General features: G+C 40.1%; 2 protein-coding genes across 2 annotated transcripts; both read left to right on the top strand.

Annotated features, from left to right (window-relative positions):
* Nucleotides 1-14308: 14308 nt before the first annotated feature.
* Nucleotides 14309-71365, top strand: LOC143484441 (uncharacterized). Its single transcript, XM_076983157.1, has 9 exons — nt 14309-14412; nt 50612-50727; nt 62661-62831; nt 62996-63195; nt 63342-63451; nt 63598-68582; nt 68866-68930; nt 70513-70655; nt 70794-71365. Exons 1-9 carry the CDS (start codon nt 14319-14321, stop codon nt 70976-70978), a joined length of 6069 nt encoding a protein of 2022 aa, XP_076839272.1. The 5' UTR covers nt 14309-14318; the 3' UTR covers nt 70979-71365.
* Nucleotides 15542-20632, top strand: LOC143484417 (uncharacterized). Its single transcript, XM_076983113.1, has 2 exons — nt 15542-17102; nt 17180-20632. The coding sequence occupies exons 1-2, from the start codon at nt 15906-15908 to the stop codon at nt 17204-17206; spliced, it is 1224 nt and encodes a 407-aa protein (XP_076839228.1). The 5' UTR covers nt 15542-15905; the 3' UTR covers nt 17207-20632.
* Nucleotides 71366-72089: the final 724 nt, after the last annotated feature.

Below are 72089 nucleotides of genomic sequence, written 5' to 3'. Positions count from 1 at the left end.
AGGGACATCATGATGACTCGGACATTTGAAATCATCGTTGTTCATTTCCAATACTTCTCCATTTCTGAATGGACTTTGTGGTTTGAGTCGATACTTGTCCCTGTCCTCCCAAGTCTGACCGTAGAGATGCTTACAAAAACAACATCATTTGCCGACTGCGCTGCCTACCATGTGATGTGAGTGTCAATATTTATTGTTGCAGCAGTCTAAACTTCATTTGTTTTTTTTTTATTTGTTTTGTTTTGTCCCACTATTATGGAAGGAATTAACATCCTAGCTGTTTTTGGTCATTGCTGTTATTTTGAATTTGTAAACATCAGGATGATTGTAAAATTTGCTGACAAGGTCTGCATTTTGCTGTCATAGTGTTGAAGGGCTGGAAATAGTCTTTGGCGAAATTCCTGTTACCACACAAAAAGACTTCACGCAAGTTATGGTTTCATACCTGAAGAACACTCAGCAAGTCGACATTTCAGGTAAGTCTTAATGGACCCCATTCATTTATTTAAGGCTTTACAAGGTTCCCTTGATCAGGTCTTTTGCTCTTTCCAAACCTGTTTTGTTTTTTGTATTTTTTAAGCAATGTTTTTGTGGCTTTTCCTCTTTGTTGTAGGTGTTCCTTGTGCAAGTCAAAATGACACCATTGCCTGGACACAGGTCAACTTTGCAAGCTACTTTGTCTATGTCACTCTGGAAGATCTGCTGGCATTCAAACTTAACTTTTCTGGCGTAAGATCCTTAAAAGCGTAGATGGAAGTGTCATTTCATTTCTTTTGGATTACGCGTTAAGCAGAAATGGCTTACAAAACATTCTGGATATTCTTTTGCAGTTTGTATCACTGGGTCTCTTGACTCCGTCCGAGGTAGCTGAACTGACTCTCAGTTCCGGGGCACTGACCAACACAGACATAATGAATAAGGTGTTTGACCGTCTGGACGAAGGCGACTCCTTCAAGAACATTGAAGAGTTCCTGGCATCTCTGATCCAGGGCTCAGAGGTATGGGTCAATCTATGCGTTTCCCCACCACTGTCGCATGTGGTTCATTTCAGAGAATTGTTTTTTTTACAATTTAATGAGAAACGTTTGCCTTTTAAAGAGTCAGTGTTTGAGCGGTTTTCTTCCCTCCTCTGGCATAGACTCTACAGATCAGTCCAGTGGTCAGGGACATCATGATGACTCGGACATTTGAAATCATCGTTGTTCATTTCCAATACTTCTCCATTTCTGAATGGACTTTGTGGTTTGAGTCGATACTTGTCCCTGTCCTCCCAAGTCTGACCGTAGAGATGCTTACAAAAACAACATCATTTGCCGACTGCGCTGCCTACCATGTGATGTGAGTGTCAATATTTATTGTTGCAGCAGTCTAAACTTCATTTGTTTTTTTTTTATTTGTTTTGTTTTGTCCCACTATTATGGAAGGAATTAACATCCTAGCTGTTTTTGGTCATTGCTGTTATTTTGAATTTGTAAACATCAGGATGATTGTAAAATTTGCTGACAAGGTCTGCATTTTGCTGTCATAGTGTTGAAGGGCTGGAAATAGTCTTTGGCGAAATTACTGTTACCACACAAAAAGACTTCACGCAAGTTATGGTTTCATACCTGAAGAACACTCAGCAAGTCGACATTTCAGGTAAGTCTTGATGGACCCATTCATTTATTTAAGGCTTTACAAGGTTCCCTTGATCAGGTCTTTTGCTCTTTCCAAACCTGTTTTGTTTTTTGTATTTTTTAAGCAATGTTTTTGTGGCTTTTCCTCTTTGTTGTAGGTGTTCCTTGTGCAAGTCAAAATGACACCATTGCCTGGACACAGGTCAACTTTGCAAGCTACTTTGTCTATGTCACTCTGGAAGATCTGCTGGCATTCAAACTTAACTTTTCTGGCGTAAGATCCTTAAAAGCGTAGATGGAAGTGTCATTTCATTTCTTTTGGATTACGCGTTAAGCAGAAATGGCTTACAAAACATTCTGGATATTCTTTTGCAGTTTGTATCACTGGGTCTCTTGACTCCGTCCGAGGTAGCTGAACTGACTCTCAGTTCCGGGGCACTGACCAACACAGACATAATGAATAAGGTGTTTGACCGTCTGGACGAAGGCGACTCCTTCAAGAACGTTGAAGAGTTCCTGGCATCTCTGATCCAGGGCTCAGAGGTATGGGTCAATCTATGCGTTTCCCCACCACTGTCGCATGTGGTTCATTTCAGAGAATTGTTTTTTTTACAATTTAATGAGAAACGTTTGCCTTTTAAAGAGTCAGTGTTTGAGCGGTTTTCTTCCCTCCTCTGGCATAGACTCTACAGATCAGTCCAGTGGTCAGGGACATCATGATGACTCGGACATTTGAAATCATCGTTGTTCATTTCCAATACTTCTCCATTTCTGAATGGACTTTGTGGTTTGAGTCGATACTTGTCCCTGTCCTCCCAAGTCTGACCGTAGAGATGCTTACAAAAACAACATCATTTGCCGACTGCGCTGCCTACCATGTGATGTGAGTGTCAATATTTATTGTTGCAGCAGTCTAAACTTCATTTGTTTTTTTTTAATTTGTTTTGTTTTGTCCCACTATTATGGAAGGAATTAACATCCTAGCTGTTTTTGGTCATTGCTGTTATTTTGAATTTGTAAACATCAGGATGATTGTAAAATTTGCTGACAAGGTCTGCATTTTGCTGTCATAGTGTTGAAGGGCTGGAAATAGTCTTTGGCGAAATTCCTGTTACCACACAAAAAGACTTCACGCAAGTTATGGTTTCATACCTGAAGAACACTCAGCAAGTCGACATTTCAGGTAAGTCTTAATGGACCCCATTCATTTATTTAAGGCTTTACAAGGTTCCCTTGATCAGGTCTTTTGCTCTTTCCAAACCTGTTTTGTTTTTAGTATTTTTAAGCAATGTTTTTGTGGCTTTTCCTCTTTGTTGTAGGTGTTCCTTGTGCAAGTCAAAATGACACCATTGCCTGGACACAGGTCAACTTTGCAAGCTACTTTGTCTATGTCACTCTGGAAGATCTGCTGGCATTCAAACTTAACTTTTCTGGCGTAAGATCCTTAAAAGCGTAGATGGAAGTGTCATTTCATTTCTTTTGGATTACGCGTTAAGCAGAAATGGCTTACAAAACATTCTGGATATTCTTTTGCAGTTTGTATCACTGGGTCTCTTGACTCCGTCCGAGGTAGCTGAACTGACTCTCAGTTCCGGGGCACTGACCAACACAGACATAATGAATAAGGTGTTTGACCGTCTGGACGAAGGCGACTCCTTCAAGAACGTTGAAGAGTTCCTGGCATCTCTGATCCAGGGCTCAGAGGTATGGGTCAATCTATGCGTTTCCCCACCACTGTCGCATGTGGTTCATTTCAGAGAATTGTTTTTTTTACAATTTAATGAGAAACGTTTGCCTTTTAAAGAGTCAGTGTTTGAGCGGTTTTCTTCCCTCCTCTGGCATAGACTCTACAGATCAGTCCAGTGGTCAGGGACATCATGATGACTCGGACATTTGAAATCATCGTTGTTCATTTCCAATACTTCTCCATTTCTGAATGGACTTTGTGGTTTGAGTCGATACTTGTCCCTGTCCTCCCAAGTCTGACCGTAGAGATGCTTACAAAAACAACATCATTTGCCGACTGCGCTGCCTACCATGTGATGTGAGTGTCAATATTTATTGTTGCAGCAGTCTAAACTTCATTTGTTTTTTTTTTATTTGTTTTGTTTTGTCCCACTATTATGGAAGGAATTAACATCCTAGCTGTTTTTGGTCATTGCTGTTATTTTGAATTTGTAAACATCAGGATGATTGTAAAATTTGCTGACAAGGTCTGCATTTTGCTGTCATAGTGTTGAAGGGCTGGAAATAGTCTTTGGCGAAATTCCTGTTACCACACAAAAAGACTTCACGCAAGTTATGGTTTCATACCTGAAGAACACTCAGCAAGTCGACATTTCAGGTAAGTCTTAATGGACCCCATTCATTTATTTAAGGCTTTACAAGGTTCCCTTGATCAGGTCTTTTGCTCTTTCCAAACCTGTTTTGTTTTTTGTATTTTTTAAGCAATGTTTTTGTGGCTTTTCCTCTTTGTTGTAGGTGTTCCTTGTGCAAGTCAAAATGACACCATTGCCTGGACACAGGTCAACTTTGCAAGCTACTTTGTCTATGTCACTCTGGAAGATCTGCTGGCATTCAAACTTAACTTTTCTGGCGTAAGATCCTTAAAAGCGTAGATGGAAGTGTCATTTCATTTCTTTTGGATTACGCGTTAAGCAGAAATGGCTTACAAAACATTCTGGATATTCTTTTGCAGTTTGTATCACTGGGTCTCTTGACTCCGTCCGAGGTAGCTGAACTGACTCTCAGTTCCGGGGCACTGACCAACACAGACATAATGAATAAGGTGTTTGACCGTCTGGACGAAGGCGACTCCTTCAAGAACATTGAAGAGTTCCTGGCATCTCTGATCCAGGGCTCAGAGGTATGGGTCAATCTATGCGTTTCCCCACCACTGTCGCATGTGGTTCATTTCAGAGAATTGTTTTTTTTACAATTTAATGAGAAACGTTTGCCTTTTAAAGAGTCAGTGTTTGAGCGGTTTTCTTCCCTCCTCTGGCATAGACTCTACAGATCAGTCCAGTGGTCAGGGACATCATGATGACTCGGACATTTGAAATCATCGTTGTTCATTTCCAATACTTCTCCATTTCTGAATGGACTTTGTGGTTTGAGTCGATACTTGTCCCTGTCCTCCCAAGTCTGACCGTAGAGATGCTTACAAAAACAACATCATTTGCCGACTGCGCTGCCTACCATGTGATGTGAGTGTCAATATTTATTGTTGCAGCAGTCTAAACTTCATTTGTTTTTTTTTTATTTGTTTTGTTTTGTCCCACTATTATGGAAGGAATTAACATCCTAGCTGTTTTTGGTCATTGCTGTTATTTTGAATTTGTAAACATCAGGATGATTGTAAAATTTGCTGACAAGGTCTGCATTTTGCTGTCATAGTGTTGAAGGGCTGGAAATAGTCTTTGGCGAAATTACTGTTACCACACAAAAAGACTTCACGCAAGTTATGGTTTCATACCTGAAGAACACTCAGCAAGTCGACATTTCAGGTAAGTCTTGATGGACCCATTCATTTATTTAAGGCTTTACAAGGTTCCCTTGATCAGGTCTTTTGCTCTTTCCAAACCTGTTTTGTTTTTTGTATTTTTTAAGCAATGTTTTTGTGGCTTTTCCTCTTTGTTGTAGGTGTTCCTTGTGCAAGTCAAAATGACACCATTGCCTGGACACAGGTCAACTTTGCAAGCTACTTTGTCTATGTCACTCTGGAAGATCTGCTGGCATTCAAACTTAACTTTTCTGGCGTAAGATCCTTAAAAGCGTAGATGGAAGTGTCATTTCATTTCTTTTGGATTACGCGTTAAGCAGAAATGGCTTACAAAACATTCTGGATATTCTTTTGCAGTTTGTATCACTGGGTCTCTTGACTCCGTCCGAGGTAGCTGAACTGACTCTCAGTTCCGGGGCACTGACCAACACAGACATAATGAATAAGGTGTTTGACCGTCTGGACGAAGGCGACTCCTTCAAGAACGTTGAAGAGTTCCTGGCATCTCTGATCCAGGGCTCAGAGGTATGGGTCAATCTATGCGTTTCCCCACCACTGTCGCATGTGGTTCATTTCAGAGAATTGTTTTTTTTACAATTTAATGAGAAACGTTTGCCTTTTAAAGAGTCAGTGTTTGAGCGGTTTTCTTCCCTCCTCTGGCATAGACTCTACAGATCAGTCCAGTGGTCAGGGACATCATGATGACTCGGACATTTGAAATCATCGTTGTTCATTTCCAATACTTCTCCATTTCTGAATGGACTTTGTGGTTTGAGTCGATACTTGTCCCTGTCCTCCCAAGTCTGACCGTAGAGATGCTTACAAAAACAACATCATTTGCCGACTGCGCTGCCTACCATGTGATGTGAGTGTCAATATTTATTGTTGCAGCAGTCTAAACTTCATTTGTTTTTTTTTAATTTGTTTTGTTTTGTCCCACTATTATGGAAGGAATTAACATCCTAGCTGTTTTTGGTCATTGCTGTTATTTTGAATTTGTAAACATCAGGATGATTGTAAAATTTGCTGACAAGGTCTGCATTTTGCTGTCATAGTGTTGAAGGGCTGGAAATAGTCTTTGGCGAAATTCCTGTTACCACACAAAAAGACTTCACGCAAGTTATGGTTTCATACCTGAAGAACACTCAGCAAGTCGACATTTCAGGTAAGTCTTAATGGACCCCATTCATTTATTTAAGGCTTTACAAGGTTCCCTTGATCAGGTCTTTTGCTCTTTCCAAACCTGTTTTGTTTTTTGTATTTTTTAAGCAATGTTTTTGTGGCTTTTCCTCTTTGTTGTAGGTGTTCCTTGTGCAAGTCAAAATGACACCATTGCCTGGACACAGGTCAACTTTGCAAGCTACTTTGTCTACGTCACTCTGGAAGATCTGCTGGCATTCAAACTTAACTTTTCTGGCGTAAGATCCTTAAAAGCGTAGATGGAAGTGTCATTTCATTTCTTTTGGATTACGCGTTAAGCAGAAATGGCTTACAAAACATTCTGGATATTCTTTTGCAGTTTGTATCACTGGGTCTCTTGACTCCGTCCGAGGTAGCTGAACTGACTCTCAGTTCCGGGGCACTGACCAACACAGACATGATGAATAAGGTGTTTGACCGTCTGGACGAAGGCGACTCCTTCAAGAACGTTGAAGAGTTCCTGGCATCTCTGATCCAGGGCTCAGAGGTATGGGTCAATCTATGCGTTTCCCCAGCACTGTGGCATGTGGTTCATTTCAGATAATTGTTTTTTTTACAATTTAATGAGAAACGTTTGCCTTTTAAAGAGTCAGTGTTTGAGCGGTTTTCTTCCCTCCTCTGGCATAGACTCTACAGATCAGTCCAGTGGTCAGGGACATCATGATGACTCGGACATTTGAAATCATCGTTGTTCATTTCCAATACTTCTCCATTTCTGAATGGACTTTGTGGTTTGAGTCGATACTTGTCCCTGTCCTCCCAAGTCTGACCGTAGAGATGCTTACAAAAACAACATCATTTGCCGACTGCGCTGCCTACCATGTGATGTGAGTGTCAATATTTATTGTTGCAGCAGTCTAAACTTCATTTGTTTTTTTTTTATTTGTTTTGTTTTGTCCCACTATTATGGAAGGAATTAACATCCTAGCTGTTTTTGGTCATTGCTGTTATTTTGAATTTGTAAACATCAGGATGATTGTAAAATTTGCTGACAAGGTCTGCATTTTGCTGTCATAGTGTTGAAGGGCTGGAAATAGTCTTTGGCGAAATTACTGTTACCACACAAAAAGACTTCACGCAAGTTATGGTTTCATACCTGAAGAACACTCAGCAAGTCGACATTTCAGGTAAGTCTTAATGGACCCCATTCATTTATTTAAGGCTTTACAAGGTTCCCTTGATCAGGTCTTTTGCTCTTTCCAAACCTGTTTTGTTTTTTGTATTTTTTAAGCAATGTTTTTGTGGCTTTTCCTCTTTGTTGTAGGTGTTCCTTGTGCAAGTCAAAATGACACCATTGCCTGGACACAGGTCAACTTTGCAAGCTACTTTGTCTATGTCACTCTGGAAGATCTGCTGGCATTCAAACTTAACTTTTCTGGCGTAAGATCCTTAAAAGCGTAGATGGAAGTGTCATTTCATTTCTTTTGGATTACGCGTTAAGCAGAAATGGCTTACAAAACATTCTGGATATTCTTTTGCAGTTTGTATCACTGGGTCTCTTGACTCCGTCCGAGGTAGCTGAACTGACTCTCAGTTCCGGGGCACTGACCAACACAGACATGATGAATAAGGTGTTTGACCACCTGGACGAAGGCGACTCCTTCAAGAACGTTGAAGAGTTCCTGGCATCTCTGATCCAGGGCTCAGAGGTATGGGTCAATCTATGCGTTTCCCCAGCACTGTGGCATGTGGTTCATTTCAGAGAATTGGTTTTTTTACAATTTAATGAGAAACGTTTGCCTTTTAAAGAGTCAGTGTTTGAGCGGTTTTCTTCCCCCCTCTGGCATAGACTCTACAGATCAGTCCAGTGGTCAGGGACATCATGATGACTCGGACATTTGAAATCATCGTTGTTCATTTCCAATACTTCTCCATTTCTGAATGGACTTTGTGGTTTGAGTCGATACTTGTCCCTGTCCTCCCAAGTCTGACCGTAGAGATGCTTACAAAAACAACATCATTTGCCGACTGCGCTGCCTACCATGTGATGTGAGTGTCAATCTTTATTGTTACAGCAGTCTAAACTTCATTTGTTTTTTTTATTTGTTTTGTTTTGTCCCACTATTATGGAAGGAATCAACATCCTAGCTGTTTTTGGTCATTGCTGTTATTTTGAATTTGTAAACATCAGGATGATTGTAAAATTTGCTGACAAGGTCTGCATTTTGCTGTCATAGTGTTGAAGGGCTGGAAATAGTCTTTGGCGAAATTACTGTTACCACACAAAAAGACTTCACGCAAGTTATGGTTTCATACCTGAAGAACACTCAGCAAGTCGACATTTCAGGTAAGTCTTAATGGACCCCATTCATTTATTTAAGGCTTTACAAGGTTCCCTTGATCAGGTCTTTTGCTCTTTCCAAACCTGTTTTGTTTTTTGTATTTTTTAAGCAATGTTTTTGTGGCTTTTCCTCTTTGTTGTAGGTGTTCCTTGTGCAAGTCAAAATGACACCATTGCCTGGACACAGGTCAACTTTGCAAGCTACTTTGTCTATGTCACTCTGGAAGATCTGCTGGCATTCAAACTTAACTTTTCTGGCGTAAGATCCTTAAAAGCGTAGATGGAAGTGTCATTTCATTTCTTTTGGATTACGCGTTAAGCAGAAATGGCTTACAAAACATTCTGGATATTCTTTTGCAGTTTGTATCACTGGGTCTCTTGACTCCGTCCGAGGTAGCTGAACTGACTCTCAGTTCCGGGGCACTGACCAACACAGACATGATGAATAAGGTGTTTGACCACCTGGACGAAGGCGACTCCTTCAAGAACGTTGAAGAGTTCCTGGCATCTCTGATCCAGGGCTCAGAGGTATGGGTCAATCTATGCGTTTCCCCAGCACTGTGGCATGTGGTTCATTTCAGAGAATTGGTTTTTTTACAATTTAATGAGAAACGTTTGCCTTTTAAAGAGTCAGTGTTTGAGCGGTTTTCTTCCCCCCTCTGGCATAGACTCTACAGATCAGTCCAGTGGTCAGGGACATCATGATGACTCGGACATTTGAAATCATCGTTGTTCATTTCCAATACTTCTCCATTTCTGAATGGACTTTGTGGTTTGAGTCGATACTTGTCCCTGTCCTCCCAAGTCTGACCGTAGAGATGCTTACAAAAACAACATCATTTGCCGACTGCGCTGCCTACCATGTGATGTGAGTGTCAATCTTTATTGTTACAGCAGTCTAAACTTCATTTGTTTTTTTTATTTGTTTTGTTTTGTCCCACTATTATGGAAGGAATCAACATCCTAGCTGTTTTTGGTCATTGCTGTTATTTTGAATTTGTAAACATCAGGATGATTGTAAAATTTGCTGACAAGGTCTGCATTTTGCTGTCATAGTGTTGAAGGGCTGGAAATAGTCTTTGGCGAAATTACTGTTACCACACAAAAAGACTTCACGCAAGTTATGGTTTCATACCTGAAGAACACTCAGCAAGTCGACATTTCAGGTAAGTCTTAATGGACCCCATTCATTTATTTAAGGCTTTACAAGGTTCCCTTGATCAGGTCTTTTGCTCTTTCCAAACCTGTTTTGTTTTTTGTATTTTTTAAGCAATGTTTTTGTGGCTTTTCCTCTTTGTTGTAGGTGTTCCTTGTGCAAGTCAAAATGACACCATTGCCTGGACACAGGTCAACTTTGCAAGCTACTTTGTCTATGTCACTCTGGAAGATCTGCTGGCATTCAAACTTAACTTTTCTGGCGTAAGATCCTTAAAAGCGTAGATGGAAGTGTCATTTCATTTCTTTTGGATTACGCGTTAAGCAGAAATGGCTTACAAAACATTCTGGATATTCTTTTGCAGTTTGTATCACTGGGTCTCTTGACTCCGTCCGAGGTAGCTGAACTGACTCTCAGTTCCGGGGCACTGACCAACACAGACATGATGAATAAGGTGTTTGACCACCTGGACGAAGGCGACTCCTTCAAGAACGTTGAAGAGTTCCTGGCATCTCTGATCCAGGGCTCAGAGGTATGGGTCAATCTATGCGTTTCCCCAGCACTGTGGCATGTGGTTCATTTCAGAGAATTGGTTTTTTTACAATTTAATGAGAAACGTTTGCCTTTTAAAGAGTCAGTGTTTGAGCGGTTTTCTTCCCCCCTCTGGCATAGACTCTACAGATCAGTCCAGTGGTCAGGGACATCATGATGACTCGGACATTTGAAATCATCGTTGTTCATTTCCAATACTTCTCCATTTCTGAATGGACTTTGTGGTTTGAGTCGATACTTGTCCCTGTCCTCCCAAGTCTGACCGTAGAGATGCTTACAAAAACAACATCATTTGCCGACTGCGCTGCCTACCATGTGATGTGAGTGTCAATCTTTATTGTTACAGCAGTCTAAACTTCATTTGTTTTTTTTATTTGTTTTGTTTTGTCCCACTATTATGGAAGGAATCAACATCCTAGCTGTTTTTGGTCATTGCTGTTATTTTGAATTTGTAAACATCAGGATGATTGTAAAATTTGCTGACAAGGTCTGCATTTTGCTGTCATAGTGTTGAAGGGCTGGAAATAGTCTTTGGCGAAATTACTGTTACCACACAAAAAGACTTCACGCAAGTTATGGTTTCATACCTGAAGAACACTCAGCAAGTCGACATTTCAGGTAAGTCTTAATGGACCCCATTCATTTATTTAAGGCTTTACAAGGTTCCCTTGATCAGGTCTTTTGCTCTTTCCAAACCTGTTTTGTTTTTTGTATTTTTTAAGCAATGTTTTTGTGGCTTTTCCTCTTTGTTGTAGGTGTTCCTTGTGCAAGTCAAAATGACACCATTGCCTGGACACAGGTCAACTTTGCAAGCTACTTTGTCTATGTCACTCTGGAAGATCTGCTGGCATTCAAACTTAACTTTTCTGGCGTAAGATCCTTAAAAGCGTAGATGGAAGTGTCATTTCATTTCTTTTGGATTACGCGTTAAGCAGAAATGGCTTACAAAACATTCTGGATATTCTTTTGCAGTTTGTATCACTGGGTCTCTTGACTCCGTCCGAGGTAGCTGAACTGACTCTCAGTTCCGGGGCACTGACCAACACAGACATGATGAATAAGGTGTTTGACCGTCTGGATGAAGGCGACTCCTTCAAGAACATTGAAGAGTTCCTGGCATCTCTGATCCAGGGCTCAGAGGTATGGGTCAATCTATGCGTTTCCCCAGCACTGTGGCATGTGGTTCATTTCAGAGAATTGTTTTTTTTACAATTTAATGAGAAACGTTTGCCTTTTAAAGAGTCAGTGTTTGAGCGGTTTTCTTCCCTCCTCTGGCATAGACTCTACAGATCAGTCCAGTGGTCAGGGACATCATGATGACTCGGACATTTGAAATCATCGTTGTTCATTTCCAATACTTCTCCATTTCTGAATGGACTTTGTGGTTTGAGTCGATACTTGTCCCTGTCCTCCCAAGTCTGACCGTAGAGATGCTTACAAAAACAACATCATTTGCCGACTGCGCTGCCTACCATGTGATGTGAGTGTCAATCTTTATTGTTACAGCAGTCTAAACTTCATTTGTTTTTTTTATTTGTTTTGTTTTGTCCCACTATTATGGAAGGAATCAACATCCTAGCTGTTTTTGGTCATTGCTGTTATTTTGAATTTGTAAACATCAGGATGATTGTAAAATTTGCTGACAAGGTCTGCATTTTGCTGTCATAGTGTTGAAGGGCTGGAAATAGTCTTTGGCGAAATTACTGTTACCACACAAAAAGACTTCACGCAAGTTATGGTTTCATACCTGAAGAACACTCAGCAAGTCGACATTTCAGGTAAGTCTTAATGGACCCCATTCATTTATTTAAGGCTTTACAAGGTTCCCTTGATCAGGTCTTTTGCTCTTTCCAAACCTGTTTTGTTTTTTGTATTTTTTAAGCAATGTTTTTGTGGCTTTTGCTCTTTGTTGTAGGTGTTCCTTGTGCAAGTCAAAATGACACCATTGCCTGGACACAGGTCAACTTTGCAAGCTACTTTGTCTATGTCACTCTGGAAGATCTGCTGGCATTCAAACTTAACTTTTCTGGCGTAAGATCCTTAAAAGCATAGATGGAAGTGTCATTTCATTTCTTTTGGATTACGCGTTAAGCAGAAATGGCTTACAAAACATTCTGGATATTCTTTTGCAGTTTGTATCACTGGGTCTCTTGACTCCGTCCGAGGTAGCTGAACTGACTCTCAGTTCCGGGGCACTGACCAACACAGACATGATGAATAAGGTGTTTGACCGTCTGGATGAAGGCGACTCCTTCAAGAACGTTGAAGAGTTCCTGGCATCTCTGATCCAGGGCTCAGAGGTATGGGTCAATCTATGCGTTTCCCCAGCACTGCGGCATGTGGTTCATTTCAGAGAATTGGTTTTTTTACAATTTAATGAGAAACGTTTGCCTTTTAAAGAGTCAGTGTTTGAGCGGTTTTCTTCCCTCCTCTGGCATAGACTCTACAGATCAGTCCAGTGGTCAGGGACATCATGATGACTCGGACATTTGAAATCATCGTTGTTCATTTCCAATACTTCTCCATTTCTGAATGGACTTTGTGGTTTGAGTCGATACTTGTCCCTGTCCTCCCAAGTCTGACCGTAGAGATGCTTACAAAAACAACATCATTTGCTGACTGCGCTGCCTACCATGTGATGTGAGTGTCAATCTTTATTGTTGCAGCAGTCTAAACTTCATTTGTTTTTTTTTATTTGTTTTGTTTTGTCCCACTATTATGGAAGGAATTAACATCCTAGCTGTTTTTGGTCATTGCTGTTATTTTGAATTTGTAAACATCAGGATGATTGTAAAATTTGCTGACAAGGTCTGCATTTTGCTGTCATAGTGTTGAAGGGCTGGAAATAGTCTTTGGCGAAATTACTGTTACCACACAAAAAGACTTCACGCAAGTTATGGTTTCATACCTGAAGAACACTCAGCAAGTCGACATTTCAGGTAAGTCTTAATGGACCCCATTCATTTATTTAAGGCTTTACAAGGTTCCCTTGATCAGGTCTTTTGCTCTTTCCAAACCTGTTTTGTTTTTTGTATTTTTTAAGCAATGTTTTTGTGGCTTTTCCTCTTTGTTGTAGGTGTTCCTTGTGCAAGTCAAAATGACACCATTGCCTGGACACAGGTCAACTTTGCAAGCTACTTTGTCTATGTCACTCTGGAAGATCTGCTGGCATTCAAACTTAACTTTTCTGGCGTAAGATCCTTAAAAGCGTAGATGGAAGTGTCATTTCATTTCTTTTGGATTACGCGTTAAGCAGAAATGGCTTACAAAACATTCTGGATATTCTTTTGCAGTTTGTATCACTGGGTCTCTTGACTCCGTCCGAGGTAGCTGAACTGACTCTCAGTTCCGGGGCACTGACCAACACAGACATAATGAATAAGGTGTTTGACCGTCTGGACGAAGGCGACTCCTTCAAGAACATTGAAGAGTTCCTGGCATCTCTGATCCAGGGCTCAGAGGTATGGTATGGGTCAATCTATGCGTTTCCCCAGCACTGTCGCATGTGGTTCATTTCAGAGAATTGTTTTTTTTTACAATTTAATGAGAAACGTTTGCCTTTTAAAGAGTCAGTGTTTGAGCGGTTTTCTTCCCTCCTCTGGCATAGACTCTACAGATCAGTCCAGTGGTCAGGGACATCATGATGACTCGGACATTTGAAATCATCGTTGTTCATTTCCAATACTTCTCCATTTCTGAATGGACTTTGTGGTTTGAGTCGATACTTGTCCCTGTCCTCCCAAGTCTGACCGTAGAGATGCTTACAAAAACAACATCATTTGCCGACTGCGCTGCCTACCATGTGATGTGAGTGTCAATCTTTATTGTTGCAGCAGTCTAAACTTCATTTGTTTTTTTTATTTGTTTTGTTTTGTCCCACTATTATGGAAGGAATCAACGTCCTAGCTGTTTTTGGTCATTGCTGTTATTTTGAATTTGTAAACATCAGGATGATTGTAAAATTTGCTGACAAGGTCTGCATTTTGCTGTCATAGTGTTGAAGGGCTGGACATGGTCTTTGAAGAAATTACTGTTATCACACAAAAAGACTTCACGCAAGTTATGGTTTCATACCTGAAGAGCACTCAGCAAGTCAACATTTCAGGTAAGTCTTCATGGACCTTATACATTTTTTAAGGCTTTTCAATTTTTCCTTGGTCAGGTCTTTTGCTCTTTCCACACTTGTTTTGTTTTTTGTGTTTTCAAGGCTTCCTGGTGTCTCAAGTTTTCCTTCTATGTTACTTCTGTGGGTTTGGGTTTAGTTTGGGAAGGGTTTGTTCTGCCATCAGCCAGCTAACCAGCTACTTCCCATGGCATCTTTTATTCATTTTTTTTTTTTTTTTTTTACAAAAAACGTTTTTTGTTTGTGTACATTTCTTCATTATGCATTGAGTTTTCTGTGTCTTTTGAGTTTTCAGTTAATTTTTTCACCGTTGTTGCCACAGACATCATTCACACATTGAGTTTTCTATGTCTTTTGTGTATTCTACCGTTAAGTTTCTTCATTTTCGTATTGATTGTCTTCAGTGTCTTTTTCTCCCTTGCTTTATGGTTATTTGTTTTAGATTCATATGCTTTTAGTTCCTTTATTTTAGTGCGCATTGTCACCACTCCACTCCTTCCCGTACTCCCAGATCCTCTTCTTCCATACAGTTAACTGTACCCTCTGCTCATCTTGTCACTATGGGGAGCAGAGCATTCAGCCGCTCTGCTCCCCAACTCTGGAACTTACTACCACCTATGGGCAACATGGTGGCTTGGTAGTTAGCACGTTTGCCTCTCAGCCCTGGGGTCTTGGTTTCAAGTCCCTATCTGAGTGGAGTTTCCATGTTCTCCCCATGTTTCTGTGGGTTTCCTCCGGGGCCTCCGGTTTCCTCCCACAGTCCAAAAACATGGAGATTAGGTAAATTGGCAGTCCCTGATTCCCCGACAAATTCTCCCTGAGTGTGTGTCTTTGTCCCTTCATGTCCAATAAAAAGCAGTTGTCTGAGTGTGTGTGCTTGTATGCCCAGTGGTTGATGGTGCTCTGCCACTAGGGTCTGTCCTCTCTCCCCTTCCTGCACCCCATTCAGTCCCCCAGGGGGCTGTGGATCCCGGGAGAGTACGCTGTGCGCAATTGGCTGCCGCTTCTCGCCGGAGTGTGATTGGTTGTACCTGTGTTAAAATTGTAAAGCGACCTTGGGTATATAGAAAGGCGCTATATAAGTTGAAGATTCATTCATTCATTCACTTCCTGCTTTCCTCCTGTACAGACGCTTTTCTGTCAGCTCTGCCTGTCCTTTCATTTATTTGAGTTATATCTACAAGTTCAAGTTATTTTTACAAGTTAAAAGGATCCATTACTCGTTACTTCACTTGGTAAGCTTTTTTACATTCATCTATAAAGGATTATTTAGCATTTTTACATTCGACAGTCCGACACTGCGAGTGAACTGTTTTTTGCGCCTCATCCTTGTGAGTGGTTTTTGTGCACTGTTTTATCAGCAGCTGATATTGTTTTCAGCTGTGAAATACCTGCCAGAACTTATTGGGTGTTATTTTTGCACTTTGGATTTTTAACTTTGATATTTGAGCCTTGTGCCCGGTGCTTTTGCGATTATGGCTCATGCTTCCACATCATCTATTTGCTCTGAGTGTATCAAACTGTCTCAGAGGGTTGCAGAACTTCAGGAAAGAATCCATACCTTACATTCTATAAGGGAGGAGGAAGAATATCTGGACTCGATTCTTGCCACACAAACCGCTGACAAAACCGTCCCTGTGACTGGCAAAGAAAGAGACGTTTCTCTCCATTGTCGCTGGGATGTACTGGGGGCAAAGCCTAAGCTCATCTTGGCCTCAACTCCTAATCCTGTTAACAACAACAATGATAAGGGCTGGACTCTTGTTCGGGGGAAGGAACGTAGCAGAAACCAGTACAGCAGCGGCGGCAAGCAGCAATCTTCAGAACAGAACATTCTTCTCGATAACAGATATGAAGCTCTTGCCTCAACTGAAGTAGCAGAAACTGAGCAGTCTCATCACAACATACTGCCTCCCTCTCCAGGACATCAAGGACATCAAACGCACCCCAATCAGCATCAGAGATCCGACTCCAGTCTGGCTGCTAAGCTTGCAAACAACTCTGGCCATTCGCGGACCAACCACCAGGCTGCCAACTGTGTTAGCCAGCAGCATGCTAACAAGCATGCTAAGAGGGTTAGCCATCGGGATGCTAACCATGTTGGCCATCGGGGTGGTAACCATGTTGGCCATCGGGGTGGTAACCATGTTGGCCATCGGGGTGGTAACCATGTTGGCCATCGGGGTGGTAACCATGCTGGCCATCGGGGTGGTAACCATGTTGGCCATCGGGGTGGTAACCATGTTGGCCATCGGGATGCTAACCATGTTAGCCGCCGAGGCATTAATGGTGAAAGAAGACGAGGAACACCGCCACAGCCCAAAACGCTGCTAATTGGGGACTCAGTCATCAGAGATGTATGGAGTAACAGTATTAAGGTCTTTTGCTTTCCTCGTGTTACTGTCTGTGAAGTGATACCCATGATTCCACACATATTGCATGACCATCCAGCTACGGAAAGACTGATTGTACATGTCGGCTCTAGCGATGTTTACAAACAACAGTCTGAGATACTGAAACAGGATTTTAACCATCTGTTCGACATTCTGGAGTTTTCCCAGTGTGAAGTGTTCATTTCTGGACCGATACCAACTGCACGTCGAGGCAGTGGTCACTTTACCAGACTGCTGGCTCTAAACAGCTGGCTCACTACAGCCTGTGCACATCGGAAGGTAAACTTCATTGACAATTTCAACATTTTTTGGAGGCATCCTGAGCTTTTTAAACCTGATCAGCTTCACCCTAACAGGGCTGGGACTCAAATGCTTGTGGATAATCTAATGTATGGAATCACTCACATGCGGAATCTGCACCAAACCGCAAGCAGTAACGTCAGTAATGTCAGTCAAAGGAGCCCACCATCTCCTGTCAGAGAATCTGTCCACAGTCTCAGAGGTAAACTCCAGGAGATTGAAGAGGTTCTGCAACACTACAGTCTGCTGTCTTGCAGGAACTCACCCACTTCTCCTGCACACTCAGTGAATTCTCAGGTCTGACACGCTGGAACCCATGCTCCTAGTCAGTGCTACATTCCAGTTATTTTAAATAGCCGGTGGCATGGCTCTCAGAATCGAAATAAAAATGTAATCAAAAGAAAACATAAGGGTACAAAACATTGTAACAAACAAAATTTGATCCCAGTGAAATGCACAAGTGATGTAAGCGATGCTGATCAAACACATCAAGTCTTCAAAGTCTCCTTACTAAACGTCCGCTCACTCACAAACAAGTCTTTTATAATAGCTAAATTAATTGAAGATTACTGTCTGGACTTTCTTTTTCTAACAGAGACTTGGCTTGATAGCAATGGAGCAATAGTGCTAAATGAAGCTTCACCTCCCGACTTTAACTATTTTAATGTCTCTAGAGTAAATAAGAGAGGTGGTGGTGTTGCATGTTTTTACCATAAAGCATTCCGATGTAAGCAGATCTCATTAGGGGAACATCCTACATTTGAATATCTGGCAGTGCAACTCAACAGTACTTATTCAGTTCTTTTTATTGTTATCTATCATCCTCCCAGACTACATGCAGATTTTCTTGAAGATTTTGAAGAAATGCTTTCAAGGATTTTAATTGATTTTGATTATGTTTTAATTGCTGGGGATTTTAATATTCACATGGATATATCCACAAATCCAATCACTTCAGAATTCATGAGGATGCTTAACTCTTTTGATCTCATACAGCATGTATCAGGCCCAACTCATAAGCATGGCCACATTTTAGATTTGGTCATTTCTAAACGTATAGAGGTTAATAATACTGAAATTACTGATGTTGCAATCTCTGACCATTTTGGTGTATTTTTCAACATGTCATTATCTACTAGAACACTCAGTGAAAAGCGCACAATAACCAAGCGTTATCTCAGTGCTGGCAGTGCCGTGGCCTTCACAGACATGATACAGTCCCTCCCTCCCCTCTCAGAAAATGGGTATGAGCTAGTTGAAACATTCACACACAGAGTTAGGAACTGTATTGATGCTGTGGCACCAAAGGTAACTAAAATAATCTCTGGTAAAATTAAGATGCCCTGGAGAAACACTCCATCTATTGTAAAATTTAGGCAAGATTGTAGGCAGGCTGAGAGACGTTGGCGAAAGTCAAAATTGCAAGTACATTTTGATATTTATAAAACAACATTGCAGAATTACAACAGTGAAGTGAAATCAGCAAGGAAAAACTATTTCTCTACCTTAATCAATTCATCCAATAATAACTCAGCTGTCTTGTTCAGAAGCATAGATCAGCTAGTAAACCCCACCTCCTGTGGCTTCCCTGAGACTGTTTCAGTTGAAAAATGTGAGGAGTTTGCTATATTTTTTAGGGACAAGATTACTAGTATAAGGCAGAACATAGCAACAAGCACTAATAGACCATCAACCCTTATATCAGTTACTCAGCCTAACTTTAATATGTCTTATTTCCAAGAAGTTGACATGGTAACACTACTTGATGTGATTTCATCACTAAAATCCTCTACTTGTGAACTGGACCCTTTACCAACAAGCTTTTTCAAGCAGGTTCTGAGCTCATTAGCAAATGAAGTTCTAACGATTGTTAATCAGTCTCTGCAATTGGGTGAATTCCCTAAAATTTTTAAAACTGCAATGGTTAAACCACTATTAAAGAACAGAAATCTTGATCCCACAATTCTTAATAATTATCGACCTATATCTAACCTTTCCTTTCTTAGCAAAATCATTGAAAAAGTAGTGTCAATTCAGTTGAATGACTATGTCAAAGTAAATCAAATAAATGACACTTTTCAATCTGGTTTCAGAGCTCTCCACAGCACTGAAACAGCCCTAGTTAAGGTAGTAAATGACTTGAGATTGAATAAGGATGCAGGCAAACTCTCAGTCCTTTTTCTGCTAGATTTAAGCGCCGCTTTTGACACCGTTGATCATGAAATACTTCTTGATCGACTACAGAGCTGGGTAGGCCTTAGTGGCTTAGTCTTAGACTGGTTTAGATCGTACCTAACTGGGCGTGATTACTATGTAGCATTAGGTACCTCTTCCTCCAGACGTCAAAAAATAACTTGTGGCGTCCCCCAAGGATCAATTCTTGGGCCGTTACTATTCAACCTATATATGCTTCCGTTACCACACATCATTAATAAACATGGTATTAGTTATCATCAATATGCAGATGACACTCAACTTTATATTTCGCTAGAACCTAAAGCCCTAAAATCAATTTGCTCACTGTTTGACTGCATAGATGATATACAGACATGGATGTCTGACAATTTTCTGCAGTTAAATAAACAGAAGACAGAGGTTCTTGTTCTTGGCAGTGATTCACAAAGGAATGATGTCCAGACTTATTTAAATCAAATGAATCTGAAAGCCAGACAATGTGTTAAGAACCTGGGCGTCACCTTTGATAATGAGCTCAGCTTCAAATCACACATCATGACTACATGCAAGACAGCTTACTTTCATCTTCGAAACATCGCTAAGGTCCGAGATATGCTCTCTCCTGCTGACAGTGAAAAACTTGTCCATGCATTTATCACATCAAGGCTAGATTATTGTAACGCTGTTCTATCTGCTCTTCCAAAGAGCTCTATTTCGCACCTACAGCGAGTTCAGAACGCGGCTGCAAGGGTTCTGACCCGCAGGAGAAAGAGAGATCATATTACACCTGCACTCCACTCACTGCACTGGTTACCTGTCAGCTTTAGAATAGATTTTAAGGTTCTAGTCATGGTTTTTAAATGTCTTCATGGTCTTGCCCCTCTTTACCTAAGTGAAATGATGGTTAGATATGTTCCAGTCAGGTCTCTCAGGTCTTCAAACAGTAATCTACTGGTGATTCCTAAAAGCCGATTAAAGATTGGCGAGGGTGCTTTTAGCCACTATGGCCCAAAGCTCTGGAATTCTCTTCCTGAAGAGCTCAGAGGCATTTCATCCTTGCATAGTTTTAAGAGCAGTCTCAAAACATTCCTGTTTAGATCCGCTTTTAGTTAAGAAACTCTGTCTTAATAGTTTTATCTTATTTACTTTACTTTTTATTATCTTACTTCACTTTTTACTTTTTATGTTATCTTAATATTTTTATCTTTAATTTCTTTTAACATTTTCTTTTTGTCTTTTTGTCTTTGTCTTATCTCCTTTTAATGTTTCTTTTATTTATACTGTAAAGCACTTTGAGTTACATGTATGTATGAAAGGTGCTATACAAATAAAGATTATTATTATTATTATTATTATTATTCATTCATTCATACCACCTGCACTCCGGAATACAGACTCACTCACAGAATTTAAATCCAGACCCAAAACTCATCTGTTTAAAATTGCATTTTCTTTATAAAATTTCCTCTGTCCTGATTGGAATATTTTATTTAATTTAGTTTTATCTTTAATGTTTATTTCCTTTGTCTAATTTTATGATTGTCTTTTATTGTACGGTGTCCTTAGGTGCTAGAAAGGCGCCATTAAATAAAATGCATTATTATAATAATAATATGTTTATTTTATATAGCGCCTTTCTCAAACCCAAGGTCGCTGTACACAAATGAAAGGGGAAAAATACAGGGCTTAGAAAGAGCGGAAATATTGAGAAAAGAGGAAAGTCTTGAGTTGAGTTTTGAAAGTAGAGAGAGAGTCAGAGGAGCGAATAGAGGGAGGTAACGAATTCCAGAGGGTGGGGGCAGCAACACTGAATGATCTGCCACCCATAGTAGAGAGTCTGTGTCGTGGGACAGAGAGCAAACCTAGGTTAGAGGACCTGAGCTGACGTGATGAGGTATGAAGGTGGAGAAGGTTGGAGAGATAGGAGGGTGCAAGACCATGCAGAGATTTGAATGTTAGGAGTAGGATTTTATAGTGAATGCGTTCAGAGATAGGAAGCCAGTGTAACTGATGGAGGATAGGAGTGATGTGTGCAGATTTCTTTGTGGTCATTAGAACTCTGGCTGCAGAATTTTGTATCTGTTGTAGGGGGCGAAGTGATTTAGCAGGTAGACCATAAAGAAGGGAGTTACAGTAATCTAGTCTGGAAGTGATAAATGCATGTACCAGGGTTTCGGCATCTTTTAGTGAAAGTATGGGGCGGAGCCTGGCAATTTTGCGGAGATGGAAAAAAGCAGATTTACGGATAGAGTTTATGTGTGGGATGAAAGTGAGAGAGGAGTCGAATGAAACGCCTAGGTTACGCACAACAGAAGACTGGGCAACCTGGATGTTATCAACAGATAGACTACAGTTGGAGAGGGCAGAGATGGCTGACTTAGTGCCGATGATCATGAACTCAGTTTTAGTAGGATTTAGTTTGAGGAAGTTATTGTTTAACCAGTGAGTTATCTCCTGAATGCAGGACAGCAGTATGGTAGGAGGGAAAGAGTCAGAAGGGTGGAGATCCAGATACAGCTGTGTGTCATCCGCGTAAAAGTGATAGTTGATGTTGAAGGAGTGAATAATGTTACCTAGAGGAAGTAAGTATGTAATGAATAGTAGGGGACCAAGAACAGAACCCTGTGGTACTCCCTGGGTGACTGGGACAGAAATAGATTTGTGCTTTCCTATACTGACAAACTGAGATCTGTTAGTAAGGTAGGATGAGAACCAAGAGAGGACAGTGCCGGACAGACCAAAACTGGAGAGACGTGAGAGGAGTATTTTGTGATTAACTGTATCAAAAGCAGCAGTTAAATCAAGGAGAAGAATGACAGATGCACGCCCAGAGTCAGAGGACAGGAGCAGGTTATTCAAAACACTGAGAAGAGCAGTCTCAGTGCTGTGTAAGGGACGAAATCCAGACTGGAATGTCTCAAAGAGATTGTTGGTGGTGAGAAAAGCCTGTAACTGTATGGCGACAGCTCTCTCAAGAACTTTAGAAATAAAAGGTAGATTGGAAATCGGTCTGTAGGATTGTAGATCAGAACTGTCAAGAGAAGGTTTTTTAATAACAGGAGTAATAGCAGCCGTTTTAAGAGAACAGGGAACATAACCAGTGGAGAGAGAGAGATTAATGATATGTGTTATAGGAGTACTTATGTCCGAGAGACAGAGCTTTAGATGTGAAGTTGGGGCGGGGTCAAGTTGACTGGATGAGGATTTGGACTTAGAAATTATTTCGGCAGTGTTGCTGACAGAAACCGGAGAGAAATGAGAAAACAGAGTGTTAATAGGACTGGGAGGGGAGAAAGAGAAGTCAGGGGAGGGTGAGCTAGGAAAACCTTTGTTAATGGAAGTAATTTTATCTTGGAAATGGTTGAGAAAAGAAGTACAGATTTCAGGAGAGGATAAGACTGTGTGAGTAGGAGGGCAAGATATTTTGTTGACAATAGAGAAGAGATGTTTAGGGTCATGTCTGGAGCCGTGTATAAGGTTGGAGTAGTACAGAGAACGTGCAGATTGTAGTGCAGATCTGTAGGTGAGCATATGTTCAGCAAAGGCCATAGCGTGAACATGAAGACCTGTTTTTTTATAGAGACGCTCAAGGCGCCTGCCGGTTGATTTCAGTATGTGTAGTTCAGGGGTGAACCAGGGAGAAGTGTGCGTGGATGGTACAGTCCTCGTCTTAAGTGGAGCGAGTGTATTGAGGATGGCAGAGACAGAATCATTATACAAAGAGACAGCATCCTCAACGTTAGATATGTTACACATCGAAGGGAATAAAGAAGAGTTGAGATGATTGGAGAAGGCGAGAGTATCAACAGCAGAAAGATTACGAAAGGATATTGTCATTTTAGAGGGGGTCTTAGGTATAGGCAGGCAGAGGCCAGCAGTGATAACTTTGTGGTCAGATATACCCAAGCCAGCACCAGAGATGTTATTAACAGTACATCCAGCAGAACAAATTAAATCAAGAATATGGCCCTGATTATGTGTGGGAAAATCTACATGCTGAGTTAAATCAAAACATTTGAGCAGAGATAAAAATTCAGTGGATAAAGATGAAACAGTGTCCATATGAATATTAAAGTCTCCGAGTAGGACCAGAGATGGAGACTTGGAGCTAGCGATGGTAAGAAGTTCACCAAGTTCAGATAAAAAGTCAGCAGTGGACAGTTTAGGTGGGCGATATATCAACAGTAAAATCACAGTGGACAAGCCAGACACCTTTAAAGCCATATATTCCAACGCAAAGACTTCATGTAGTTTAAGCAGAGTTAGTCTCACCTTCTTGTTGAAAATGACAGCTAGCCCGCCACCTCTACCTGTTAGTCTAGGCGAACAAAAGTATGTAAATCCAGGAGGAGAAGCTTCATTTAGGAGCATAAAGTCCCCCTGTGTCTGCCAAGTCTCCGTGAGAAACAGCATATCCAGTTGCTTATGTTCAATTAAGGCGTTAAGTAGAGTAGCTTTGTTTGTGAGCGAACGGCAGTTAAATAAAGCTAGATTAAACAGACCAGATGAATCGGAGGATTGAGATGAGATAGTAGCTTGTGGGACAGGGCGCAAAACGCTAGTGTCGACTCCACGGCTGTGTTTATATTTCCTGTAGCCACGGCCATTTGTCCAAACAACTGGGATACAGGCTGATAGCTGGAGCAACCTAGGTCGAGTTTTACTTGATCGGTGTATGTAGCGCGGTCGGCGATTAAGTCCGACAGAGCGGCAGTAGTTGTATACGTCCGAGTCCAGACGGTAATGCGAGCGGAGAGAGCGCAGATCGTCGGATGTGTATACAATCCTACACTCTTGCCCATCCGTCCCATGGAAAGCTGAGACTACATCCACAGATCCAATAAGGCAGACGACTAAGAGCAGAAACACGGCAGGATTCATATTCTACAGTCGAAACTCGAGTTCCCAACACAGCACTGAGGTGAGGGAGCCAGCACAGGAGCTGGATTGAAGACAGGGTGGCGCGAACACAGCAGATATCAAAGGATTCAAGTCCACCGATTGGAAATAGGCAGTAGTAGTTATTGTGAAGTCCAATTAACCATAGGTTTGATACAGGAGAAAGTAAAGAAAGTAATGAGAAAGTGAGACCGGGAGGAAGCGGCAGCCAGACGCGCACAGCGTTCTCCAACCCGGAAGCCGTTGTAGCCACTCTTATTATTACTTCACTTCACCCCATTTCTATTGACCCCACGGTGGGTACAGTCCTCAACGCTTTACAATTTTGATGTACTAATACAGTTTGATCTCAGTTGTATACCATAATATAACAAACTTGACTTTAATGTGTTATTATCCATTGGTAACTTATTTATTACTGGTTTAACACTTTATTAATTAATGTAATGTCATTGTGTCTAACCGATATGCTACAGTGCAGAATTGTCATTAGAATGACTAGAATTCTCATTAGAATGACTAAAACTGAAAATTTCCTTAAGGCAAACCAGCCATCCATTAGCCTGCTGCGAAGTGATTAGTTGTCTTGATAGTGACACACAGTGTGTTGGAATCACATCCCAAATCCTGACTGTAATGCTGTGGGCACTGAGTGATCTCACACCCTGAGAATAGCAAGATTTAAAATGTGCACCAGTGTCAGTCCAAAGTCATAGAGCTGGTAATTCAGAGAGAGAGAAACAATTGACATGAATGATTGGTTCAAACATGTCTAAACAATATTACTGCTTAACACTAGAAGTGCCAAAGCGCGGGTCATTTGACCGCTGTGACGTCTAATACAAGCACCGCCTCTGTTCGACCTAATTCAGTGGTTCCCAAAGTGGGGGGCGCGCCCCCTAGGTGGGGCGCGGAGCTATTGCAGGGGGGGCGCGGAGCTTGAAAGTAAAACGTGCACATGTAGGGATGCACCGATTCCGATATTAATATCTGAAAAAATTCTAGATCGGGTATCGGTGACAATGTGACCGATCCATAAAAACAGATCTATTCAGTCTAGTTCTATGCTTATATTGCTTGCTTTTCGGAGTTAGTTCAACCTTAATACTCGTGCTGGTGGTATTCCACTTAGTCCGTTTATTTGCTGGTTGACCAAAATAAACCTGGGCTCCAGCAATACTTCACTGTTCATGCATGAACTGGTGAGTTGTCCAAATCTCATTTAATGCGTTACTTACAGAAATGAAATAAAGAGCAGTGGTCTGACTCGGCAGAAAGCTAAAAAAACAACAATATTCCATACGCGCACGCAACTCGCTCCCTTAAAGAGACAGTACACATATTTCTGGCCGTTACATGCTTTGTGCTCTGCGTGATGTCTGCGCTTGCAAACTAGCCGCATATGTATTGCTGTTTCTCTTATTTCATCTCCTTATTTATTTTAAATTATATTTAGAATTCTTGAACCATTTAAAAGGTTTCTTGCAGTTTATTTTTTTCATGTTTGACCAAAGTTGTGAACTTATTGTTTTTGTAAGTTTTCAACACATCCCTAGTCAATATGGGGGGGGGGGGGGGGGGGTGTAGGGGGGGCGCAAAAATATTCTCATCTACTAAAGGGGGGCACGGCAGAAAAAGTTTGGGAACCACTGACCTAATTATACCTAGATGCGCAGAGCACCGGTCACTTGAAAAAAAATATATATATCTTTGCGCTGGATCCAATTTCAGAACCCTCCTTTCATGACTTTTCCCAGAATTGTCCTTTTAATAAACAAGTATTTTTACATTGTTAAAAGGAACCCTGTACAGGCTAGTTTAAATCGATTTCGCTCGTATCTCTGTAATATTGGCGTCATCGCCTACACTTCAAGACTGTGATTCTCTTTTCTGCCCGCGGGTGTCGCAAAGATTCATATGTCATTTAATATTTAGTATAAATAAATAAAGATTAATAGTTTTTAAAACTAAGTTAATCACAAAGTTCAAACTGATTATGTATAAAAAAAAACGGAATTCGTCAGTTGAACGAGTGTTTCACTTTCCAAATTCTTAAAATATATACTTTATTTATTTTTATGATTTAATATATACTATATATAAGTTGATATCAACGGTTTTCAAACTGAGTGAGTCTTGCTTTGCCTAATAAATGCTTTAGTAGTTTGCAGGAATTCTGCGAATGGTAACCTACTTATCAAGTCAATATCTCAAAGAATCGATCTCTCGGGTTTAATCCATCTTCGCCAGGGATAGCTGTTAGATACATACATTATGTATGGCTGCTTTTGACACACTGGCATTACAAATGAATGAATTAGAATGCAAGTTACATATATAAATGCATAACTTTGTGAGTGATGTAAAACTGAGATGATAGCATGGGCGATGCTGTTATGAACACTTTATTCACAATAGCATTCGTGATATAACGGTGGTCATAAAAAACCCTGCCCACCGCTATATAACACCTTCTAAGGCTGGGGGGTTATAAATCAGCAATAGGAGCCCACCAATGTCACCATGCAAAGCAATATATCGGGTTTAATGGAACTCTTTTCAAACGCCACAATCAATATAATAACATTCCAACACCCCCCTTTACGTTATCGGGGTGTGTGTGTTTTAATATGTGCACACGTAAACGGTAATGAGAGAAAAAAGAAAAGAAAGACAGTCTTTCCCAATGAACAATTACGAATATCCGAGCAGGGAGGGGAGAATCAGGTGGTGTTATCTCCCAGGAGTACAATCTAAAAGAATCCTGAGTCATGGCGGACTCCTGCTTCCCATAAGCTCACCAGTCCAGCATGTAAGGTAGAACACACAGGTAAACGGATCCGATACGAATATCCTACAGTTCGGCGTATAACTCCCGTTGGGTGCATAAAAAGACGTAAATGTCCCGGCGTGCACGCCAAAAACACCTATTAAAACCGCACTCTTCACAAACTAAAGTTTTCCCCCACAAACGCTCAAAAAACATGCCTTCTCCTCTCCTTCCTCTTCCTCTTAAATCCCATGGAATAAACGGGGGTAGTCCCATGACGTCATGAGTGGGGCATTCCGGTGGGCCATTTGCCTAAAGTGGATTATTTTATCAAAATACAAACACTTCCTCACAAAAAACATAAATACAGAACTATGATGCAATCTCTACGCTGTGTTCGTCACAGATCCCCCCCCAGCCAATGGCACAGAAGGGCCATAATAGGGTTTAAGATCAACCACATTAACGTTATCCACCTTCTCTTTTTCAGTACCCCATCTCACTATGTAATTATTGGGACCTAACTGTTTCTCAACCCTAGCTGGACCTTTCCACTTTAGTGCAAGTTTGGCTGAGAATTTAGCTGAAGCCTTCGACAAGGGATGTGTCCTGATCCAAACCAGATCACCAACAGCAAACTACACTTCTGCGTCGGGCATTATAGTATCTGGCTTGTTTGGACCTGGCCACTCCTAGGTGTCTTTTGACCTTCCTAAGCAAGATAGTATTGTCCTGCAACGTGTTGTAAGCTGCCGTGTGTGTTGTAGGTGCTAAAGAAATGAGGCGTTCCAGTGGGCCCTTAATCGAGCGCCCCAAAGCCAACACGGCAGGCGAGACCCCAGTAGACTCATGAACGGCTGTATTAATGGACAGCCAAAGTTCAGGTAGCCACCGGTCCCAGTCTTGATGGTGTTTCCCTACGAATGAAGCAATCATAGACTTCAATGTTCGGTTTACCCTCCCAGTTAAGTTTGTCTGAGGATGATAAGCTGTAGTCAGTTTTTGCATTACCCCATGCTGCACATGGTTAACTCTAAATACCATGGTGGTGTCGCTCAGCTATTTGTGTCTGTCCCTCAGGGTCAAACCAACATGCTTTTCTTTGCTCGGCCATCATATCACTAGTCCACTGAGGTCCTCTGTCTGATACGATATAAGCAGGCACACCCCAACGTGTGAACATCTCATCCTTGAGTATCTTGCGTACACAAGTTTTATTAGCATCGCGCAAAGGAAACAGTTCTACCCATTTGGAGTAGTAATCCACCGCTACCATCAACATGGTATTACGTGAGCGACTCATCGGAAGGGGACCCATAAAATCCACTCCAACCATCTCCCCAGGTTCACTGATTTCTGTTTGTTGTATCAGCCCGGCTGGTTTGACATTTGGGCTTTTGTTTTGCTGGCAGATTTGACACTCCTTCACATATTTCCACACATCCTTCCTAATAGTAGGCTACCAAGCGAACTCCAGAATCTTCCTAAGGGTTTTCATTCTCCCCCAAGGGGGAGAGTCCCCCAAAGGGACTACTGTGAAAATAGGCTAGGAACTGATTAACAATTTGTTCCAGGACCACCAACTGATGGTTGTAACCCCCATATTTAGACGGTACTTCACGATAGAGTATTCCTTGCCGCTCTTGATAGCGTACCCGTCCCATTTTGGTACTTGTATAGACGCATCTCACTTCTTTGCACACCGTACCGTTTCTCTGTGCATCTTCAATATCTAGAAGAGGGCACGGCAAATCACACCATTGCGAGGCCTCCACCACACAGACGTTACTTTGCTGGGTTGTTGTGGCTCTCGAGAATGCATCAGGCACCATATTACAGCACCCCTTCCTGTAATGCACCCTAAAATCAAAAGCCTGAAGTCTCAATGTCCACCTTGTCAACCTCAAAACGGTCTTTGGAGAGTTGAAAGCCCATGTGAGAGCGCTGTGATCTGTAAAAATGTCAAACACAGTGCCCTCCAGGTAATGTTTCAATTTTTCCACTGCCCATACCACTGCAAGGCATTCCTTTTCTGTAATGGAGTATCTTAGTTCAGCTCCTTTCAGTGCTCTTGAGGCATAAGTTATAACTTTGTCCTCCCCCTTGAATACCTGGATGAGAACAGCCCCCAAGCCAATATCACTAGCATCCGTTTGAACCTGAAATGAGACGTTTTGCTGAGGCTGAGCCAACACCAGGGGAAACTGGAGAGCTTCCTTTAACTTTAAAAAGGAGGTCTGGCATTCTCCTGACCACTCCCACTGCACTCCTTTTCGTTTCAGCTGGTTGAGAGGAGCAGATATGTCCGCCAGCCGAGGGATGAATTTATGATACCACCCAACCAAACCTAAGAATCTTTGTAGACTCTTCAAATCAGTCGGAGTTGGGTACTGGCAGACAGCAGCCACTTTCTCAGGGTCAACCCCCACCCCCAGACTAGACACCACATGTCCAAGGAAAGTAAGCTGCTTCTGAAAAAGATGACATTTTTCAATATTGAGTGTTAGATGTGCTTGTTGTAACTTCCCGAAGACTGCTTCCAAATGTTGGAGATGGTCCTCGGGTGTCCTAGAGAAGATGATGATATCATCAATGAAAACAAAACACACCTTGCCTTGCCAGTCACCTAGGACTTGTTCCATCAGCCGTTGGAAAGTGGCACTGGCATTCTTTAACCCAAAAGGCATGACTTTAAAATGATACAGCCCGGTTGGGGTGATCACAGCTGTCTTCATCTTACTTTCCTCATCCATTGCCACTTGCCAATATCCACTCTGTAGATCCAAAGTGCTAAAATAGGCAGCGCCATGCATTGACTCCAGTATCTCATGTACTAAGGGCATGGGGTAAGCATCATGCAATGTTTTGGCATTCAACCCACGGTAGTCAACACAAAAGTGGAAGGAACCATCTGGTTTAGGAACTAAAACCACTGGTGCGGCCCAAGGGGATGCTGACACCTCTATAATGCCATCATTAACACTGGGAAGGCCAACGCTACGAAAAAAGTCGCGAGGAAAATCAGCCGCCGAGTAGCCCACTTCCCCGCTGTGAAGAGATTAGTGCCCTTTGTCTTGCTAAAGACATGGTGCGTGTTTGAAGCGCCGACCCCCGCTCTCCTTTCCAAGGAAATTCAGCCCGGCCAGTGCATCTGTATATCACAGCTCCAAGAAGCAATTCAAAAGTTACAATCTATCTTTCTTTATAGCGCGAATATAATTATTCATTTGCTGAATAGGAATGAATTCTTTGGTTTGAATCGCGCTAAACATTCTAAGTGAAATAAATCCTCGCGTTGTTTTTGTATTAGGCGTACGTGCTGTGCAATTTTCTCAAGGCAAACCAGACACATACTATCCAGTTTTATATGTTTCATTCGCATTTTATGCTTACTTCATCGCACTAAAGAATAAACTACAATAATGTGCATGTAGTAGGCATACGTGTTGTGCGATTTTCACAAGGCAAACCAGACACTGACTAGCCCATTTTATGAGTTTCAAGCGCCGACCACCGCTCCATTTCCAAGGAAATTCAGCCTGGCCAGTTCATCTGTATATCACAGCTTCAAGAAGAATAAACAATCCATTTGTAGTAAGCATACGTGTTATGTGATTTTGTATGTGTTTCATATGTTTTTTATGCTTACACTAAAGAATAAACAATGCGTTGGCGGTACGTGTAGTGCGATGGCAAATTCACAGAATCGTGCTGCAGAGTAAACAAATATACATTTTGAATCCACTACAAACTTGTAAGATACCAGTCAATCTGTGTACCTATATTTTTTGTAATGTAACATACTTGCACATTGTGTTAGAGTTTGAGTATATACGCGATTTACAGAAATAATGCCGGTAATAGAACCGTTGTAAAAGTTTTATACACACACACACACACACACCCCACCCAGTAATAACAACAATAAAGATATTCTTGCCTTAGCAATGACAGGGTAAAACAAATGTGTGATGCAGAACAACAATATTTTTATTAGAAAAATAGAAATCTCATTTGAAATACAGCCAAGTGCGCTTTGAGCATCCCGCAAGCTAACAGTTGCTACATATCCATGGCCCATCCTTTCTACATTTTCGACAGGTGTACTTGGCGCACACAGCACACCGCTCCGAGCTGTGATTCCTGTTGCAGTGTATCTGCACCTGGCACTGCGTCGTCTTTCCAGGAGCAGGTGGAGGTCGTTGCTTTTTCGCCATTGTCTTTTCCTGTAAGAATCGACGCCGAAGTTCCTCAGCAAGAGCATGTAAAAAGTCTCTTCTGCTCTCCGTGGACCTCGTGCATGTCGTATACATGTCGTATGCGGTCTCACTGAACGTAAAAGTGGTGCTGCCGTGTCCAAGACTTCTTACAACATCAGTCTTTTCCCAAGCGGTTCCATCTTTTGCGTTTATGTTCGTTGCAGGCTTACTGACATCCTTAGCAACAGAACGCTTCTTTTGTGGAGGGCTACGGTTTTCTTCATCCGATTGTCCACTCGTATCTGCGCCAGTTGAAAGTGCCAGATCGGAGTCTTCAGCACTAAAACAAAGTTCCTCTCCTCCGTCGGAATCATAGTCATCCATTGCGTTCAGAAGAGCCAAAGCTTGCAAAGGAGTGTAAATCCTCTTGTGTGCCATCGTAGTGTCCGTGTCTTCCTCGCAGAACAAGAAAAATATATGAAATGACTCACCTGTGTTTGTGTGTCCGTTTTTATCCCAGCTTGGAGAAGACCACACCCCACCCATCTTCAACAAGTGTAAATTGTGAACTTTCACGGCGGCTGATGCAAAGGCGCTAATGACATGCGTATCGATACCCGCTAATCACTAACCGATACTTGCGCATTTCCATTTCTTTATATCTGATGGATGAATAGATGTATAGATGAATGGATAATCAGTCAGTCTCTGAGTTAAAATTTAATTTAATTGTTCTGTAATTATCTGGAATTAGGTGGAAAAACTAAATTGATATGGCTAGAATTTTTATATAAGTAGTGCTGTTTCATAAAAGCAGAACAACATAAATAACATGTAGGCTACAATGCCTATATTTGACTTTCTCTAAATATCTATATACAGATAGAATATATATAATTTTTATGATATTTCAGAGATTATTTTGTGGCATTTCCTGTCTATGTAGCAGTGCAAATTATATATATTCTCTACCTGTAAATTAGTGCTGTTTCGTAACGGACGAATTGCAGAAATAACATGCATACAATGTTTGATTCTGTCTAAATATCTAGATACGGATAGAATATGTATAATTTGTACTGATTGATTTCGATTTTTACTTAATTTTAGATAATACTTGGATAGTATAAAACAAATAACTTCTAGCACATACGCCTACTACAAGTACAACGTTTATTCTTTAGCGCGAAGATTTATTTCAGTTAGAATGTTCAGCGCGGGGTCGGCGCTTCAAAGGAAGCGTAAAATACGTATGAAACACATATAAAATGGGCTAGTCATTGTCTGGTTTGCCTTGTGAAAATCACACAACACGTATGCCTACTACAAATACGTTTATTCTTTAGTGCGAAAAAGTAAGCATGAAATGTTTTTGAAACACATAAAATGGGCTAGTCAGTGTCTGGTTTGCCTTGTGAAAATCGCACAACACGTATGCCTACAACGAGCACATTATTGTAGTTTATTCTTTAGTGCGATGAAGTAAGCATACAATGCGTATGAAACACATAAAATTGGCTAGTCAGTGTCTGGTTTGCCTTGTGAAAATCGCACAGCACGTACGCCTACTACAAATACAACGTTTATTCTTTATCGCGAAGATTTATTTCAGTTAGAATGTTTAGCGAGATTCAAACCAAAAGATTAATTCCTATTCATCATAGGAATAATTACCTTCGCGCTATAAAAAAAAGATAGTTTCACGGGTTGTAACTTTCGAATTGCTTCTTGAAGCTGTGATATACAGATGAGCTGGTTTTCTGTGGAAAGGAGAGCGGGGGTCTGCGCGGTTTGCCTGCGAAACTCCTCGTACTTTTAGCCATATTAGTGTTTGACCTGCTGCCTCAGTGCTCCGCATTTGCATAATAAAAGGATGACTAATTGCTAGCAAGAAGGAGGGGTGATGTCCTGGAGATCCTGAAATTTCAGTCTTGCTAGTGTTAAACATTTTCTGGATATGCTGATTGATTATGTCCTGTTTCTGGATTGATGTGCGATACGCCCTTCTTCGCACCGGGGCCTCATCCATGGTAATAATCCGATGGGAGACTACTTTTGTGGCTCCTAACCTGTCTGTCCATACATTGGGCCACCTCCTCAACAATGGCTGTACATATTCAGGCTGCGAGGAGATACTGTTGTCTTCTATCACTTTCACTGGGGTGGCCATATAAAAATTTATCCTTCCATCCTTGTCAGTCCAATTCAGTGTTTGCCTTGTTCTAATGAGGAATTGGTATTTCTTCCCATTGGGCATAATATAACAGACCCGGTATGGTTGCAATGTCATTTTACTAAGCACCAGGAAATTCAAACCTAATAATACAGGCATATATATAGACGGTCATCCTTCAACACATACACATCAATTTTATATGACACTTCATGGAGTTTGATAACCAGAGGAAATTTTCCAACTGCCTTACTCTCTTGCCCATCTGCCATAATAAAAGCCTGGTTTCCACAGGTCATTAGGACATCGTGCTCTCTGGATATCTCCCTCCATAAGCTTTCTTGAATGAGTGTAAAGGTGCTACCCGTATCGAGTACTGCATGCCCTTTTGCTCTGCGAATCTGCACAGGAACAAAGAGAAGTGAGGGCCCTCCTTGCACTGTGGCCAGGGTTCCCTCATTCATGCCCTTCTCCCCACCTTTTTTTTGCTGTTTCTTCCCGGAGCATTCAGCAGAGCTACCGTTCTGCACTCATTCCTTTTGTGCAAAACACCATCTAGCGTTAATTATGTGTCAGTACCAGCTTCCCTGTGTAAAGACTCAGCGGTCTTTTGACCGCCCGAGGTGCACGGCGCTAGTAGGAGGTGGTGAAAGCAGTCAGACGACCAGCCCTCGGCGCTTCTAGGTATAAGTATGTAAATGAGGCGTGGCGCTTCTAGTGTTAACAGGAGGGAACAACCATAATGAAAACAAAAGCACATGGAACATGAAGACAAATACATGATTGGCAGATGAACACAAGCTTAACAGGAGGGAGCATAGCCAAGCACGACACCCAGAAAGCATAATACTGTACAATTGTACAATACTGAAAGAAACTAATATGAAGGCTGCAATTCAAGTTTGTCTGTGTTGCACTTTTCACATTTCAATACTTTAATACTTACAATCTGTGAACCTGTTACTAACAAAGGAAAATTCAAAGCATTCTTATGATTAATTGGAAATCATTGGTTTGAATCCTGATCAGTCCAATACATTTATTTATTCTTATTGTAAAACTCTATATGTATATTGTATGTGAGTGAGTTTAAACACTAGGGCTCCTGAGAATTCAGGATTCTGAGGACATCACCCCTCCTTCTTCTCCTTCTTGCCAGCAATTAGCAAAGCCAAACATCACCCTTTATTATGTTAATTCACAGAGCAAGACTGAGGCAGCAGCCTCACCCAGAAAGTCTCTGCACCCAGAAGTCACAGATCACAGATCACAAACAAGCAGAAACACAAATGCTTCTACCAAATGCTTCTAACACAAATATAGATAGATAGATAGATAGATAGGTAGATAGATAGATAGATAGATAGTATAAGAAATGTACAAAGAGCAAGATTCAAGCCTGCTGTTTAGATCACAAACAAGCAGAAACACAAATGCTTCTATCAAATGCTTCTAACACAAATATAGATAGATAGATAGATAGATAGATAGATAGATAGATAGTATAAGAAATGTACAAAGAGCAAGATTCAAGCCTGCTGTTTAGATCACAAACAAGCAGAAACACAAATGCTTCTATCAAATGCTTCTAACACAAATATAGATAGATAGATAGATAGTATAAGAAATGTACAAAGAGCAAGATTCAAGCCTGCTGTTTAGATCACAAACAAGCAGAAACACAAATGCTTCTATCAAATGCTTCTAACACAAATATAGATAGATAGATAGTATAAGAAATGTACAAAGAGCAAGATTCAAGCCTGCTGTTTAGATCACAAACAAGCAGAAACACAAATGCTTCTATCAAATGCTTCTAACACAAATATAGATAGATAGATAGTATAAGAAATGTACAAAGAGCAAGATTCAAGCCTGCTGTTTAGATCACAAACAAGCAGAAACACAAATGCTTCTATCAAATGCTTCTAACACAAATATAGATAGATAGATAGATAGATAGATAGATAGATAGATAGATAGATAGATAGATAGATAGATAGTATGAGAAATGTACAAAGAGCAAGATTCAAGCCTGCTGTTTAGATCACAAACAAGCAGAAACACAAATGCTTCTATCAAATGCTTCTAACACAAATATAGATAGATAGATAGATAGATAGATAGATAGATAGATAGATAGATAGATAGATATATAGATAGATAGAGAGCACATGAATTTGTTTTCCTGTCTTTTCCTCTCCTTTTCCAGCCTGCTGTTTAGATCACAACATTTATCAGTGATGCAGTGATGCAACGCGACCATGCTAATTTTCGCTAGCAATGATATGGGATTTCCTATATAACATTAGCATCAAGCTAATTGCGCCATATAATTTCTTAGCTTTTCAAACGCGAATTCAAACGCGGAAACAGAAAGTGTTTGATTACAACAAATATTATATAGTATAGTATATGAAATATACAAAGAGCAAGATTCAAACATTTTTATTTATTTTTTATTGTTTGACGGGACTCATTCGAGAAACTGTCGTCTCTACGTGCGATTGAATTGTAACTTTTGAAACACGAGTCTACAAATTTTCTGCCGTTTGTTGTAGTATCGGTAACATACAGTCTGCTTGTAACTTCAACTTTTTCGTGAAGTATCACGTTTGGCGTTTTGGTCATATGAGCTTGGGGGTGAGCCAGCTTGTGCTTTGGCAGGCGTATGAGCTGGGGGTGAGCCGCTTCCACCGCATTACCAAGACAATGGGCGTTAATCCCTTCACAGCAGGGGAGTGGGCTACATGGACCCTACCAAGCCCTGTGAAATTTTTCGCTTCTCTAGGAGCTCTAGTGTTAAACCCTAAACTCTAAAACCTAACCCTAACTCTAACCCTGACCCTAACTGTAACCATAACTCTAACCCTGAACCCTAACCATCTTAGCATCTCTCTCTGTCCCTTGCGTCACAATTATGTCACGCTACAACCCCTGACCGCTCCCCTTTGGGCGTGTGTTTATGTTGTCTACATCTATTCGTCTGCGTCTGTGGATCTTCGTGGGTGTGGTTGTGTCTGAGTGTGTTCATCAGTCTCACCTGTGGCTCGTCTCGTCATCACTCGGGGCTTATGTGGTTTGTCTATTTAATGTGCGTTCGCGCAGTGTCCCGTGCTCGTCTTTGTCAATCATATAAGTTGTACGATGGATGTTCTATGTGCACTGTCTGCGCCTCGTTATAATAAAAGATGAGTTGTGTCTACTTTTGTGCCACTTTTGTTTTTGACATGCACTCAACGTCACAAATTACCATTAATGGATTAACCATTAGATTTAGTATTCATACACACTTACTAACACTGCTAACAAATATACTGCTGTAATACAGTAATATTATTTTACACAAATACCTCCCCATACACCATATACAACCCCAAAACCAGAAAAGTCGGCACGTTGTGTAAATCGTAAATAAAAACAGAATACAATGACTTGCAAATCTTTTTCAACCCATATTCAGCTGAATAGAATGCAAAGACAATATATTTAATGTTCAAACTGAGAAACTTTATTTTGTTTTGCAAATAACCATTAACTTAGAATTCAATGGCAGCAACACATTGCAAAAAAGTTGGCACAGGGACATTTTTACCACTGTGTTGCATCGCCTTTCCTTTTAACAACACTCAGTAAACGTTTGGGAACTGAGACCAATTTTTGAAGCTTTTCAGGTGGAATTCTTCCCCATTCTTGCTTGATGTACAGCTTAAGTTGTTCAACAGTCCGGGGTCTCCGTTGTCGTATTTTACGCTTCATAATGCGCCACACATTTTCAATGGGGGACAGGTCTAGACTGCAGGCAGGCCAGGGGAGGACCCGCACTCTTTTGCTACGAAGCCACACTGTTGTAACACGTGCAGAATGTGGCTTGGCATTGTCTTGCTGAAATAAGCAGGGGCGTCCATGAAAAAGACGTTGCTTGGATGGCAGCATATGTTGCTCCAAAACCTGTATGTACCTTTCAGCATTAATGGTGCCTTCACAGATGTGTAAGTTACCCATGCCTTGGGCACTAATGCACCCCCATACCATCACAGATGCTGGCTTTTGAACTTTGCGCCTATAACAGTCCGGATGGTTCTTTTCCTCTTTGGTCCGTAAGACACGACGTACACAGTTTCCAAAGACAATTTGAAATGTGGACTCATCAGACCACAGAACACTTTTCCACTTTGCATCAGTCCATCTCAGATGAGCTCGGGCCCAGCAAAGCCGGCGGCGTTTCTGGATCTTGTTGATAAATGGCTTTTGCTTTGCATAGTAGAGCTTTAACTTGCGCTTACAGATGTAGCGACGAACTGTAGTTACTGACAGTGGTTTTCTGAAGTATTCCTGAGCCCATGTGGTGATATCCTTTACACACTGATGTCGGTTTTTGATGCAGTACCGCCTGAGGGATCGAAGGTCACGGGCATTCAATGTTGGTTTTCGGCCTTGCCCCTTACGTGTAGCGATTTCTCCAGATCCTCCGAACCTTTTGATGATATTACGATATTACGGAGAAATTCCTAAATTCCTTGCAATAGCTCGTTGAAAAAAGTTGTTCTTGAACTGTTTGACAATTTGCCCACGCATTTGTTCACAAAGTGGTGACCCTCGCCCCATCCTTCTATGTGAATGACTGAGCATGTCAAGGAAGCTGCTTTTATACCCAATCATGGCACCCACCTGTTCCCAATTAGCATGTTCACCTGTGGGATATTCCAAATAAGTGTTTGATGAGCATTCCTCAAATTTCTCTGTCTTCTTTGTCACTTGTGCCAGCTTTTTTGAAACATGTTGCAGGCATCAAATTCCAAATGAGCTAATAATTGCAAAAAATAACAAAGTTTACCAGTTCGAACGTTAAGTGTGTGGTTTTTGCAGTGTGTTCAATTGCATATAGGTTGAAAATTATTTGCAAGTCATTGTATTCTGTTTTTATTTACGATTTACACAACGTGCCAACTTTTGTGGTTTTGGGTTTTATATTATTTATACAGAAATAATAATAAATATAGCCGCAAGCTGCAATTATGGGGTCCAAGCGCAGGCATGGGCACCATCTAGCACGCCTGAGATGCGTAAGCATGTGTGTGTAATCACTGGGTAGGTATTGGTGAAGAAATGTGTATATGAAACCTATAGGTAGGTCAGTGCATGTGTAAGAAAGATGTAGGGGTAATTCAGGAATTTTTTGTATAGCACCACCTAGTGGTGCAATTCCCGTCATACTTGAGTATGTCTTAGAGGGTGTGTAGATGAACATAATATGTGAGTTTCATGTTGATTGGCATATCATAAGCTTCTGAAATGTGTACTGAAAGCTGATTGGTTGATAGAGGCGGCCATATTGGACATATGATGGTGCAGGTCAAGGACCTGTGTCATAGGTGCATGTAGATGATGCATACCAAGTTTTGAGTTATTTGGCCAATCGGTGTGGGCAGGAGAGTTTTTTGGCCATTATAGCGCCCCCTAGGTGTGCATGTGTGCCAACATTTACCGGCAGGTCTAGACACCCAATAGGTGCATGTATGTGAAATTTGGTGTGAATACGTGAAAGCATGCCTGAGATACAGCCGAATATATGGATTTTTGGCAAAGGAATTTTCGACCCTTGACTTCTGAGGCATGTGGCCACTCCCATGTGCAGAAAGGTGCACTTTTGCTCCATTATAATTAAAGTTCAGACTCTTCTGAGTGCCTGGATACCACATATGTGCATGTATGTGAAAAATCCTAGGAGAAGTACGCGCTCAAAAATGTGTGCAAATTTGCATATTATGCAAATTAGCTCAACAATGAAGTAGGCGGAGCTTATGGGTTCTATTTTCTTTTTTGTAGAATGGAAGATGACTGATCAGATGCAATTGGAATTTTTTGTTTATGACATAGGCGCGAGCTCCTGGATACCACATATGTGCATGTATGTGAAAAACCCTAGGACTAGTACTCACTCAAAAATGTGTACATATTTGCATATTATGCAAATTAGCTCGACATGTAAGGGGCGAAGCATATGGCTTCAATGGAACTTTTTTTAGATGAGCACATGCCTGATCAGATGAAGTTTGAATTTTATCTCTAGGACATACGATGTAGGAGAAACACGTGTGTAAACTTTTTCATGCGTTTGTGTGCACTGTAGCGCCACCTATGGGCGCATCGGCTGGCATGTTGCGTATGAGTAGCGGAGAGGAGTACTACAAGTTGGCCAAAGGAGAAGTCTGTAGGTCTTACGGTTTGGTCTGTACAACGCGTTTTAACAAATACAATAGGTTTCCAGCACCTTCGGTGCTTGGACCCCTAATAAATCGGAACAATTACAATAGGGTTCCAGCACCTCTGGTGCTTGGACCCCTAATTATACTCTTTATATAGCAATTTGCTAGAGCATCTCACAAACAGCTTTACAGACAAAACAAAATTAATCAATATATCTATAAAATAATAATAAAAATAATTTACTTATGTTACTACATTACTAAAAACAAAATAAAAAGAAGTCTTTAAACACTTTTTAAAAACACGAACCGATGCTGAGAGTCTCATCATCATCATCATCATCATCATCATTATTCCATAGTCTGGGAGCAAAAGCTGCTAAAGCCCAGTCACCCTGTAACTTTAGTATAGTCCGTGGAACAGTAACCCTTGTTTACAGGACCTTAAAGATCTTACATTATTAAGTGGACATACAAGTTCGGGAATGTAAGCAGGAGCCCTACCATGTACAGCCTGTTAGATCAGCACTAAATCAGTTCTGTATCTCATTGTCAGCCAGTGAAGAGAGGCCAGAACTGGGGTGATATGCTCCCTACATTTAGTCTTGGTTAAAATTCAAGCAGCTGCATTTTGAAAAAGCTGCAGTTGAGACACCTCTCTGACTCAGACAGGTGAACAGGGCATTACAATAATCCAAGGAGGAGACAAGGACATGGATGAGTTTCTGTGTCCAAAGAAATCAGGAAATGTCTAGTCTAACTGATATATCTGAGCTGAAAGAAAAAAATGTGCTTTTTAATGTGACCAGCGAAGTTTAGATGGCGATCGAAGATCACACCCAGATTTCTAACAGATGGCCTTACCTTTAACCCAGCATAATCAAGGTCTAACTGCACCTGCATGAACACATCCTCTGGACCCACAATAAGGACTTCTGTTTTGTCCCCATTCAACCTGATAATTTTTTTTTTATTCTTTATTTTGTGTCAAACATGTTATCTTAGTATACATCATCAAAGTCATATTTATAAAATTATGGAAATCAAAATAAATAAGAAACCAAATCAAAAACAAACCAAAAAGAAACACACACAAATAAATATATACTAGGGGTGGGATGCGATTTTAAAAATTAATCGAATTATTCAGAAGCTTTGTAATTAATCTAAATTAATAACATTTCAGTATGTAACATGAGAAAAATTTATTTAAGTTTGAATAATGAATGAGTCAATGAACATAATCATAAACTTCAACATCTTGTTTATTTTTCCACCAGTCTACTACACAGACCAATAGATGAGTGCAGAAAACAGAGCAAACAGTTTTCAGAACACTGGAAAGTTTTGCTCAGGATATTGGAAGAATAAGAAGAATTTAAATAAATCAGAAGATGTTTTTTAATACCATTTTAGATGGTATGCTTTTTCTTTAATTTCCCAGGCCTCTGCCACAGGCATCTCCATAGTGCCTAGAAGTGGTCTTCTGCATGATCAAAGCAAATGACTGGATCTTCCATTCATCATCTATAATATGAGTTGTCACACCAAGATCGTTCTTGTTGCTAACAGAGGTCCAGTGATCCCCAGTCAGAGCCACATGGCGCTCTTCACAACCTGTTTACTTCCCTTTCCTCATCATACAGCTGCTGGATTTTTTTCAACATTGTCTTTCTGGATGGCAGTTTGTAACTTGCATCAGTTGACGCAATGTGCAGTGCTTTTTGTAAGTCTTTATCTTCGACCACAGAGAGCGAACAACACTGCAAATAATGGCCGCTCATGCGAGGTGTGTGGAGTCGCGCGCTACGGTCACTCGCGAAAGTTTAATCCAGTCTTAATGGTCCAATGAAGGTAAAAACCAAGACATTTCCTCATTTAAAAAAAAAACCAGAACGCCCGAGACAGGATGTGAAATACGGACATATCCCGGGAAATACGGATGTTTGGTCACCCTATCGTACTAGGAATACATTTAGCAGCTAAGCTAAGATCATGATCATATACATACATAAACACATGCATACACACATATACACACATATATACATACATACCCATTTTAGCCATAACTTACAGAATCTTTTCATTTGTAAATGGAGTGAAGAGGCATTTTTTTCTAAGATATAATTTTCGTTCACTAGATCAATCCAGTTATCTATTAAAGGGGGATCAGGTGTATACCAAGACATTGTTATATATATTTTTTACCAGCAGAGATCAGAACCCCAAACAAATGATTTTCAGGCCTTTCCCACATCCAATTTCCCAGGTATAGAATCTTCAATTGAAATGAAATTTCCATATTAAATATTTCCATCAATGATTTATGAACTGCTAGCCAATAGTCCTGTATCACCATGCAGACCCAGAATATATGCCAATGATTAGCCATCTGATCTCCACATCTCCAGCATGTTACATTCCCAGTAAAATGTGCCTTTTGTTGTGGAGTAATAAAGAAACGTACTAGACATTTCCATCCAAATTCACGCCATATATATGAGTTGGTATGTTTCCATTGAGATTCACAAACTTTTTAAAACAAAGTTACCTTCTTTCTTCCATTTATTTTTAATGTATTGTGTAAAATGAGATTTTACCATTGTAAAGCCCTTGCACAATCTAGAAATTATGCCTTTACACAGTCTAGATTAATATGCTTCAACCATTGTTTGTATCATAGGTTCATTCATGTCTGGAGTTTTCTGTTTTATTTTATGATCAAAATAATGGTGTATCTGGAGATATCTGAAAAAATCTTGTTTTTCTAATCCGCATTTTTCTGTCAATGTCTGGAAATCGTGCAACTGGCCCTTTTCTGTTAATGGATAGTATGTCGTTATCCCTTTAGTTAACCAATATTTAAATCTATTATCTATTTTATTAGGCTTAAAATCCTTGTCATAGGCGCACCATCTAAATATTCTGAGTTTTTCCACATAATTTGTATTCCTCTTTAACTGTACTCCAAATTTTTTATTCAGATTTCATCCAGGGATTTTGGATTTTATCCTCATATATTTTCCAATCATTTTCTGCGAATATTGCGTGCATTGGTAGATCTTTAATTATTGACAATTCAATATCTGTAACGTATTGATCAGACAGACAAGGATCCAAGTGCGGATAACAACCACTTTTATTGAAACAGCAATCACAAAGCACTTGAACAGGTATACTCCATTCAGGGTGTGTTGTGCAGGAGTGCTGTAATCATAGTCAGGACAGTCCAGGGTCACGCCAGTGAGACAGAAGCCAGGAGGTACAGAGGGACTAGGCGGGGGACAAGGTCTAGGAGGAGATCATAGGTTGGTACACTGGAAGGCAGAAACACAGAGAGAACGCTTGGTACGTGGCATGTCAACAATACTTCGCAACCCGGAGGAGAGAGAAGGAAGCTTAAATAGTTGCGAAAGGGGAGGGGCTATGAGCGGCAGGTGAACCGCATCACACGGCAATCGTGCTATTCCTGACAATATCTTTCCATCTAGCTTGATAATCTGGGTTACATAAGCAGATCAAGTATTTGATTTGGGCTGTGTAAAAATAATCTGTAAGATTTGGGAGAGCCATTCCACCTTTCTCCTTCAAAAGTTGTAATGTTTTGAATATAATGCTTTTTTTTCATTTTTTCTAATGGAAGAGCTTGGAATAGGAAGAGCAATATTGGGAGGATATTCATTTTTACTGTGTCTATTCTGTGACTAAGATTTAGGAAGGATATGGAGTTCCATCTCTGTATGTTGGCTTTAATTTTTGTTAAAAGGGGGTCATAATTTGTCTCTGTTAAGGTGAGAATGTTTTTTGGTATATTTATGCCGAGATATTTTATTGTGGTCTGGTTCCATTTTAGGCTAAATTGATCTAAAATCTTCTTGGAGAGTGTATAGTTAAAAACCAATATTTTAGTCTTTTGTACATTTAGATTGTATCCAGCATATTTCCCAAAACGTTCCAGTAGGTCCATCAATTCAAGAAATGAGTTTGATGGTTCCTCCATGTACATCAAATCATCATCTGCATAAAGTGCAATCTCGTGTTGCTCCCCAGGTATAGACACACCTTTAATTTTTCTGTTTGATGTATCCATTGAGTGAGTGGTTCTCTGTATAGGGCAAAGAGTAGAGGCGAGATTGGGCATCCCTGTCTTGTTCCCCGTTGTAATGTAATAGTGTCATAGAGACCATTTATTTTAATTTGTGCTTTTGGTTTATCATATAAAGTCTGAATTCCCAAATCTTTTGAGAACGCTATATAAAAAGGACCCATTTACAGAGTTGAAAGCCTTTTCAGCATTCAGACTCACTAGACAGGCTTCTATTTTACATTGCTGAATATGGTTCACTATGTGCAATGTATGTCTAATGTTATCATGGATTTGTCTTTGTGGGACAAACCCTGTTTGATCGTTGTGTATGAGTTTGGGCAGCATCTTTTCTACTCTTCTGGGCAAGATTGCTGTATATAGCTTATACTCCACGTTGAGAACTGAAATAGGTCTATGATGCACAATCTGTTTTATCCTTTCCTTCCTTGGGAATGACTGAAATTATAGCCTCCCTCCATGAAGGTGGTATTCTACCCACCAACAGTGCTGTATTACAAGTTTGAAGGAGATTCAGTATTAGTTCAGATCTAAAAATCCTATACCATTTGTACGGAAAACCGTCCGGGTCCGGAGAGTTATTGGCCTTCAACCTTGAAATGGCCTTCTGCAGTTCATCTTCCGTTATCTCCGCTGTCAATTCCAATTTTTCTTCTTCCGACAGGATAGGTAACTGGAGAGATCCTAGGAAACTATCTATTTGTGGGTCATTCTGTGTGTGTGGTTGAGAATACAGTTCTCCATAGTAATTTATAAAGGCTTTTTGTATTCCATCCCTGTCATATATTAATATTTTAGGGAATCGGCATCCCTAATTTTATAGATCATATTTTCTGATTCCTGTTTTTGTAGTCTTCAGTCTTGCCAATAATTTGGTAGCCTTTGACCCTGACTCATATTTTTGTTTTGAAAATAACATCTTTTTTTCTATTTCTTGTGTATATATTACGTTTATTGTATTCCTAATAATCTTTATTTTTGAAATTAGATTCGGGTTTTGTTTTGTTTTTTATTTCAAGCTCTTTTAATTCTTTAAGTCCAACAGTCTGGATTGTCTTATTTTCTTTTGATAAGCACAGTGAGCTATTATTTTGCCTCTCATGACTGCTTTTAAAGTGTCCCACACTATCTCTGAACCCACTTCCCCATTGTCATTCTGTGTCATTTTTATTTCTTCAGCCATTTGTGTTTTGAAATGCTGGTTATTTAGAATGCTTGAATTAAGCCTCCACAATGTATTTCCCATAGTTCTATTAATTTGGATTTTCAATGAAATTGGTGCATGATCTGACAAATCAATTATACCTATATCATTATGATGTATTCTGTGTTGGTCTCTTTTAAATAAAAAGAAGTAATCAATCCTTGAGTAAACATTGTGGGGCGGGGAGTAATATGTGTAGTCACGTCCTGTTGGGTTCAGGTCCCTCCAGGTATTTATTATTCCCAATTCTGTCATAAGTATAGACACTTTTTAATGTAATGCATTCCTTGAGTTATCTTTCGTCGAGTCCAATCTTGGATTCCAATGTATATTCCAATCTCCCCCACAAATTACAATACCTTCCGCTTTTGCCATAAGGTCAAACATTTTCCTATAAAATGTAAAATCACTAACAGGTGGTGCATAAACATTCAATATAGTTATTAGAATGCCCTCTACGTTTCCTGAAACCATGACATACCTTCCCTCTTTATCTATTATTTTAGATATTTGTTCAAATGGTATTTTATTAGAAAATAAAATTGCAACCCCTCTCCTATGGCCTGATTTGTAAGATGAATAATGCATTTTTGAGAAACCTATCCTTTTAAGTGTGTTTCCTGCAGAACTACAATGCATGCTTTTTCTTTTTTCATTTTTGTTAAAATCTTACTTCTCTTCACTGGGTTTAGCAGCCCGTTTACATTAAAAGAAATTACTTTAAGATTACTTTGGTTGTTCATAGTTTATGAAGTATATCCAGTTCTTTGTCATAATTTCCCCACCTCTCTGAGCTGAATTAAATTATTACATTTCTCCCTGCCTGCTATAAACATCATGTGACACATAAACTTCAAAAATCCACACAAAAACAGTGTAATAAAAGTAACTATGGTACATTCAAACAGAACAGTAGATTCCAATGCTGGGGCTTGTTTCAGAAGAGCCCTTTGGGTGCTTAGGTAGTCAATACACCCATAAGGGAATATCCCACACTTTAGGCAGAGTAGGGCCCTTAAACAAATGTCTGTGGTAATGTTCGTTATTCCTTTTTCTTTTTAGATCCTGACTTGCTTACATAGTTCAAAAACTTGAAATTCAGATGGCGTAGGAATAATACCTCATGTGAAATAAATAGTCATGTATGACCAATATTAATTAAACAAATTAACTGAGAATGTATGGATAACATCTATTCCTGTAGTTTAGTTCAAAACGTCTGATCATATTTCAGTCCTCCACAGTAGGTTTCTGCCTGAACTCCTGCAACTTTTCCCTATAACATGGAACCGAATTCGTTTTCCCTGGCTGTGTAGATCCTGTAGCCGGAGCCTGAGCCCGGTGATATGGGCGACAAGTAACCACCTGCCATTCCAATAAAAGTTGCATCTCTTTGAGGGCCAAATCGGTCTGTGGTTCGAGCACTCGCACCGGGAAACCCTGCGCGGCCATGTCCTTCGTTGCGTCGGCCACGTTCTGATACAGCCTGGTACCATCCTTGTAAAACACGCGAAGTCTCGCTGGGTATGGTGTCTGGAATTTGATTTTCTTTTCTTTCAATATTTTCTTTTGCTTCCTTATATTCACTTCGTTGTTTAATAGATGTGAGACATTGGTGAGATTAACTTGCCTCCCAGTGTCATTTCGGTTTCTATCTAAGTAGATCTGAGTATCATCAGCATAAAAATGAAAAGAGACATTAAAACTATGAATGAGGTTACCCAGGGTCAGCATATACAGTGAAAATAATAAAGGACCCAAAATAGAGCCCTGTGGCACCCCATTAGTAAGAAAGGCTGATGCACACATCCTACCCCCAGCAGACACTACAAAATAGGAGCAAAACCACTTCAAGAATAATAATAATAATAATAATAATTCTTTATTTTTATATAGAACTTTTCAGGAACCCAAAGACACTTACATTTAAGAGTAACAGAACAGACCGATGGAAAAATACAGGCAACAGACAATAAGAATAAAGCTGTAAATGGGAAGAGGTCATGAAGGATGGTAACATATTGGGAGCTGATGATGGAGTAAAATAAATTAGACTAGTATACATGGAGTTGACAGTGGTGTAAGGGTTTTGGAGTCAGGTATAGAAGGTAAGGGGAGAGTTATAGGCCAGTGCAAAGAGATATGTTTTTAAGTTTGTTTTGAAAGTGGAAAGAGAAGCAGAATGTTTAACTGGAGAAGGGAGGGAGTTCCAGAGTCGAGGTGCCAATCAAGAGAAAGCTCGGTGATGAAAACCTTGGAGGTGGAATGTACAGTCATGGCCAAAAGTTTTGATAATGATACAAATATAAAATTTTACAAAGTCTACTGCTTCAGTTTTTATAATGGTAATTTGCCTATACTCCAGAATGTTATCAAGAGTGATCAGCTTAACAGCAATTATTTGCAAAGTCAATATTTGCCTAGAAAATGAACTTTATCCCCCAAAACACATTTCAACTTCATTGCAGCCCTGCCTTAAAAGGACCAGCTAACATCGTTTCAGTGATTGCTCCATTAACACAGGTGTGGGTGTTGATGAGGACAGGGCTGGAGATCAATCTGTCATGAATAACTAAGAATGACACCACTGGAACTTTAAAAGGAGGCTGGTGCTTGGCATCATTGTTTCTCTTCTTTTAACCATGGTTATCTCTAAAGAAACATGTGTAGTCATCATTGCACTGCACAAAAATGGCCTAACAGGGAAGAGTATCGCAGCTAGAAAGATCGCACCTCAGTCAACAATCTATCGCATCATCAAGAACTTCAAGGAGAGAGGTTCCATTGTTGCCAAAAAAGCTCCAAGGCGCCCAAGAAAGACCAGCAAGCCCCAGGACCATCTCCTAAAAGTGTTTCAGCTGCGGGATCAGGCTACCAGTAGTGCAGAGCTTACTCAGGAATGGCAGCAGGTAGGTGTGACTGCATCTGCACGCACTGTGAGGTGGAGACTCTTGGAGCAAGGCCTGGTCTCAAGGAGGGCAGCAAAGAAGCCACTTCTTACCAGAAAAAAAACATCAGTGACAGACTGATATTCTGCAAAAGTTACAGGGAGTGGACTGCTGGGGACTGGGGTAAAGTAATTTTCTCTGATGAATCACCTTTCCGATTGGGACATCTGGAAAACAGCTTGTTCGGAGAAGACGGGGTGAGCACTACCACCAGTCTTGTCTCATGCCAACTGTAAAGCATCCTGAAACCATTCATGTGTGGGGTTGCTTCTCAGCCAAGGGAATCGACTCTCTCACAGTCTTGCCTAAAAACACAGCCATGAATAAAGAATGGTACCAGAATGTCCTCTGAGAGCAACTTCTCCCAACCATCCAAGAGCAGTTTGGTGATCAACAATGCCTTTTCCAGCATGATGGAGCACCTTGCCATAAAGCAAAGGTGATAACTAAATGGCTCAGGGAACAAAACATAGAGATTTTGGGTCCATGGCCTGGAAACTCCCCAGATCTTAATCCCATTGAGAACTTGTGGTCAATCATCAAGAGATGGGTGGACAAAAATACCTACACATTCTGACTGTGACGCTGTGGAGCTGGATGAAGGACGAGACACGAGTCTAGTTCTCAAACACAAACGATTTGTTTAATTATACAAGTAAGCGCACGTAGAAGGGACACATAAAACAGAACGTGTATGACTCTAACGAAGACGAGCACGGGACACTGCGCGAACGCACACTAAATAGACAAACCACATAATCCCAGAGTGATGACAAGACGAGCCACAGGTGAAACTGATAATCACACTCTGACACAACCACGATGATACACAGACGCAGACAACTGGACGTAGACGACATAAACACATGCCCAGAGGGAGGGGTCAGGGGCTGTACCATGACACTGACAAAATGCAAGCATTGATTGTGCAAGAATGGACTCCTATCAGTCAGGATTTGGTCCAGAAGTTGATTGAGAGCATGCCAAGGAGAATTGCAGAGGTCCTGAAGAAGAAGGGTCAACACTACAAATATTGACTTACCTCATTAACTCATTCTGTCAATAAAAGCTTTTGTTATTCATAATATGATTGCAATTATATTTCTGTATGTGATAAAAAACATCTGACAAACACACATAAAACCAGAGGGCAGCAGATCATGTGAAAATATAATATTTGTGTCGTTCTCAAAACTTTTGGCCATGACTGTATGTGTGTGAGGGTGAATATATGGGAGGAATGTGTGTGGGTGTATATGTGTGTGAGGGTGTATACGTGTGTGTGGGTGGACACCACAATTTAGGCTGTTGTAGTCGGCGATTGTGTAAGGCACCTCTTCCAGAGGACCAATTCTTTTGGACCTGCGTATTCCCAGGATCCTGGTGGGCAGGCATGTTACCCAGAGGTTATTGCTGTCATGGCCTTACCCGTCTCCTCATCACTGTCTGTCCCTCAGTTTTAACTGTATTTTAGACATTGAGGGCTTTTGAGGGGACGGTGTGGATGAACACTGACCAGTGACTGGTTTAAAGCATACTTTCTGTCCAGCCAAACTCATTCGGCAGCATGGTACCTCACCGGTCCAGCCCGAGCAACAGCATGCTATACTTCTGGCTGAACTCATGCGGCAACATGTTATTCCACAAGTCCAGCCTGCAGAGCAGCGTGATTCCTTGCCAGACAGATCCACGACACAAAGCCACACAGTGCCCCTCCTGGGAATGCAACGCGAGTCTGATATCTCAGATTTTTTTTAGAGGCTCCAAAACATCGGCTCTTTTGCCGCGTTTTCTCTTGCATCTATACAGCCTTCTCACCGCAGGAACTCTCGCCAGTGGCCAAAAATGCTTTTACATCTATACTAAATGTCGCATATGGTTACACCCCCCTCTCCCCGCTGTCACTCCAACGTCTCTGTTCCTCGTGGTTCTGTTGTTCTGTGCATGTTAGCCCCGCCCTGCTTGTCTGTCGCCCCAGTTTCTGTCTCTCTGCCACGCCTCATTCTTATCGCCCTCACCTGTGTCTTGTTAGTTCGATGTCCTTATAATCCCTGTATTCCCCCCAGCCTGGTTATCGGTGGTTTTGTGCTTTGTGTCATCAGTGGATCTGTGCCTTTCACGTTCGTTGTTTTCTAGCTCTGTGTTTCCCGTCATCTGTTTGTTCCTGCCCGGTCCGTGAGTCTTCCCTGTTCTCGTTTCATCATGCCTGTTTCTCGTTCCTATTCAGACTGCCTTAACGTTATGACCCCTACCTACTCTGCTTTTGGTATTCCCTTTATTAAATCTCGCTCTCCTCAGCGTTTGTGTCCGCCTCTTCGCTCCGCAGCGCGAGCTGCGTTACACTAAAACATCCTTTTTTGACTTGGTTTCAGCTCAGTTTTATCATACATTTATTAATGTATTATTTTATTATATCATATAGTTATATTTATAACATAATTTTATTATTAATGTGATCTAATAATATCTTAACTCCTTTACTTTGACACTTTATTATTATTATTGTGGTAGTATTGTAACCTCATTTAGAATTACACACTTACCTATTAATTTTCTCCACTTTTATTTTTTTTTAATTCTTCATTCAACCTTTTAGCTAAACACTTTACATGATTAATACATTTACTCTTATAATTTTAATTAGAACATTTCTTTAAAATCCCTTATTTTATTTATTGTGTTGCAACTCTTATAGTGAATCATTTTGAATTGCTACATAATAATTGCAACATAAATAAACGTACCTTGTATTAATGCAGTTACTTTTTCTAACAATATTTCCTTTTCATCCACTTTGTTTTAGGTGTTCCTTGTGGAACTGATGATCACACCAGTGCCTGGCTGGGCTTCAGCTTTGGAAAGTTCTCTGTCTTTTTGACTCTGGATGATCTGCAGTCACTCATTCCTCATTTGTCTTGCGTAAGACCCTGAAAACTTTACACAGTTTTAATGTCATAATCAAACATTTTAATCAAGGAACTAGTCCAATTATGTTATCCTGGTTATGTATCATTCACTATGACATTATAATACATTTAATGCATTTATCCTTTTCGCTGTAATTATACTGCACTTGAAGTTATTTTTGTATTACACTTTAATGCTAATATTTTTGCAATAACAAGAGGTTGTAAGAACATTTTATATTTTTTGTTAAAAGATCTGCACATCACAGTTTTTGAGACTGTCTATCTAAGGATGAAAATAATCTTTAAAAAATTTTTGTGTTTTATCTGAAAGTGCAGTAAAAAGTCAAACGTTTATGACGTCTTGCGTCAGTTACTTTCACTAATCTAATTGGATTGTTGAAACCAAGAAACAACACCACTACTAGTCAACGTGATTACAGTAGTAGTGATTATAGGATTAGGGTTAAATATGTTAGGGTTAGCTAGAAGATAGCTAGACTTTATCTGTAGAAGACACATAAATGGCCACAGATCAAGGAAATAGATAGTAAAGCCTTCGGAGCTGATAATTTGTTTCTGAGACTTCTGGTACTTTGTTTCTAGTGAGTAAAGTACCACTGCAAGACTGACTGTACACACTGTAGTGAACAATATATCACTGTAACACTGATCGTACACACTATAGTTAGTGATTGTACACACTGTAGTGAACGATATATCACTGTAACACTGATCGTACACACTATAGTTAGTGATCGTACACACTGTAGTGAATGATATATCACTGTAAAACTGATCGTACACACTATAGTTAGTGATTGTACACACTGTAGTGAACGATATATCACTGTAACACTGATCGTACACACTATAGTTAGTGATTGTACACACTGTAGTGAACGATATATCACTGTAACACTGATCGTACACACTATAGTTAGTGATTGTACACACTGTAGGGAATGATATATCACTGTAACACTGATCGTACACACTATAGTTAGTGATTGTACACACTGTAGGGAATGATATATCACTGTAACACTGATCGTACACACTATAGTTAGTGATCGTACACACTGTAGTGAATGATATATCACTGTAACACTGATCGTACACACTATAGTTAGTGATTGTACACACTGTAGGGAATGATATATCACTGTAACACTGATGGCACTCTCTGTGGCTCAAGATGTACTACTGCAACATTGAGTAAGCTGAGGCAGAACACATACACTGAATTGAGTGATATTTATTTTAAGCAAATCTGAAACAGGTTAACTATACAATGTTCCGAAGTCGATTTACCTGAAAAACCAGAACACAGCATATTAACATCAATGTAATTAAACAGAAACAAAACTAAGATACTCCAAGAAACACATAGAGGGTTTTCACCCTTTGGTCCACTCAATATCCACAGACAAGTATTTAATTAGAGCTAGTGAGTGCTCAAAGGTCATGTTAACCTTAGTGACATCATTAACTGCTCAAAGCTCATGTTAACCATAGTGAGGTCAATAACTGCTCAAATGTTAACTCTAAGCATAGTGAGGCCATGCAAGGATATAAGTAAAATTTCAAACTGGCAAACTATGTAGCAGAGTTGAGGAAATAGATCAGGGGTGCGTTTCCCAATAACGAACAAGAATGATGTAATTTTAAGAACACCAAATTTACAAGTGTTTCCCAAAAACCTTCTTAGTCTCCCAGTTTACGAATGAGTTCTGAGTAGTTCTTTGGTGACTCCGCCTCAGACTCCATTCAAAAGCGTGAGGATGTTCCTTAAATACAGAAAAAAAACACAACTAGGACAATATTTCTGAGAATATCAGTGCATGTAGTGGAATTAAGAGATCAGACATGGCATGTGGCATGACTTCTGTAGTCAAGTAAAAATAAGGGGGCAGAACTCAGAAAGGAGAGGGTTAAGACTGGTGGAGGTCAAATGTCCACAAGTGCCCTTACTGTTGAGGAGGAGAAGGCACTGGGGACACTGAGTCCCACAGCTACTGAAGGGACACCAGTTGATTTGATACAGGAGTATATAGCTTCAGAGTGGATACCCACTCTCAGCTAGTACATGTCCACCATCAAATGCACTGTCCCTAGCCATCTGACACACTCCAGAATTGGCCCAGATGAAGGAGTCATGAGTACTCCCAGGACACTTGGCCACAATGTCCATAATGAAGCCTTAGTGGTTGCATATTACTTGTATTTGCAAAGCAGAGAAGCCTTTACGGCAGATGTAGATTGGGCTCAAGAGGCTGGGAGTGTGTTTGGGGATCAGAGTGCCATCCAATGCACCAACATCTACATGTTTACAATATATAATTCTGCATTCAGGTGAACTACATGGCTTTGTGGATTACGTTGTCTTCTTAAATTATGTATTTTATTCAAAGGCAGTACTCTTTGAAGAGCTGCCATCACACAATCACAATTGCTAGCCTTAATCCAAGTTACTTATATGTACAGATTAATCAATCAATTTTATTGGTTAATTTAAAACAAGCTTAATAGGCCAACGTGTAGCCATTTCTTTGCAAAGAGTAAATTAATTGTGAAAGTCTGAAACGCTATTAACTGCACAATGATGAGCGGAGAGATTTAATTAAATATTGGGAACATATCAGCTAATGCTAAATAATTCAAAGTGGTACATTTTATTTTTGTGGTACATTTGATTTGCGGCCTCTGTCCTTTTTGAGGTGGAACTGCACGTGAGCTTCGAGTTAAGAAGTACTTAGTGAGTTACTAATGGGTCCGGATATTCTTAACTTATGAATGACTATAAGTACGACATAAGTTAAGAAGAGTTACGGGAAAACACTTGTAAATTTAAGAATATTCGTAAGGACGAGGTTACAAAGTACTTAGAGTTACGAACATTTTGGGAAACGCACCCCTGCACTGTAACTCTAATGATGATGCTCTGACACAGATTCTAAATTATATATGTCAGGACCCATAAGCAGTGAAGCCCTTAGTATAAAAGGAATTTGCAGAGGTTGCTTGAAAGGAAAATCACTGAACTCCCAGTTCTCTGACTGAGAAGTGTCCTTTGTGCCAGTAAGTGATGAAATTCATTAGTTTTGTGAAGATTTGTGGGGACCATGGGTTCATTGGTAAGCATGTCCAGCTTAGAACAGTATACTGTATTCAATATCCTAAAATGGATTATTTGTTTGATCATTCAACTGGAATAGACTGATCTAAATGTCACATGAACCATGCCAACAAGCAGAGTGTACCCAATGAGGATTCAGAGAAAGTCACTACAAATGCACAGAACAGATGAAAACTCCTTACTACCATTTGGGGTTATGTCCAGTCCTACTATTTTCTAAGGACGGTGGATATTCTGAATGTCATGGTGTACCAGGTTGACATCTTAGTCAGTTGCCCAGCTGAAAAAGAAAATTAGTGGAAAGTAGTGGCCTGATAAAAATTACATCCCTGATAGTGTTTTTAATAAATAAAATTGATGCTTTGTGATTACATCCAGTGCTAAAGCACAAAAGAAGCACTTGTGATCAAACTGAAAGCACTGGAGAGTTAAATGACTTATAAACTGTTACCCAAACCCAAACCTTAATCTGCTACTGAGGAAGTATACAAAGTACTAATGCAGTCTGGCTCAAAACAGTTCAAATGATTCAGAATGTCTTGTCAAACATGATGCCTGATAGGTTGGAGTGATCTGTCGGGTTTGTGCGTTACACCTTGAGTACTGCTGCTGAGAATAACTATTCTCAATTAGGCAAGGACAGTTTAGCAGTCTGTAAAGTGTGGCAATCAGTAGGTGAACACATTTGCTGAGAAGAGTGAGATTTAAGTCATTACAATGGTCCAAGGTCAGTTAACCGATTCTTGATACCTCAAGACACAAATTAAAAACAAAATCACAAGCTACAAAAAAAATAATGACTGAAATAACAATAACGACTGCAGAGACAATGCTAAAGCTGACAATAATGAGGCATACAAAGACCAGCAATGTTACAGGGCAAACATAAGGATGATATACACAGGATAACAAGAAGTAACAAGGAACTAAATTCGAAATATGTGAAACTATTAGCAAAGGTCATAAACCAGAACAAGGAAGCACATGGGAAATGAAAACAAAGATGTGATAGACAGATGGGGAGGGGCCAGACCTGACAGTCATTTTTATAGTGGTGAAATGTTCGGTTACCCCATGGTAGATGACTTACAATTATAACCAATCACAAACTGCTAATTTCACTTTAATGACATGGAAGCTGGGAGGAACCTTGGGGTTATGCTTGATGACCAGCTTTCATTCACTCATCATGTGGCTAATGTTGTACGGTCTTGCCGCTATGCGCTCTATAATATCAGACAGATCAGACCATTTTTAACGCAACATGCCACTCAACTTCTGGTACAAGCTGTGGTAATCTCACGCCTTGACTATTGCAATGCTGTACTAACAGGCCTGCCAGCTTGCACCATAAAACCACTACAGATGGTCCAGAATAGTTTTTAACTATCCAAAACGGGCACAAGTCACACCACTGCTCGTTGAGCTCCACTGGCTACCGGTTATTGCTCGTATCAAACACAAAGCCTGCACGATCGCCTTTAAGGTGATGACAGAGCAGGCTCCCTCATATCTGCACTTGCTTTTAAAGCCTTATGTTCCGGCCCGACCGTTGCGCTCCTCCACTGAACGTCACTTTGCTTTACTTAACATTCACGGGAAGCAATCCAGACTGTTCTCCTCTGTAGTTCCCAGATGGTGAAATAAGCTGCCTTCGACCATCAGAGCAGGGCAGTCTCTCACTGGCTTTAAGAAACTCTTAAAAACTGAGCTCTTCAAAGAGCACCTGTTCTAGTGACCCTAAATACTCCACTGCACTGTCATCCATTTAATGCCAAGTCTGAATTTTAACTATTGTAACTATTCTTTTGTATATTTTCTTTTTGTATTTTGTACTAACCCTAGCTTTGGATAAAAGCGTCAGCTAAATAAATAAATAAAATAATTAGTAGTCCTGGTTGGCAAGGAGGGATGATATCCTCTAGATATTTCCTGACATTGATTTTGACTTGATAAATATCATTTAAATTACCATTTGTGTGACGCCGAAGGCGTCGGAACAGAGGCAGCCGGAGGCGTGGGTGAGACAGAGGGACGTTTATTCTCCATGGCTCTAAACGGCAGCTCAAGTAAAGCTCGTAGCACATACAGGGATGCAGAAGTAATGCTCGTAGCGCAAACACAACACAGTGATGCCCAAGTAATGCTCTTAGCACACACAATGTGTATAGGATCTCCTAGGATCAGTGACGCTCGTAGTGGCAATGTGCAGCACTGGACCGGACGACCTGCGGGCTTAAAAAGAGCAACGTAACAAGAAACAGGTGCATCAGTATTCTGGTGATTGCGATGGTAGGAGTGGTTGCGTGCTCGGGGATGCGCGCCCTCTGGTGGCGACCCGGCCCCCTCACCGTGACAATTTGCAAAATACCTGCAAACTGCTGAGCATTTTAGGGAAAGTATGAGTCTCACACTCAGTTGGAACTTTTGATGAATTTTGTTTCTAAATTTAAATATTTAATATATGTATAAGACCATGGAAAGTGAAACACATTGGATAGGAATTGTGTTTTATTTTCTTTATATACTCTCAAGTTGAACTTTGTGATTCATTTTGTCTATACGATTATTGCTCTTTATTCATACGAAATATTTATTGACAATCGAATCTTGGCGGCCATTTTATCAGCAGAAGGCAGGGCCACCTGAGGATCAACTGTTCATATCTGATAATGGAATAATGGATAAAAGGAGCCCAACGATTTCAGTGTCATTTATTACATGACCAATACATCATCATGACAAAGAATCTCCCTTCACAGAAGAAGGCAGAACCTTCTGTGCTCATTCGACATCTGGCTGGCTGGCGAGCTGAAATTTTTTGCAGATCATATTTTGCAAACAGTTGCTAAAGTGACACCTACTTCTTGCTAGCTAGCTAGCGTGAAGTGATATACATAGCAGTGATGAAGGTAGTTTGAAATCTTGAGGGGTTTGATGAAGAAGCATAAAAGATCAATGACTAAATTAAGGTTTTTTTTTTCAAAAATTTTATGGATCTTTTTTATACATTTCTATACTACTTTATTTAATTTTAACAATAACAGCTGATTTTCTGGCAACACAAGACACTGCAGTGTGATGGCACTGAGTGTGATACATGCCAAATTGAGAGTGAGCACAGTGGGTCCAGTGAGAGGCAGGATGCCCAACACACTTAGTTCTGTGTTTCAGCCTAAAGGTAAAATAATACTGAGGTCATGTAAGATTGTTAGTCAAATAAGATATCAGATTCAAAGAGGATCTAAATTTTGCCTAAATAAATCTGAGTTTGGATAATCTTGTTAAAACCAAGAACACAAATACACTAAAATGCATTAAAGTTTAATCACTACATTCCCTATGTTTTTGAACTAATGCTGTGTAACTAAAGTATTAATGTTTCTAATGTACTACTAATGTACTAACATTTCTACTAAAGTATGCTTATATGTTTAGAAAGTCTCATGTGTTATTTAAGTTATCCATGTTTATCATTCTTGCTTAATTCTTCTGGAATTTGGAGGAAATGTTCACCACTCATTGGTCATATGTGCTGCAAATCATCCATCTGCTGCTAAAGTACAGGAAGAGCAGTAACCACTAACACTAACCCTTTAAGAGCTTGTGAAGTAACTGCAGTAGACACTAACACTAACCCTATAAGAGCTTGTGAAGTAACTGCAGTAGACACTAACACTAACCCTTTAAGAGCGTGTGAAGTTACTCCTGTAGACACCAGCACTAACCCTTTAAGAGCTTGTGAAGTAACTGCAGTAGACACCAACACTAACCCTTTAAGAGCTTGTAGTATATTAGTGCTTGTTGTTCTGCCTTATACTAGTAATTTTTGTCCCTAAAAAATGTTGCAAACTCATCACATTTTTGTTCTAATAATGATCTATTTACATTGTGTTGAGTAAATAACATGAAGTATTAGTTAATATGAACAACACATAAAATAGCACATTAACAATAATTAACTAATGTTAAGTAATGCATTAGTTAACATGAACAACACATGAAGTAACACATTAACAATAATTAACTAAGTAAAGTAAGTAAACATGTAACAGTTTACTGTTTTGGCTCTTTGTTGCTCGCACCTTTTTGGAGCTTTAGTGATTTAGTTTGGAGCAAAAGGGACTAAAGAGCTAAAAACAGTATGGAAACCAGAGGTATCAATTCCAGGTTCAGAAAGTCAGTCCTCACAAGAATTTTGCTCAGGCTTCCTGGATTGTGTTGATTCCACTAATTGATTGCACTATTTAGAAAATCTAGCAAGCTTGAGCAAAATCTTGGTGAGGACTTTTACTTTCTGAACCTGGAATTGACACCTCTGTTGGAAACACTTCAGTTCCTATTACTTATGTATGTCAATCAATCAATCAATCAAATTTTATTTATATAGCGCTTTTTACAACAGTTGTTGTCACAAAGCAGCTTTACAAGTGCCGAGTCCTAGCCCCCAGTGAGCAAGCCAAGGCGACAGTGGCAAGGAAAAACTCCCTAGTTTTTTGCATGAGGAAGAAACCTTGAGAGGAACCAACACTCAGGGGGGAACCCATCCTCCTCTGGCCGACACCGGTCACCATGACAACAACAACAATATAGACAGAATGTAGACAGAATGTAAAAGATGCAATAATGTCCATTTAGACCGAAAAATATGTAATAATGTCCATCATGGTGTAGGCATCCGGTTAGGCAGGAGGTGGCCGGCCAGGATGGATCGCTTGTCTCTCCTCATCTCATTATTCCTCAAGCGGGCGGGCAGCCATGTGGAGAAATGAAACAGGGAAAATTAGCTCTGTATGAGGACATATACAGGACAGGTAAAATTATAAACATTTCTGGAGTGTGGCAGCAACTCTGGCACTAAGTTAAATTATTACAGCCTAGCTAAAAAAAGGCAGAACCAGAAGGTAACAAAGGCTTGGGGGCATTCTGAGACAATGGCATCCGTCCACTGCACTGTCAACAAACTTGAGTGACCACGAGCAGTGACAGGATGACAGCACCAGCACCCCAGTCTACCATAAAACCCTTCGTCTATGAACCCCTGGATCTGTACCTTTATCTAAGGGGGATATTAATTATCAAACGCTAGACTAAATAAGTGGGTTTTCAACCTAGATTTAAAGATTGTGACTGTGTCAGAGTCCCGGACACATTTAGGAAGATTATTCCAAAGCTGGGGGGCCTTATAAGAAAAGGCTCTTCCCCCTGCTGTTACCTTGTTAATTTGTGGAACTAATAACAGACCAGCACCCTGTGATCTTAGTTGACGTGGGGGTTCATAGTAGGAAATAAGTTCCTGGAGGTATTCAGGAGCAAGCCCGTGTAGTGCTTTATATGCTAATAATAGAATTTTAAAATCAATACGAAATTTAACTGGGAGCCAATGCAGGGCTGATAGGACTGGTCTAATATGCTGAAATTTTCTAGTTCTGGTCAGAACTCTAGCTGCAGCATTTTGAACTACTTGAAGTTTATTTAGATTCCTATTTGAACATCCCGACAGTAGTGAATTGCAGTAGTCTAGTCTAGAGCTAACAAAGGCATGCACCAATTTTTCTGCATCATCCTGTGATAATGCATTTCTTAATTTGGCAATGTTGCGGAGATGTAGAAAAGCTATCCTAGTAGTATTATCTATATATTTATCAAATGATAGGTCGGAGTCGAGTATGACGCCTAGGTTTTTGGCTACTGTGCCAGGTGTAATGGGATAGTCTGCAAGATTAAGCATTAAATTTGGAAGTTTCTGTCTTGCGAGCTTAGGGCCCACAAGGAGAACTTCTGTTTTGTCCTCATTTAATTGTAGGAAGTTTAGAGACATCCAGCATTTAATATCTCTTACACAGGCCTCGATTTTTCCTAAACTGAGTTTGTCATCGGGTTTGGCTGATATGTAAAGTTGAGTGTCATCCGCATAGCAGTGAAAATTGACACCATGTTTGTTTATAACTGTGCCCAATGGTAGCATATATAATGTAAATAATAGTGGTCCTAAGATGGAGCCTTGTGGGACCCCATATTTAACCATTGTACGTTTGGATGAAATATTATTGAGCTCTACAAACTGATAGCGATTTGTTAAGTAAGACTGAAACCATGAAAGGGCTGTGCCTGAGACTCCAACCCAGCGTTCTAACCTTTCTAGCAAGATCCTATGATCAATTGTGTCGAAAGCTGCACTAAGATCAAGAAGCACTAACAGTGATACATAGCCTTGATCTGATGCAAGGAGGAGATCATTTGTTACTTTAACTAATGCTGTTTCAGTACTGTGATGGGGCCTAAAACCAGATTGGAACTTTTCAAATGTGTTATTCCTATACAGATATAGGCATAATTACTGGGCAACAGCTTTTTCTATGATCTTAGATATAAATGATGTGTTTGAAATGGGTCTATAATTAGATAGCACAGTCGGATCAAGATTTGGTTTCTTGATCAGAGGTTTGATAATTGCTAATTTACATGATTTGGGCATGTGACCTATTGTAATGGATGAGTTAACTATAGTTAGAAGAGGTTCAGTTACAGCTGGTAATACCTCTTTTAATAACTTTGAGGGAACTGAGTCTAATGTGCAGGTAGTACAATTTAAGGAAGAAATTATTTTCTCTAATTCTGATTTTGGGAGTGGATGAAAAGCATCAAGTTTTTCTCCCGGTATGTAATTTAAATCAATATCAACCAAACCAGATGACATACCAGTTGTATTGCTAATAAAGGGTTTTATATTTTGTCTAATATTCTCTATTTTATTATCAAAGAAATCTATAAATACATTACTAGTGAGGTTTACTGGAATCTGAGGTTCTGTGCCTGCTTGATTTTTTGTAAGTTTAGAAATAGTATTAAAAAGAAATCTAGGATTGTTTTTATTTTTCTCTATCAGTGAGGCTAAGTATGCTGAGCGTGCTTTAGTGAGTGCCCGTTTGTAGTCAATAATGCTATCCTTCCAGGCACAGTGGAATACTTCCAATTTAGTAGATTGCCATTTCCGCTCTAATTTACGTGCTATTTGTTTTAAGTTTCTAGTTTGGTCGGTGTACCATGGGGCGAGCTTTTTGGATCTAGCTTTTTTATATTTTAGTGGAGTTACTATATCTAGAGCTGATCTGCAGGTATTCTCTAAGTAGTCGGTTAGACTATCTAACTCTCCTGGATCGGATGGCGAGTGGGCTAAAGCAGTTAAGTCAGGGAGGGTTTCAATAAACCGTGTTGCTGTTGATGAATTTATTGAGCGCTTTATACACTGCCGAGGAGACGGGCGGGTATTTATGTTAAGGTGAAAATCGAATTTTACTAAATAATGATCGGAGATTGCTACGGTTTGCGGGAGTATGTTTATATTATCTACGTCGATACCCAGCGTTAATATTAGATCTAGGGTATGATTTCGATAATGTGTAGGTCCTACTACGTTTTGTTTAATGCCGACAGAGTTCAATATAGAAGTAAAAGCCCTTGTCAGTGGATCCTCCGCATTATCAAAGTATGTTAAAGTCTCCTACCATTATTATTTTGTCACTACATACTGCTAAATGTAAATCAGTACAATGTAATATATTCCTTTAAGGTCACACCAAAAAAAGGTGCAAGCAACAAAGATCCAAAACAAGTGATATATTTACTGGATGATCATGCAGTATGTGTGGAATCATGGGTATCACTTCACAGACAGTAACACGAGGAAAGCAAAAGACCTTAATATTGTTGCTCCATACATCTCTGTCAACTCAGTCCCCAGTCAGCAGAGTTTTGGGCTGTGGAGGTATTCCTCGTCTCCTTTCAACATTAATGCCTCGGCGGCTAACACAAGCCACATGCTGATGGCTAACATGGTTAGCATCCCGATGGATAACCCTATTAGCATGTTTATTAGTTAGCTGTTTACTAGCCTGATTTGCAAGCTGGTGGTTGGGACGCGTGTCACTGCACTGATGGCTAACACTCTGAACATGCTTATTAGCATGCTGTCTAGCATGGCTGGAAGTCTGATGGTTGGCATGTGTTGCCATTCTGATGGCTAATACCATTAACATGCTGCCTAGCATGGCTGGAAGCCTGGTGGTTGATCCACGTGTGGCCAGAGTTATTTGCATGCTGATGTTTAGCAGCGAGATTGGAGTTGTTTCTGTGATGCTGATTGGGGTGTGTTTGATGTCCTTGTTGTTCTGGAGAGGGAGGCAGTATGTTGTGGTGAGACTGCTTGATTTCTGCTATTCAAGTTGAGAGCTTCAAATCTGTTATCTAAAAGAATGTTCTGTTCTGATGGTAGGACATTATACAGTGTGTGGTTGGGTGTGAAAGGTCCTTGATGATGTTATGTTATGTTGATGCTGGAGGAGGTGACTCCACCCTCATAGACTGAGGACTAGGAAGGAAGTCCAACTCTGTTCTTCATCTAGGTGTCGAATCCTAGATCAATGAGCTTGAGCAGGCTGGTAGGAATGACAGACTTAGTATTCAACTTTGACTATGAGTGGCAATTGAATTCTTAGGTGTTTGGACACTAGCATTTGTATGTTTATATCTACTTTTGGTTTTATTAAATACCTTTTGTTTCCTTCAAATCTAGACAGCATCCTGTCTTTTATTTGCCACTGCACACCAAAGCTCCAACACACTTTATATTTTGGTCAAATTGTTTTCAGTAAAATTATAAATGATTAAGTTATAAAGTCTTACATCAATTCCTTTCTTTGAACTAACTGGAGCATAAAAACCTAGAAAAATAAATATATGCATGGATGGTGCATTAATCATTAAGGAGACATGTTTTGTTAAACTTTATTAATATTCTTCTGCAGTTTGAATCTCTGGATCTCTTGACTGCATCCCAAGTAGCAACTTTGGAGCCCCAGAGTTCCAGAGTCCTGAACAACTCCGAGATGATCAATAAGCTGTTCAACTGTCTGGATGAAGGTGATGCTTTCCAGAACATCGAGGAATTCTTGACTCATCTGATTCAGAATCCTGGGGTATGGGTTTCATTTGATGATCCAGCATAGTCAACTATGGTTTTTTAAAAATTAAGTGAATTTTTGTAGGATAATTTGAGAGATTTTCCTTTGCAACACTTTAGGAGGAATGATGCAATGATCAGGAGTGACTTACAGTGATTTTCATTCCTTCTCTTGCAAAGAATCTACAGATCAATCCCATGGTCAGGGACATCATGATGAATCGGACATTTGAAATAATCGTTGTTCATTTCCAAGACTTCTCCATGTCTGAATGGATTGATTGGTTTGAGAGGTTGCTTCTCCCAGTCCTCCCAAGTCTGACCTCAGAGATGCTTATAACAACAACATCATATGCCGACTGTGCTGTCTATCATGTGATGTGAGTTTCTGTTGTTATTGTTGCTGCAGTTTGCCAGGCTTTGTGAGGAAAGAACTTACATTGTTTTTGTTGTATTTTGTGGAATTGTAAACATGTCAAGCTTTGAAAAACCCTGCACTAACATATATTTCACCTTTCTCCAATAGTGTGGAAGGTATGAGCCTGGTCTTTGAGCAAATGTCTCTAACCAGACAGCAAGAAATTGTGCATGTTTTGGTCATGTACCTGAAGAAGGCCGAGATACTCAACAGTTTAGGTGATTCTGGAAGTACCCAGGGTTTGGTCCCCTTAATTTGGTTATGGTTAGGAAAACCTAACCATAACTATAACCGTAACTATAACTCATTGTATTACTATTGCTCACTAAATTGTGTCTTTGTCATGAATTCCTTGATTTCTCAGGCATGTCATGTGGAACCAATGACACCAGTACCTGGCTTGTGGAAAACTTTGGAAAATTCTCTACCTACATAACTCTGGAAGATCTGCAGTCACTCAATTATTTCTCTACTAAGTTTACAACTAAGGCAGTGCATGCAACTGAAATTTCTGCAGTTTCTTCAAATCAAACGCACCGCACATTCACAGCTGTGAATATTGTATCTTCACCGTCAGTGCAGTCCACTACATACCAAGGCACAGGATATGTTGCCCCCATATCCCATAGTACAACTAAAGAGGACACACATGCAATTTCTACAACAGCATCATACACCAGTAGTCAAACTCCTACAGATAAACATTCAATTCCTACAGTAGAAAAACTGACAGTAACCACATCAACACTACTTCCACAAAAGCCAGACAACCAAGTTTCTACAGATAAACCTGCATTTGTTGGAAAAGTTTCTACAACAGTAATGTCAGCACTGACCCCCACACATATAAAGGCCTCCACTACTGCTGCAACAGAACGGTCTGCCTCTTCGATCACAAAGCATGCTGACAGCCACCTCTCAAATACTTCACCAAACATACCAACTAATGTGTCAAGAGTTAGGATTTCAAATTTCACAAATCAAGTTGCTACTGTACAAGCAGGACAAGGTCAAACATTAGGGACAGGTCAACCTACAGCATATAAAGGCTTTGAAAGTAGTACAGCAGAAGCAGTTGTGAAGACTGTACATTCTACAGCACCAAATATCACAGAAATGACAAGTTCAGCTTCTACAACAACAGAAGATGTAAGAGTTACCAGAAGTCATCTTCCTTTGTCTTCTACTGAACCTGTAAAGGTTTCTGTCACTATGAAACCACCTGCATCTCCAAAGACAACCATACTACTAGCGTCAATCAACAATACAACTAAAGCTTCATCAGCTGCTATAACCACTTTAACTACAGAGTCTACTGCTGTTACCACAACTGTCGTACCTACCAGACAAATCTCAAAGGGTTCTGTCTCTTTGAAACCAACTGAAGCTCTCACAACCGTAGGTCCCAATCATAATTTTCCCACAAACTTTACTTCTAACGTACTGCATGCAACTGAAATTTCTGCAGTTTCTTCAAATCAAACTCTCCGCACAGCATCAGCTGTGAATATTGAATCTTCACCGTCAGTGCAGTCCACTACATACCAAGGCACAGGATATGTTGCCCCCATATCCCATAGTACAACTAAAGAGGACACACATGCAATTTCTACAACAGCATCATACACCAGTAGTCAAACTCCTACAGATAAACATTCAATTCCTACAGTAGAAAAACTGACAGTAACCACATCAACACTACTTCCACAAAAGCCAGACAACCAAGTTTCTACAGATAAACCTGAATTTGTTGGAAAAGTTTCTACACCAGTAATGTCAGCACTGACCCCCACACATATAAAGGCCTCCACTACTGCTGCAACAGAACGGTCTGCCTCTTCGATCACAAAGCATGCTGACAGCCACCTCTCAAATACTTCACCAAACATACCAACTAATGTGTCAAGAGTTAGGATTTCAAATTTCACAAATCAAGTTGCTACCGTACAAGCAGGACAAGGTCAAACATTAGGGACAGGTCAACCTACAGCATATAAAGGCTTTGAAAGTAGTACAGCAGAAGCAGTTGTGAAGACTGTACATTCTACAGCACCAAATATCACAGAAATGACAAGTTCAGCTTCTACAACAACAGAAGATGTAAGAGTTACCAGAAGTCATCTTCCTTTGTCTTCTACTGAACCTGTAAAGGTTTCTGTCACTATGAAACCACCTGCATCTCCAAAGACAACCATACTACTAGCGTCAATCAACAATACAACTAAAGCTTCATCAGCTGCTATAACCACTTTAACTACAGAGTCTACTGCTGTTACCACAACTGTTGTACCTACCAGACAAAACTCAAAGGGTTCTGTCTCTTTGAAACCAACTGAAGCTCTCACAACCGTAGGTCCCAATCATAATTTTCCCACAAACTTTACTTCTAACGTACTGCATGCAACTGAAATTTCTGCAGTTTCTTCAAATCAAACTCTCCGCACAGCATCAGCTGTGAATATTGAATCTTCACCGTCAGTGCAGTCCACTACATACCAAGGCACAGGATATGTTGCCCCCATATCCCATAGTACAACTAAAGAGGACACACATGCAATTTCTACAACAGCATCATACACCAGTAGTCAAACTCCTACAGATAAACATTCAATTCCTACAGTAGAAAAACTGACAGTAACCACATCAACACTACTTCCACAAAAGCCAGACAACCAAGTTTCTACAGATAAACCTGCATTTGTTGGAAAAGTTTCTACAACAGTAATGTCAGCACTGACCCCCACACATATAAAGGCCTCCACTACTGCTGCAACAGAACGGTCTGCCTCTTCGATCACAAAGCATGCTGACAGCCACCTCTCAAATACTTCACCAAACATACCAACTAATGTGTCAAGAGTTAGGATTTCAAATTTCACAAATCAAGTTGCTACCGTACAAGCAGGACAAGGTCAAACATTAGGGACAGGTCAACCTACAGCATATAAAGGCTTTGAAAGTAGTACAGCAGAAGCAGTTGAGAAGACTGTACATTCTACAGCACCAAATATCACAGAAATGACAAGTTCAGCTTCTACAACAACAGAAGATGTAAGAGTTACCAGAAGTCATCTTCCTTTGTCTTCTACTGAATCTGTAAAGGCTTCTGTCACTATGAAACCACCTGCATCTCCAAAGACAACCATACTACTAGCGTCAATCAACAATACAACTAAAGCTTCATCAGCTGCTATAACCACTTTAACTACAGAGTCTACTGCTGTTACCACAACTGTCGTACCTACCAGACAAAACTCAAAGGGTTCTGGCTCTTTGAAACCAACTGAAGCTCTAACAACCGCAGGTCCCAATCATAATTTTCCCACAAACTTTACTTCTAACGTAGTGCATGCAACTGAAATTTCTGCAGTTTCTTCAAATCAAACTCACCGCACAGAATCAGCTGTGAATATTGTATCTTCACCGTCAGTGCAGTCCATTACATACCAAGGCACAGGATATGTTGCCCCCATATCCCATAGTACAACTAAAGAGGACATACATGCAATTTCTACAACAGCATCATACACCAGTAGTCAAACTCCTACAGATAAACATTCAATTCCTACAGTAGAAAAACTGACAGTAACCACATCAACACCACTTCCACAAAATCCAGACAAGCAAGTTTCTACAGAAAAACCTGCATTTGTTGGAAAAGTTTCTACAACAGTAATGTCAGCACTGACCCCCACACATATAAAGGCCTCCACTACTGCTGCAACAGAACGGTCTGCCTCTTCGATCACAAAGCATGCTGACAGCCACCTCTCAAATACTTCACCAAACATACCAACTAATGTGTCAAGAGTTAGGATTACAAATTTCACAAATCAAGTTGCTACCGTACAAGCAGGACAAGGTCAAACATTAGGGACAGGTCAACCTACAGCATATAAAGGCTTTGAAAGTAGTACAGCAGAAGCAGTTGTGAAGACTGTACATTCTACAGCACCAAATATCACAGAAATGACAAGTTCAGCTTCTACAACAACAGAAGATGTAAGAGTTACCAGAAGTCATCTTCCTTTGTCTTCTACTGAACCTGTAAAGGTTTCTGTCAATATGAAACCACCTGCATCTCCAAAGACAACCATACTACTAGCGTCAATCAACAATACAACTAAAGCTTCATCAGCTGCTATAACCACTTTAACTACAGAGTCTACTGCTGTTACCACAACTGTCGTACCTACCAGACAAAACTCAAAGGGTTCTGTCTCTTTGAAACCAACTGAAGCTCTCACAACCGTAGGTCCCAATCATAATTTTCCCACAAACTTTACTTCTAACGTAGTGCATGCAACTGAAATTTCTGCAGTTTCTTCAAATCAAACTCTCCGCACAGCATCAGCTGTGAATATTGAATCTTCACCGTCAGTGCAGTCCACTACATACCAAGGCACAGGATATGTTGCCCCCATATCCCATAGTACAACTAAAGAGGACACACATGCAATTTCTACAACAGCATCATACACCAGTAGTCAAACTCCTACAGATAAACATTCAATTCCTACAGTCGAAAAACTGACAGTAACCACATCAACACCACTTCCACAAAATCCAGACAAGCAAGTTTCTACAGAAAAGCCTGCATTTGTTGGAAAAGTTTCTACAACAGTAATGTCAGCACTGACCCCCACACATATAAAGGCCTCCACTACTGCTGCAACAGAACGGTCTGCCTCTTCGATCACAAAGCATGCTGACAGCCACCTCTCAAATACTTCACCAAACATACCAACTAATGTGTCAAGAGTTAGGATTTCAAATTTCACAAATCAAGTTGCTACCATACAAGCAGGACAAGGTCAAACATTAGGGACAGGTCAACCTACAGCATATAAAGGCTTTGAAAGTAGTACAGCAGAAGCAGTTGTGAAGACTGTACATTCTACAGCACCAAATATCACAGAAATGACAAGTTCAGCTTCTACAACAACAGAAGATGTAAGAGTTACCAGAAGTCATCTTCCTTTGTCTTCTACTGAACCTGTAAAGGCTTCTGTCAATATGAAACCACCTGCATCTCCAAAGACAACCATACTACTAGCGTCAAACAACAATACAACTAAAGCTTCATCAGCTGCTATAACCACTTTAACTACAGAGTCTACTGCTGGTACCACAACTGTCGTACCGACCAGACAAAACACCACCACAATACAGCCTATTGGTTTACCTGCTCAATTATCCACCCAGGCCACCACAACCACTCCTGTGCCAGCTAAGCCACAAGAAGGAGTTCTTATTTTAGAGTTCCGCATCCAGCGAGTTTTCATTCCTGCTTATAATGATCCGTCTTCAGCTCAATACAAGAATCTTGCCCTCAATATCACCACGCAGGTAATGAAACAATGACACAATTCATTTTTATTTTAATGGTTATTCAAAAAAATTTAGTTTAATTTATTTAGTGGAAATGCAGCAAAGTATCAGAAGCTTTGGGAAACATTGTAAAATAAAATGACCTATCAGAGTATCAATGTCAAAAGCTTTGGAAAGCAACGTACTAGGTGATAGGTGAGCTAATGACAGGTAATAGTGCATCAGCTAATAGTGCATCAGTGTCAGAAGCTTTGGGAAGGCTGCATGTTTTGTCATATTGCCTCTATTCTTTCATTTGCAGTTGATTACATTCTACAAAGTGAAGTTCCCCCTCACATTTCGTCGATGCTATGTCTTAAGATTTTGGTATGGTATTTCCTTTTTTTTCACTTTACAGTATGCTTGTCCTTAGCTCAGGTGGTCCCATAAATCATAATCATATGTCTAATCTTTCTTTATTATCATAGAGATGCTTCTTTTGTTTAGACCTTTATTGTAATTGTAATACTACTCTCCCCCCTCTTTATATATATATATATATATATATATATATATATATATATATATATATATAGAACCATCAGGGCAAATAAATTATTCAACTGTGTCTATTCAATCTGTGTTGGAAGGTGAGGGGTTAAGTTTAAGTGGAAGCCTGTGAGCCTGTGTCTCCCCTTATCAGGACTGTGATGCCTCCGCAGAATGTTGGTTGTTGGTGGTCCCGCTGTTTGTTTACAGAGGGCCAAGCAGTTATAATTCAGCACAGTACCAGTTTCAAATGACAGTAAAATTGACCATGGAAATTGATCATTTCTGCCGTCTTAGTGGGTGGGCTTAACTGTATGATGATTTCCGCTCGTTGTGGCGACGCTAGCTAGCGTTAGTGTACCACCGCTAGCTAGTACTTTTCTGATTGATGTGTATGTTGCTAGTGACTATTTTTGTTTTATATCATTTTGTTGGTTTTGTGTTGTTTGAGGTCTTGATTCATTCCTTTGATGCCCTCGTTTGTGTTGTTTACTTATTCCGCTTCAGAGGAACACGGAGCTGTGGAACCTTATTTTGTTTGGCACCTTATTTTGCTTAAGAAGTTACCTAGTACAAATGTTATTGTTTATTGAGTTTCTAAAGCTGTACTGTTGTCTCAGATTTTTCTTTATTGCAGTTCATTAGGAAAAAGTTTTTCGGGGGGATAGGAGCGGGCCCAGGTTTATTGGTCACGGTTCACTACTGATAAATAAATAATAATAATAAAGACCATATATATATATATATATATATATATATATATATATATATATATATATATATATATATATAACAATAAAGGCCTGAGATATGAGGCAGGATTTGTAATCTCTATAAATAGCTTTTATTAGTTGAACGTAACTTGCACATGTAGCTCTTAGTAAACATATAACACGAACGGACTCAACACAGAATGGACTCACAAAGACAAGCACAGGCCTGGAGTACCACACAATATATATACACAACACATAATGAGCCTCTCGTGTAACACATTAGACTGACAAGACAGGTGAACACATACACAAACAACCACACCCACAGGATGTACATAAATGGACATGGACCATGTACACGCAGGCCCAAATGGAGGGGTCTGGGGTTGTAACATGGTTATTGTTTGATTTCAATTGGCTTGGTGGATCACATTTTAAATTCACCTGGTTGTCTGTACTGATGTGGCTTTATCTAATTTAGAATACAGGCATTCTAAATCTCATTGAGATTGTTGATTCAAAAAGTAGGGCCACAGAAATTAGGAATTTTTATCTTGCCAAATGAGAAATGATAAGAATGCACTGTTGGTAGTGCTTAAAACCCTTAAAAATGGTTTGTCTACATTTTTATGCAACACTGTAGGTTGTGCAGTATTTTCACAGCACAGAAGGAGAAACTCTAAACTCATTCTGTTCTCTTCTAGGATGGGTTCAGTTGGTGTGGACACTCAGCTCATCTTCAATAATGATTCAGTTGTTCCAAATGTAACAACTGTGGCTGAATCTTTGGACTCAGCAATAAATAAATCTGAAATTTTCCTAAACATTGTCCCAAACAGTATTGTTGGTAAGTTAATGCTATATACAATAATCACATTAAAGTTACAAAACTTGTTACAAAATTATTATGATCCTGACAAATATAAAAAGTGTTTAGATTTCAGTGTCAAAAAATTAGTCTTGCTTGCCTTATTGTTCATTACAGTGACGTCGAACATAGAGTCCACCACCACCACCACCAGCTCCACTGTGCTCTACACACAGACACAGATCAGCCAGAACAATTTTCCCAGTAAGCCAGTCAACAGCACCATGACATCTCTACACTCAACACCGATCCTCCTCTCTGCGGGACTCATTTTTAGCTTCCTTATAAATGCTCCACTGTAGTACAACTGGTCTTATTTAAAACAAATAATTTTAATTTTAACAAACAAAATGTAATTTTGTTTATGAGCAAAATTAGAAGTGCAAACATGAATATAGTGTAACATACTGTAGCTCACATTGTTATCTATGAGATTATACTGGTGTTATGACATCTTGCATCAATCTTACATTTATTGCTTCAATACCAAACTATCTAGTAATCCAATTTCATCCTATTCTGCTGTCTAAACTGAAAATCTGTTATACTTTCCAAATCTGTCTGCTGTTGAATGTTTGTAATAAAATCAGACAGGCCTATTATTTAATTATTCTTTGTTCTCAGCCATTCTATAATATATGATTATAATTATAATTAGTTAAATGTACTGATTTATAAAAAATTTAAATACATATTAAAGCAAAAATGTCACTTGTTCACTGGAGTCTGTTTTTCTTTATATATTGAGTGCAACAGTTAAAAACTTTGCTGATATGTGTAACGTTTCTGAATAGCGGGAGTGACGCATTTGCAGGAGTTTGAATATTTATTGAGACAAAAGTAACACAATACTAAACTACACCACAACAGACAGAAAGGGACTACGCTAAACACAGAGGGGAAGACACCACCAAACGGGTAAGCAATACAACCAGACTATACACGAGAACATAAGTCAACAAGCTAGGGAAACATGACGAGAGGAGATACATAAATGAAGCAACGACTACTAGGGGTGACTGGTAACAAGCAACACCAAACCATGAACTAATAACCAAACAGACAACGAGCAAACTAACAATATAAAACCACTAGCGACAAGGAACATGCGCAAAGAAAACACAAGAGCTAAACGGAGGGAAACAAAAACAATGACGAGGACAAGAGGCAAGAACAAGAACCGGCGTAAAGCGTATCAAGGAGAGAACAGAAGAGCATAGAACAGAGAGATAGGGAGGGGAACGACATACAAGGGAAAATCTAACTAACTAGTCTAACTAAAAACCTCTGTGAAAGGGAAGAACGGAGGAAAATATGACACAGAAAGAGAAACCAAAAGATCGCGGAATACTTGACGCGAGGAAACAAAAACAAAGAAACGAACTGAAGACGCCAGGAGAAGTAGCTGGCTCT

The sequence above is a fragment of the Brachyhypopomus gauderio genome, chromosome 20 (genome assembly GCF_052324685.1).
Source record: "Brachyhypopomus gauderio isolate BG-103 chromosome 20, BGAUD_0.2, whole genome shotgun sequence".
NCBI lineage: Eukaryota > Metazoa > Chordata > Actinopteri > Gymnotiformes > Hypopomidae > Brachyhypopomus > Brachyhypopomus gauderio.
The sequence above is the reverse complement of the archived record's forward strand: the minus strand, read 5'-3'. Positions and strand labels throughout refer to the sequence as shown.

Coding starts and splice junctions, on each gene's coding strand:
- LOC143484441 (XM_076983157.1), top strand. CDS start 14,319: ATGGTCTTTGAAGAAATTACTGTTATCACACAAAAAGACTTCACGCAA. Junction 50,728..62,660: donor TCATTCCTCATTTGTCTTGC/GTAAGACCCTGA, acceptor ATTCTTCTGCAG/TTTGAATCTCTGGATCTCTT. Junction 63,196..63,341: donor TGTGCTGTCTATCATGTGAT/GTGAGTTTCTGT, acceptor TTTCTCCAATAG/TGTGGAAGGTATGAGCCTGG.
- LOC143484417 (XM_076983113.1), top strand. CDS start 15,906: ATGGCTCATGCTTCCACATCATCTATTTGCTCTGAGTGTATCAAACTG. Junction 17,103..17,179: donor CAGCCTGTGCACATCGGAAG/GTAAACTTCATT, acceptor TCACCCTAACAG/GGCTGGGACTCAAATGCTTG.